Here is a 70,221-nt window from a genome sequence, read left to right as displayed (position 1 = left end):
ATCTGCTGGTTTGCTCCTCAAATGGCTGCAACAGCCGGAGCTGGGCTGATCTGAAGCCAGGAGCCAGGAGCTTCCTCCGGGTCTCCCACGTGGATGCAGGGCCCCAAGGACTTGGGCCATCTTCTACTGATTTCTCAGGTCACAGCAGAGAGCTGGACCGGAAGTGGAGCAGCTGGGGACTCCAACCAGTGCCCACATGGGATGCCAGCACTGCAGACAGCAGCTTTACCTGCTACGCCACAGTGCCGGGCCCTACAAATTATTTTTAACCAATTGTTATGTGCAAATATCTAGCCATTTAGTGGTTCCAGTAAATTGTACACTGTTGAAAATTAAAGCTGTCAAAGAAGTAAAAATAGTATTAATAAAATTTTTGGTCTCTAATAAAAATTATTTTGTATATAATGAACTCTCTGTGACTTTTGAAAAAAGTGTTACTACTTCTTGAAGAATTTGTTTTAGCCATACTATAGCCTTTAGTGGGAGATTAGAGCAGTGTTGACTGTGGGTGTGGTTTTTGATTGAATCTTACTGGGTGAGTGCTAATTATGTGATGAGCACTAGATTAGCTTTTTGTTACTATAACGAAGTACCCATGGCAACACACTGTCCAGAGGATAAGGCTCATTCAGCTCAGTTTGGAGGCGCACATCCAGGATGGTGCAGCTGCACCGGCAGTGGTAGAGCGTGGCGGGGACAGATCTCAGGCACGCCGGCAGTAGAGAAAGTGCTGACGCAGGGAGCCCTGGGGAGAACCACCTGCTGCAGGCGCGTCCCCAGAGACCTACGGGCCTCCCGCGAGGTCCACATCCTGAACACCATCCTGGGTTGTCGCTAACCTCTTGGTTCCATTAGCGTATGACTCTGGGTTTTCACGCCCAGCATGTGGTTTATTAATTTTTTTTGTAAAGATTTATTTATTTGAAAGGCAGAGTTGCAGATGCAGAGAGAGAGATCGTCCCACCTGCTGGTTCACTCCTTAAATGGCCACAATGGCTGGAGCTGGGCCAATCCAAAGCCAGGAGCCTGAAGCTTGTTTCCAGGTCTCCCACGTGGGTGCAGGGGCCCAAGCACTTGGGCCATCTTCCACTGCTTTCCCAGGCCACAGCAGAGAGCTGGATCGGAAGTGGAGCAGCCGGGACTCGAACTGACACAAGGCACCTCGCCTGGTGGAGAGGTGGGGCTCTGCTCAGTGAGCCCAGACTCCCTGAGTCCTCAGCGTCACCTCTAGTACCGGGTCCCCTGGCGAGGTACAGCGGCTCTCGCTTTCCCTGGGGCCAGCGCTGGGGCACGCGGCTTAAGCTGCTGCATGCAACACCAGACTGCTGGTGTGAGTCTGTTGTTCCGCTTCCAAGTCGGCTCTCTGCTAATACTCAAGTATTTGGGCCCTGCCACCCTTGTGGGAGACCTGGTTGGAATTCCTGGCTTCGGCCTGGCTTAAACTTGGCTCTTGGGGCCATTTAGGCGAGTGAACCAGCAGATGAAAGATCTTTTTCTGTCTCTCCCCGTCTGTTTGGTTGCCCTTCAAATAAATAAACAAAAATAAATAATTCTTTAAAAAAAAAAAAAGGTTACAACCATGACTTTGAAGGTCACTGGTGCTTGGAAAGTGTGTTCATTAGTGTTGGACCAGTCAGGTGCATTAGAGCCTGTTGCTGAAGATCTAGGAAGACCCAAGGCACTTACCACATAGCATTTTCTGGGAGCCTACCTTTGTGCTGGGCAGGCACTGCTTTAAATAGACTGCATTAGAGCATAAAGCCTTCCCTGTAAAAGGCATTGACAAAAGACACAATAACAAGGCCACGAGACTTGAGAGGTGCAGAAAGTAAGCAATGTGACGAGAAAGACGCACGTGGAAAAAATAAATACAGGATGGTTACCACCGCACCAGTGAGCCTCCCCAGTCTCCCTGTGGGCCTGTCACAAGGGCTACATATTAACGCAGCTCTGGATTCGAACTCAGCCTGCTGAGACTACACTCCACTTCTCAATGTCTGCATTCTGGTTGTGAGAATTTGAAAAATAACCCTAAAGGAAACATTAAGTTCTTTGGGCAGCTTTGAGATTTTAGGTAGGCACTTCAAGGACAGAAATTAAAGGCTGAGGTTCCAGGCAGCTAAAAGCCTAAAAAAACCAACAAAAAGGAAAAGAAACAACAACATTGTTGCTTTAGGTGCCTGTGAACCCACCTCAGGAGGAGAGGTAAGGACATTTAAACCTGTGTGCTGAACAAATGCCAGGCCCAGCAAACATACGCTGATTCTAGATTGTTTAACCCTTTCAAGCAAACCCAGGGGGCGGGCATCTGGCCTCGCGGGAAGGATGCCAGGCAGGGCACCTGCACCCCACACTGCAGTCGGTGCTTGTGTTTGATTCTGCGTCTGGCCCTTGAGGAATTCCTGATACTGCAGACCATGAGAGGCACCGATGATGGCGCCAGCGGTTGGGCTCCTGCCACCCAGCTCCCAGCCTTGGCCTAGCCCAGCCCTGGCTGTTGGGAGATGAATCAGCAGCTGAGTGTGCACTCTTCTCTGTCTCTCAGACAACTAAAGATTTAAAAATAAACAAGCAAAAATGAACCCCCACATACACTGGGAGAAAACAACAGGTATTCAGCTAAATTACATATAGCTATTGAATACTGTATGTAAGTATATACTAATTTATATAAATTAAATATATAAATTATAACAAAGTTCCATAATTTGGTTCAATTGTAAAGCCAAAACTTAAGTACTAAGTTATATTAGAATTTATAGAGTAAAAATAAAAAGAGCAGTGATTGGCTTTTGTGCCTTTCAAGATGTTAAAATGTTAAAGACACCTGCTAAATGTAGCAAAAGGAAACTTTGCACTTAATCTATGTTGGGGTTCAAAATTATAGTTACAGCCATGGATTCCATTAAGTTTAAACAGTATGCCTCCTATAATCTTACAAAGTGAGTACACAGAAAGTAGAGGAAAAATTAGACAAGTTTCATTTTAAACGTAGACTTGCAGGGCCGGCGCTGTGGTGCAGTGGATTAAAGCCCTGGCCTGAAGCGCCAGCATCCCATGTGGGCGCCAGTTCTAGTCCCAGCTGTTCCACTTCCGATCCAGCTCTCTGCTATGGCCTGGGAAAGCAGTAGAAGATGGCCCAACTGCTTGGGCCCCTGCACCCACGTGGGAGACCTGGAAGAAGCTCCTGGCTTCGGCTCAGTGCAGCTCTGGCCGTTGAGGCCATGTGGGGAGTGAACCAGCGGATGGAAGACCTCTCTGTCTCTACTTCTCTCTGTAACTCTTTCAAACAAATAAAATAAATCTTTTTTAAAAAAAAGTAGACTTGCCTAAATTTCTATAATCATAGCTGTGCCCACTACCGTAGGACATCCCTTGTTGGAGCACAGATCCTGGAACACAATAAATCAGAAGGTAAACTCTTCAACACTTAGAAGCAGACTTGATAAAATAAGACCTCATGGGCCCCTAATTAAAAGAGTCAACATGGCCCAACACAGGTTACAACAGGGTCTTCAAAAGCTCATAGGAAACCAAACTAATAAAGGGGTGACTGTCCCCACCATTTCCCCATTTGACATCCTGACCTTGCCTGTTCTTAAATGTGGGGGTTGGGGGGAGAAGGTAGTGGGAGGCACCTCAGGTGCAGGATTACTACAACCTTAATGCTGTGTTCCTGTCAGTAGCTAATATTATCAAAATTACTGATGCTATTCAATCAACTGCTGGCGCATCGTTTGCTTGTGTACATTTGGCTAACATGTTCTGTTCATGCCTATTCCAGCAGTCTCTTGACCTCTTTTACCTTCACTTCCAAAGCCGACGTGTTCTGGGTGACCCGTGGGGAGCCTCAACAGTTCTGCCACACACGATCCTTGTGGACAAGGTTGTAGCTATGTACAGAGGCTCACATCTGGAGAAGCCATCACTGCAGGCAGCATCTCCCCAGCTTAAGATGTTGGCGGGGCCAGCGCTGTGGCACAGAGGGTTAACGCCCTGGCCTGCAGTGCAGCATCCCATATGGGTGCCGGTTCAAGACCCGGCTGCTCCTCTTCCGATCCAGCTCTCTGTTGTGGCCTGGGAAAGCAGTAGAAGATGGCCCAAGTCCTTGGGGCCCTGCATCCATGTGGGAGACCTGGAAACAAGCTTCAGGCTCCTGGCTTTGGATCAGCCCAGCTCTGGCCGTTGCGGCCAAATGGGGAGTGAACCAGCGGATGGAAGACCCCCCCCCCCGCGTCTCCTCTCTCTGTGTAACTCTGACTTTCAAATAAATAAATCTTAAAAAAAAAAGATTTTGGCATTGTAGATGAGTTCACCTCCTGTGCCAGGGACAACTTTACCCAAGACACCAAACTACCCAGTGATGCCCGTGGACACGAGGTAATTTTGCTTTCCTTTCCTTTGACACTAACGGTTCTGTTTCGGAGCTCTCTGTCTGCCTATTCCCATGTTCCTGTTCTATTCCTTGCTCTGTGTCAAAATGTACAGCCTACACGCCAATACCTAAAGAAAATCTAGTAGAGATTACTACCACCTCTGCCGTTCTGAAACATGGTAGGAATGACCGCTTCCCTAGGAGACGTGTGCCTCTCAGTGAAGCCCTTGGCCCTGCAAAGAGAATTCTCCACTCCCTGGTGACTTCTCCAGTCACTCTTCCGGCTTGATTACACATGAATACCCCGCTTCTTACATACAGTTTACTGACCAACTGTTACAACCTCCAACAACCGCTGGGCCATCATCTTCATGGGCACATCTTCTAACACACCTCACAACTCCATCAAGGTATTGTCAGAGACCTAAAAGGTCTTGGGTCTATTTTTTTGTCTAATACCATATAAACAGAAAGCCCCCCAAGCCCCATTTGCTTGAGTATATCACTTGTTTTCATTCTTTTGTTAAAGATTTATTTATTTTTATTTGAAAGTCAGAGTTACACAGAGAGAGGAGAGGCAGAGAGAGAGAGGTCTTCCATCTGCTGGTTCACTCCCCAGTTGGCCGCAATGGCTAGAGCTATGCCGATCTGAAGCCAGGAGCCAGGAGCTTCTTCCAGGTCTCCCACGTGGGTGCAGGGGCCCAAGGACTTGGGCCATTTTCTACTGCATTCCCAGGGACAGCAGAGAGCTGGATCAGAAGAGGAGCAGCCAGGACTAGAACCAGCGCCCATATGGGGTGCCGGCGCTTCAGGCCAGGGCGTTAGCCCGCTGCACCACAGCGCTGGCCCCTTGTTTTCATAACCACTAACCAGGGATGATGGCTGCATGTTCTAATCAAGCCACGCTAACACCCCAACCTGCCACATGTGCCCAGGAGCCCCCCTGCTGGCCAGTCCCTGAGTGGGGCATGCACCTTCCTTACCTCACGTCCACACAGGTGCACTGTGCTCCTTCACCTTGTACATTCTTCCTCTCTACCCGCTCCTATTTTCCCTAATGAAACCACACCCCAGGGTATGGCAGTTACACCAGGGACTGTCATATTTTCTCATCTGATGGGTACCTTCCTATTTCCATCAACCTGTGGCAAGATGGGCAACAGTCCTTTTAGAGGTCACAGCCACAGGACCCACCACTGTTAGCCCCAGTACAGCAGCCTTGGTCAAACAAAATCAAACCCTGTCTACCAACCAGCATGGTCTGGTGGCCCCCTCTGATCGTACTCAAAGGGTGAATGAAACATTGCACCTTGTGCAATAAGCTGCTCTTAACTATTTAGTAACCAGAGAAGGAGACCAAGCTATGAGAAACAGGCAAAGCAGTGAAGGCATTTAATAACACAGCTGAATATTCCGGCAGGTTTCCTTAAGTCCAGAGGTAGCTGACCTGTGCTTTTGGTTTTCTCCCACAAAGTGGAGTGCCTGATATGAACCAAATGATAAAACTTCACCAAAGCTTCTTCCTAGGTGTCTTCATCAAAGTTTACCTTCGGTGGCTGCATCAAGCTGTCCCACAGTCTAGGAGGGAAGCACTGCCCACCCAACATGAGGACTGTTAATGACGAGATACCACAGCATCACTCTATTACACTGATTTTCCTGTCGCATCCGTGTCCCCAGCCAGGTGAGCCGATGCACCAGTGTGGCGAGCATGGCCCTGACGCAGGCTGCCTGCGCCTTTCACCTGTGTACTTCATCCTGACACCCAGTAAGGGCCCTCGCCGTGGGTCCTTGTTCTCTCGGCTCTCTGGGCCTGTTCCCTGGGTGCTTACCCTGGTGCTGTCCCTTCCCCCTCTGTGCAGCCTCGTTGTGCTGGAAAATGGCTGTCTCTCTAGGACTTGGGAGTGTAACACATGTTCTTCAAACCTCTTGTGTGGTGCCTGACTGGCCATCCTGTGAACAAACAATTTAAATAGTTTCAACAACAAAGGGATCATAAGAAATATGCAACCCAAAGCCAGAAAAAGGAGAAAAAGTTAATATAGAACAGGATAAAGAGAAAACCAATAGCAAAATGGCATAGTGAAAAGCCCAAAACTATGGACAAACTGAATGTAAAGGTTGTAAATGCTCTAAATAAAAGACAGCTTTTTCAGAGCAGGTTAAAAGTAAGAAATAACGTGCCTACAAGGAAACCACTTTAAATATAAAGATACAAACAGTCAAAGCACAGAGACACACCATGGTAACCATAATGCCACATAAAACTAACTTCAGAGCAAAGATCACCTAAATATTTATACACCTAATAAAAACACTTAAATATAAAGAAAAGATGACAGGTAAGCTAGGAGGAATAGATAGACCTACACTCACAGCAGAGGGATCTTTAAAGCCCACTCTCTGTGTGGTTGATAAACAGGGACAGGGAGGGTGCAGAGACAGCGCTCTCGACCGCCTACACCCACTCGGCACTCAGAGACGCTCCGCTCAGAGAGCACAGCCTGCGTGATGTTCCATGCACTTGGACTAATCACCAAAATATACATGTTCCGGGTCATAGAGCAAATCTCAGTAAAGAGTTTCAAGCTACACAAAGTATGTGCCCGGACCACAGTCAATGTAAGATAAATTCCACAGACCAAAGAAGACACTGAAAGGGAATTTCAAAATTATTAGTACTGATTGAAATTAAAATGCCATGTCAAAATTTATGTTACCGGGGCCGGCGCTGTGGCTCAGCGGGCTAATGACCTGGCCTGAAGTGCCAGCATCCCATATGGGTGCCGGTTCGAGACCCAGCTGCTCCTCTTCTGATCCAGCTCTCTGCTGAGTCCTGGTTAAGCCCCTGCAGCCATGTGGGAGACCTGGAGCAAGCTCCTGGCTCCTGGCTTCGGATTGGTGCAGCCCCGGCCATTGCGGCCAACTGGGGAGTGAACCAGCAGATGGAAGACCTCTCTCTCTCTCTGCCTCTCCTCTCTCTGTAACTCTGACTTTCAAAGAAGTAAATAAATATTTTTAAAAAATTTATGTGGCCAGCGCTACAGCTCACTAAGCTAATCCTCTGCCTGCGGCGCCGGCACCCCGGGTTCTAGTCCCAGTTGGGGGTGCTGGATGCTGTCCCAGTTGCCCCTCTTCCAGGCCAGCTCTCTGCTGTGGCCCAGGAAGGCAGTGGAGGATGGCCCAAGTGCTTGGGCCCTGCACCCGCATGGGAGACCAGGAGAAGCACCTGGCTCCTGGCTTCGGATCGGCGCAGCATGCCCGCCGTAGCAGCCATTTGGGGGGTGAACCAACAGTAGGAAGACCTTTCTCTCTGTCTCTCTCTCACTAACTCTGCCTTTCAAGAAAAAAAAAATTATGTTACTAAGTAAGCATTTAGAGAGAAATTTGTAGTGCTAAAAGCCTGCGTAGGAAAAGAAAAAGGCCTGGAATTAATGACCTAAGCTTAGGTTGAGAAATTTCTACCCCGAAAGTAGAACAACTACAGAATTTTTAGGAAACAGGAGAGAATACTTAGGTACTTGCTAAAATTATCCAGAGCAATCCAGGGCAACAGGGCAGTCAGAGGCGAACCCAGATTTTCACGGTGCTGTTGATCTGGCCCTGCTACTCCGCCCAGATTACAAAGCTACTCTGTGAATTGCCGCTCTGTCTGTGAAGCCACTTTCACCTTGAGCTGCTTCCTCCAACAAGCAAGCTCTTGCCAGCTTGTCTGTCCCAGGTTCCTGCCTGCCTCCGTGTCTGCGCGTCACCTGGTTTACTACCGGTTCACGTTCCCATGCTTTTTCAAGTTCAGCAGCTACCTTCCTACTCTTAAGAGAACACAGAGATCTAGGGAGGGGTGACATGGGCAAGGACACCCACCCAATCTTGTCATCAGTAAATGGCCTGAAATCCCAGCCCATCCCCAGGAAGCAGGCTGTTAGCTGGCAAACTGGACTAAAGGTATAGCCACACGAAGGAGAGTGAGATCTTCAAGATCTGATGCTTTTCCGATGAACAGAAAATGGAACATACTGACTACGCACATTTTTTGTGACTTCTCGATTTGTGAATTCATCTATTCACTAAAATGTATTTGTACCCCTCAAATTGATACTCAAAGAACTCTGGCGGTCATGTGCGGAGCGGCAGAAGTGTTGACTTGTCCACCGTTCATATTACTGGCTGCGGCACACAATGGTGCTGTATTATTTCAAAGCTCACACTTTGAAGCATCTTTTTCAGTCTGTTTGGTGCATTCTCTCTCTCTCTCTCTCTCTCTCTCTCTCTGTGTGTGTGTGTGTGTGTGTATGTGAATGTGTGTGTGTGTGATTTTGCTATTAAAAATTGCCACCAAGTGTAGTGCCGAGGTGGCGTCTAATGTTCCTACGTGCAGAAAGTGCCCAGTGAAGAGAATGTGTGTGTCAGAGAAGCTTCCTTCAGTTACGGGTTATGCCGCTGTTGGCGCTAAGTTCAATGCTTGTCAATCAACCCTACAGGGCCACCAGACAGGCGCAGCAGAATCGCCCGTTTAGAATGAGGCTGGTTCAGAAAGTGTTAAAAGCAACATCTACGTGAGGCTGCGGGAAACATGGAAGAGGCACAACTTGTGAATTCGTATGATGATGACCAGTTTCACAAAGCATGCAAGACAGCATCTCTGAGGGTAAAAGTCAAAGGCACTTAGAGTGGCCGGCACTGCGGCTCACTAGGCTAATCCTCCGCCTTGTGGTGCCGGCACACCGGGTTCTAGTCCCGGTCAGGGCACCGGATTCTGTCCCGGTTGCCCCTCTTCCAGGCCAGCTCTCTGCTGTGGCCCGGGAGTGCAGTGGAGGATGGCCCAAGTACTTGGGCCCTGCACCCCATGGGAGACCAGGAGAAGTACCTGGCTCCTGCCTTCGGATCAGCGCGGTGCGCCGGCCGCAGTGCGCTGGCCGCGGCGGCCACTGGAGGGTGAACCAACGGCAAAGGAAGACCTTTCTCCCTGTCTCTCTCTCTCACTGTCCACTCTGCCTGTCAAAAAAAAAAAAAAAAAGACACTTAGAGTTACGATATTCAGATCAGAAAAGTGGGAACCTCAGCTTGACCCACTGGTTCTACATGTCAAGTGGTAACACAGGACAAAGGATGTCAACGCTGCAGAGCGAAGCACATTCTGCACATCAGAAAGACGCACTTTGGAAAAGGGTTTGGTGGAAACAGGATTCAGTGTTGAGGAGCCTGGCCCGCTTTGTGAGGTCCTGGGCAAATGAACCTACTCAACCCACACGGCCTCCCAATCCCTGACTTTAAGTCATGCAGAGGTCACCCAGCCTTGCTGCTGTGTGGGAATACCAGATGACATTCAATGTGAACCTGACTTTGCAAAGGACCCCAGATCCACAGGAAACAGAGGGAAAACCCTGATCTGTATGCCAGTCCATGGTGAGTAGAACAGATATGTATGGTAACATCAGAAACATTCTAGGATTGGCCCCACAACCGCTTTATCCAAGCTGAATACCATCTCCATGGCAAAAACGCTGCCTTCACGTTCCTATTACTTCTGGATATCGCCTCATTGCCATGGAGAACTTGCAAATTCCCACTCGACCCTAAATGTTCTTTTCAAGCCCCAAACACTGTACCTGCCATCCAACCTCTTCATCAGAGTGTGTGCTTAAAGGCTTTCGTATACACAACGTGAAGGACTTTACAGCAAAGCTCGCGCGGCTCGCGACACCAGCAAGGGAAGCACCGGACTACTGACAGCCAGACTGTCAGACATGGCTGCGCTGGCCAGCTTCGGATACTGTCAAGCAGGCTATTATTGATAATGTTTGACTGGCTGGACTTATGAAAAGTTTTTGAAGGCTCTGAAAGGTACAGAAAATATAAAGAAAAAAACCTCCCATAAAGCAATTGCTGTTAACACATTCCATACAGTACAGTGAGACAATAAAAATGATCCTACAGTGACAGATGAGTGGAAAAAGCTTCAATGATAAGAAACAAGGAGGGGGCTGGCGCTGCAGTGTAGTGGGTAAAGCTGTCGCCTGCAGTGCTGGCATCGCATATGGGAGTCGGTTCGATTCCGGCTGCTCCACTTCCTATCCAGCTCCCTGCTAATGCGCCTGGGAAAGCAGTGGAGGATGGCCCAAGTCCTTGGGCCCCTCCACCCACCTTGGGGCCCAGAAGAAGCTCCTGGCTGTGGATGTGCCCAGCTCTGGCTGTTATAGCCATTTGTGGAGTGAACCAGTGGGTGGAAGACCTCTCTCTCTCTCTTTCTCTCTCTCTCTCTCTGTAACTCTTTCAAATAAATAAAATAAATCTTTAAAACAACAACAAAAAGAGGGCCCAAGTCCTTGGGCCCCTGAACCTGTGTGGGAGATCCGGAGAAGCTCCTGGCTTCGGATCAGCCCACCTCCGGCCACTGCAGCCATTTGGGGAGTGAACCAGAAGATGGAAGACTTCTCTCTCTGCCTGTGCCTGTCTAACTCTACCTTTCAAGTAAATAAATAAATCTTTTTTTTTTTTTAAAGAAATGTGGAGGAAAGTTTGGCAGAGAAAGTGCTGGGGGACATGAGGGAAGACCTAGATGGGATGGTAAAACAAAACACCCAAGTCAGCAGTGAGGAGTAGGCTGTGAAAGTCAGCTGGGGACTCCAGGAACCGTCCCTCTCGGGGCAGCCAAAACGTCACATGGGACTTCTGCCTGACAATGTTTTTCAATGACAAGAAGGATGTGCCTGGCTTGAATGCAGCCTCTGACTTAGGTCTCCCTCTGGGACACTTCGACATTTAGAGTGAGAAGCCACCAAAGCGGATGCAGTTTTCCAAGCCGTTTGGGAGGGAAAGTTGCTGACACTGTCACCAAGTAGTGGGAGTCAAACTCCTGAGAGAGAACAGCCAGGTATCAACACGTCAGCCTTGTCACAGAGTGGCTTCCTCAACCTCTCCCTTGGTTTTCTTGCCCAGAGTCAGGGTCAAGAGGTTTACCTATGTAGTGTACCGTCCTATGGCTCCAACAAAAGTATTTTAATCTTAAATGTTTTCTAGAATGATCTTTACTGTCTTAATGTACTGTATAGAATGTGTTCACAGTTTTCTGAGTGCTGTGTGGTATTTCCTGTTATTTATTGCATATGAATATTGTATTACTATGTGTGTCTATAACTGCACGAAAGTCAATGCAGTACAATACAGATTACACAAAAATGCTATAATTTAAATATCTTTTCTATAAATAGTCTAAATTTATAAGAAACATACTACCCAAGGTGTTTTTAAACAGAAGAAAAAGATCTGTAAAAGGTTATGTTCTGAATGGCTGATAGAAATGTCTGGACCAGAGACCCACAGGAACCTACTCTGTATTTCTGCCTAGCAACAATGGTTCAGTATTCACTAATTCAGTGTGCCTGGCAAAGTCACATAACAGAACTACCACGAATAACAAGAATTCACTGCATATAAAAACGTATGCATGCAAGCAAATCCGTGTGTGTGTGTGTGTGTGTGTGTGTGTGTGTGTTTCAGACTCAAGCTTTTGTATTCCTCACAGACTTAAGCTCTTTAAGGGCAGGGAGCACATGTTTTGGAACAAAGAAAAGTTTTCCATGTTGACAGAGCTGCCCTCAATGATCCAGCTCTCCTGACTCTGGTGCATCAAAAACTCACACTCTATTCCATTGCTCTCCAAAATGAAAAAATATCTCAGGTCTCACAGGCAAATTAGAAACAAGTCATGCATTTCCTTGTTTATCCTCTTATGAGTCTCTTGATCTCCTACTGTTCCTTTAAAATGCTCCCGAGGTGGATGTGTAAAGAGGAAAGTTGTTGCTGACATTCTACCGAAATGCACAACGATGAGCCTCTCTCCTGGGTGACTCTCAGGTACACCAGGCATCTCTAGGCTGGGGGAATTTCTCATGTAATTTTTTAAAAGATGATGTATTTATTTATTTGAGAGGTAGGCAGAGAGAGGGAGAGATACACAGAGAGAATGTTCCATCTGCTGGTTCACTCCCCAAATGGCTGCAATGGCTGGAGTTGGGCCAATCTGAAGCCAGGAGCCAGGAGCTTCTTCTGGGTTTCCCATGGGGGTGGCAGGGACCCAAGGACCTGGGCCATCTTCTACTGCTTTCTCAGGCCATAGCAGAGAGCTGGACTGGAAGAGGAGCAGCCGGGACACAAACCAGCACCATACGGATGCCTGCATGGCAGGTGGGGGCTTAGCCTATTGTGCCACAGAGACAGCCCCTCTCATACAATTCTTAAGATGATAAACCACAACCTGTCTCAGAAAGCTTTCATGGAGCTAACAATTCTATGATTTCTCAGATACTAAGATATTTCTGTGGCCAGAAGATTTTCCTTGGTTGTTCTATTTAAAAGGAAAGGTATCTCACCAGTGTGGGCGCACTGCAGCTGACTGAGCCGCTCACGCCTGCACAAGGCCTTCCTTTGTCATTTGAATTCCGGTGTGGATCTTTCGATGGTGAGTGAACGATGAACTGTGGCTGAGGGTCTTTCCACATTCACTGCACTCAAGGGGTCTCTCTTGTGCTGAGTTAAGGCAAGACTGTCACGAAAGACTTTTTCACATTCTTTGTACTCAAAAGACTTTCTCCAGTGTGGACCCGATTATGCCGAACAAAGTTTGCAGGCTCACGTGCCCTGCAAACACAGTGTTTCTCCAGTGTGGATCCGTGTGTGTGTGTGTGTGTGTGTGTGTGTGAAGGAAGAGCTACAGTAATGAGCTTTTGCACATTCTTGCAAGACAAAGACATTCTTGGAGACAAAGGCTTGTCTCCACTGGGGGCCCTAGCCTGTTGGATAACAACAGAGTGTTTCCACACTCGCGGCACTCACAGGGCTTCTCGCCAGTGGGAATCCTCCCGTGCTGCATTAAGGAAAAGCTATCACAGAAGCTCCTCCCACGTTCTGTGATGCAAAGGGCCTCTCTCCTGTATGGGTTCCCCTGTGCCGGGTACACGTGGAGCGGTGAGCAAAGGCCTTTCCACGTTCATGGGTTTTTCTCCCGTGTGAATTCTCAGGTGTTGGGGCAAGGACGAGTTGAGGCAAAAGCTTTTCCACGTTCTTTGCACAAGAAGGGTTTCTCTCCCGCGTGGGTCATGCTGGATCAAAGCGGGGCGGTGAGTGAGTGAGAGCCCTCCCACATTCACCGCGCCCCATGGAGTTGCTTCCCACCATGCACCCTCCTGCACTGGGCAAGAGCTGTAGCAGAACACTTCCCCACATTCTCTGCTCACAGGGCTCTTCTCTCGTGTGGGTCCTATCTTGTTGGACAAAAGGAGAGCGAAGGGTCAAAGCTTCCTGCACTCTCGGCACGCACAGGGCTCGTCCCCAGTGTGACCGCGCTGGTGCTCGGTGAGCTGAGACCGGCGTTGGAAGGCCTGGCCACACTCCATGCACTTGCACGGCTTCTCCCCAGTATGAAACCTCCGATGTCGGCCAAAGAGCGACAGGCCTGCCCACACTCGCTGCATCCCTGCGCTTCACCCCTCTGTGAATCTGCTGATGTCGGACAAGCGCCCAAGTCCTGCTAAACCCTTTCCCACATTCCTTGCAGTTGTAGGGGTTATCCCCTGCACCGCCGACGACGGGGTCCCTGCCTGGTCCCTGGGAGTCATGCTGACGGAGGGCACTCTGCGGCGTGACTCGCTCCTGTCACACCCTTAGCCCTAGACGGCGGTCCTTCTCCAAGTCACGGCGCTCACGGCTCAGTTTCCCAGGGTGCGTCTTCTTGTGGGGGTCTGATCCCGACCCCAGGTGCCCTTTTTGTACTTTCGGTAGCCCTCCCTCATCCTCTGCTTTTTCCAGCCTAGGATCCCTTGTGGCCTCAGGGTCAGTTGTTCCTGGAAGAGGCATTGCGCAGAGAAGGCCAGCCGAGAAGCGGTGGGCGCTATGGTCTCGGGGTTTGCTTCCTCACCTGGAGGGAATCCAATACAGAAAGTGTCCCTTAGTGATGTCAACACAGAACAAGCAAAACCCCCACTTTTGGAGAAGAATAAAGATGAAGACGGTGCCTCTGGGGCCTCGTGTTTATACTTCTTAAACTCGGGTCTGCAATTTCTTCCCTAATCCTTGGCCTCTTGACGTCTTTAAAAGGGAATCCAAGAGGCAAAGCTGGGCGAGGAACAGAGAACCTGGAGTGGAGACGCCTCACTAGCCACAGCAGCAGAGGCTGGGCAAAGTCACGGTTGTCACTGCGGTGACGAATGTGCTCCGAGACAGGAAGTTCCCGGCACTACGGTGACAGGGAAGCGCACCGACCCCGATCCAGACGGGCGGCGGAAGGAGACCAGTGTCCGCTACGCGGCCAAGGTGCTGTGGCATGCATTGCTAAAGGCGCAGAGAACTCCCAGAGCAATCAGGAGGGGAATGCGGGAGGTGGAGACAGACAGCAACTGGATGGATAGCAAGAGTCTGGTGTATGTGAATAAAGATTACTTAAGGAGACACAAAATAGGAAATAAAGGAAGTTAGCGAATGTAACAGACACGTGAACAGAGAATAACATAAAGTTGCCCGTTCCTCCCAAGTATCTGTACATTCAACACAATATCAGGTAAAATTCCAACAGGGGTGTCCATTGATGTTGACACGCTGATGGCAGAATTTGTTTAGAAAATATCTCTAAAGAAGAGTAGCACAGGTCTTGCCAATGAGGAACTGGTATTGTGATGGAGTTATATACATCAAGGCGGTGTGACGAAGGCATAGATGGCAGTGGTCAGAGGAAAGAGACAGAACAGAGAACCTCAGAAACAGGTTTGTGGGATTTTGCTATTTGACAGAAGTAGCAGGAAGTCCAGTGTGCAAAGGAGGAAATGTTCAAACGAACAGCTCTACAAAAACTATGTGACACATGGGAAAAACAAAATTGTACTCTTACCTCCAGACTGATTAAGATTTAGCTATCAGATGCTAAATGTTAAAAATTTTTAATACACAATAGAAATGACGTATATTATCTCTGGGGCCAGCATGGTAGCACAGTGTGTTAAGCTTCTCGGGAGTGAACAACACATTGACCACTCGGAGGCAATGTTCTGTTCCACGCGGTCAAACGTATTTTTGCCAAAGGTAAACAGACTCAGCAAAGGCTGGAGAGAGGTCACTGATGGAGGAACTACAAAGCCTCGTCCTCAGGCCAGTAAGACCCAGCTGTCACTGAGCCAGTGCTCCCTGGCGTCTGCCGCGGGCCTGACAGTGAACTCTGGAAGGGAGCAGAGGACAAGGAGGCTCAGAGCTTCCTTCGTCTGTTAGGGGCCAGGCACCCCCTCTCCCAGGGACTCCATCTGCTCGGAACGCCCAGCCCCACAATCTCCGTCCTGTCATATTGATCATAAAGTACCACGGTGCTCGCTTTCTTGATGACGGACCTCCTGGGAGCCACCATGAGGATGCCAGGCCGCACGAGCCCCGTGAGAGGGACCCATCTGGGCCTGGGGGGAAGGGAGACCTTGGGCCTCCATTCAATTCGTACTCAGACCAATTTCTGGGCAAATTGCCTGTTAAAGATTTAGGTGGGAGAAAACCTGGGATTCAGTCACTTGCTTTGTTGCCAGATTTCTTCCAAGCACCTCCCAGGTCGTAGGCCACTGGCTGTAAGTGAAGGGTTACTATATAAATGATCGAATCCAGAGACTGGCATTGCACCCCAGCGGGCTCGTGGTGCCAAGCTCAGTGCTATTGTACCTGCGGATGAGGAAGTTAGCCAAGAGCTCACAGATGCAGCCCTGAGCCAACACTCAACCAACAGTGCCAGGAAAGAGAAAGGGAAAATGGGCAGCTTTCTCGGCTGCCCCCCACGCCCTCCGACAGGGCATCGGCATGCTTTGCAGGGAGCCAAGGCATGGGTCACAGGGAGTCCAGGTCACGGCGCATGTACCAGGGCCTGAAGCAGCCTTTAGCTGAGATCATGTTGCTGGGAAAACAACAGTAGCGGGGATGGCAAACAGCCTTATTTTGCCTGGCTGGCCCTCCCGTCACTCAGAGGTCCTGCTTAGCGGCCGTGAGGACGCGTGACTGGACCATGCTGGACCAGCCACCTTCCATCTCAGGGGAACCTGGATTAAGGACATCCAACTGGGGCCAGCTTGTGCGGGACACTGGGATGAACGTGCTGAGAGGGACTGTCTCTTACGATCCCTGCTGGAGAGACACGGAGTCCACAGGAGAGAACGTCTCAGACCACAGCACGCTGAGGCTGCCGGGAGAACAGGGGGATCCCTCACCACGTATAGAGAGGACCAAAGAGGCTGTAGGAGAGAAATGAGGTCTTACCCAGCGAGACCAGGAGCCCGCAGGTGGCCAGCATCATTTCCTGGTACAGGGTCCTCTGGGCCAGGTCCAGCCGCCCCCATTCCTCCCCAGTGAAGGTCACTGCCACATCTTCAGATGATACCAACGGCTAGAAAGCCATGCAGAGGTGGCAGCGTAGACATCAGAGGACACTAGAACCGGCCGCTGGATTACTGGCAAAGCCCCAAAAGCCCCAAGGCCTGAACACTGAGCATCTCCTGAGAACCCCGCCCTGCGCTCCATCCAGTGGTGTGGGAGGGAAAGGCCTCCCCTGTGGGAGCCAGCGGAGACAGTGACCATCCTGTGTGGATGGTAACGGGTGGACGGCGAGTGCCCGGTGAGGGAAAAGCAGGAATCCCGACACGGTCACAGCGGCAGCGGCACAGCCTCGCCATACCGTCTGCCTGTGCCAGGGCTTCCCACGCAGTGTGTAAGCAGCTACGAGTCTGCAGGCCTGGAAACAGCCCACACAGGCCTGATGTGAGCTTCTATCTCGGCATCCACACGATGATAGCTCCTACTTCCCCAGGTGGCTGTGTGCATCAAGGAGAGAAGAAATGTCCATAAAGCAAACACCACAATGTCCAACACCTGCCACAAGGCGTCTGCGAATGTTAGCAGTCTTCCCACAGCCATGAGGGAGCGCCACCGTCACTGCCACTCACCAATCAGCAAACAGACTCAGAGTCAAGTCAGCCAGAAACACGCGCTTAACGAGAAGAGGCAGGATTTGAACCCAGATCCCTCCGGCCTGGGGTGTCATCACCGTGAATCCACAGTGACACGGGCAAGGAACCTTTCCAGGGACCTTCCCAGTTAAGACAATTTCAGCCACTCTGGAAACTGCTTCCAGGGCCATGCAAGAGCCACGAGGAGGTGCCAGCCGCCTGGCGCCCCACAGGGCTCCAACAAGCTCTCCATGCCCGCAACTGGCAGCTGGGAGACTGTGGGCTCCGGGGAATATCTCAACACGAGCTACCAGCCCAGCCTTTGTCTTTTAGCCACTGTCAAGGCTTCCCTAAGGGATCGCTGTGCAAGCTCTCCATGACTCGGGTGCCCAAGGATGGTGCAGGCCATGGCTCCAGGAAAGCCAGGATGTCTGTCCTGGCAGGGAGGCGACGGTGGGCTGTGATGACAGCAAACGTGCTGGAACATTCTGGAACATTCTGGTACTCAGGGTCTGTTTATATCCCCAGAGGCACAACATTCCAGGACACTATCAGTAATGAGCATCATAGGGGAATCACTTTTTAAATACAAGTAACTGTTAAAGGAAAATGGACTCACTACTGTTAAGTTGCAAGCCAAGACATCTGTAATAAACAGGTGGCGTCTGCGAAGGTAAATGCAGTCACCATCCCGTCTTCCCGGGACGCAAAGGACTTTCTACTCTTATTCTTTTTTTTTTTTTTTCCACAGGCAGAGTGGACAGTGAGAGAGAGAGAGAGAGACAGAGAGAAAGGTCTTCCTTTGCCGTTGGTTCACCTTCCAATGGCCGGCGCGGCCGGCGCGCTGCGGCCAGTGCACCGCGCTGACCCGAAGGCAGGCGCCAGGTACTTCTCCTGGTCTCCCATGGGGTGCAGGGCCGTCCTCCACTGCGCTCCCTGGCCACAGCAGAGAGCTGGCCTGGAAGCAGGGGTAACCGGGACAGAATCCGGCGCCCCGACTGGGACTAGAACCCGGTGTGCCGGCACCACAAGGTGGAGGATTAGCCTAGTGAGCCGCGGCGCCAGCTCTACTCTTATTGGAAAAGCAGCACTTCCGGAGCCGCGCTGTGTCGTAGCCTGTAAGCACCCCGCCCTCCCTGCAGCGCCGGCATCCCATATGGGCGCCGGTTCACATCCTGGTTGCTCCACTTCCCAGCCAGCTCCCTGCTAATGGCTTGGGAGAAGCATCAGAGGATGGCCCAAGTGTCTGGGTCCCTGTTACCCACGTGGGAGACGCAGGTGTACTTAAAGGGCAGAGAGAAAGACCCTAGTTCACTTCCCCAACGCCCACGACAGCCAGGCAGGAGCCTCAATCCCCCGTGGGTGGCAGGCACCGGAGCCCTCGGCTGCCGCCTCGCAGGGCGCGCGTTCGCAGGAGGCTGGAACCTGCGAAGAAGCCGGGCCTCCCCTCTGCCGCCCCGACCGCCTGCCCTAATATCACTATGGTAGATCCCAGGGATCGGAAGCCGGGGGCAGAGCTTCAGGCTTCAGGACAGAGCCAGAGATGGGTAACTCTTCTTAAAACCCCCGACCAGGGTTCGGGATCCGGAATTGGAAACGACTCAGCTCCCCTGCGGACCCCCAGACCCAAGGGCATTAAAAGGCAAAGGGGAAGGGTCCCAGGACCACTACGTCACGGCAGGAGGGACCCTGCGAGCAGAGCACCGAGCGCGCGCGGCTCTGCGCCACCTCCACTCCGCGCCGGCGCCGCCACGGGACTCAGTGGCCGGAGCCAGGCCGGCGTGGCGGTTACTGAAGCTGGCCCGTCTCTGCCAGCGCCTCGCCCCAGCCGCGGGCGGAACCGGACCTCTGTCTCCGCGGGGCGAATAAGGGCGCACAAGGGCCAAGGCATCAACCCGGGCGTTGTGAGTGCCAAGTGCCAGCGGACAGCCCTCGGGGGCGGGCACGGCTCGCACACCAGCGCGTAAGCCGCTTTTCCTCTGCTCAGTCTCGGAAGGTGTGAGACGCCACCTCAGCTATGCGTCCAGCCCGCGTTGGGCTGTTAAGGACCGATCAGCCGGGAACGAGAGACGCTCTGAGGCGCAGCGCAAGAAGCCCCGCCCACTCTGCTACGGGAAACGCCCTTCTCCGTCGTCCGTCATTGGCCAGCGCCCGCGACGCACAAAGCAATGCCTTCTGGGTAATGTAGTTTCTGGCCTCAAGCCCGGTGGCACTGGGAGCGGACTTCCTGGTCTCTAAATAGCTTCTAAGGTCTCAAACAGGGCTTGGCTTCGCTTCCTCTTAAAGGAGACGCTCACAGATTTCCGTGGCTACTTGTGGCAATGACCCACCCTCAAAGACAGACCTTTAACAGGTAAGCGGTGCCTTGCTGTTCCTTCCTGTGTAGACTTGCACCAGCACTTTCTCACTCCGAGGCTTGAGATGGAGATTTATAAGAAAAATGAAGGTAGTCCTTTAACTCTAGATGGTCCCACATGCAGTAGCCTTCAGACACATCAACATTACCTGGGAATTTGATGCAAGTTCTCAGACCCCACCTCGAATCAGGGCCCAGCTCTGTGTTTGATGCTGGACCACCTTTGAGAACCGTGAGTAAATGAGATAACACTGGCTTCTTCGTTCAAGTGTTCTAGGGAGGTGTTTCCCGGTTTTTATATAACAAGTTCTTGTCTCTTCAGAGATAAGAATTCAAAACAGCGCCATAAACATAGTTCCAGAATGAGAGAGAGAGAGAGAGAGAGAGAGAATACATTCATGGTGAGGGCAGTGAGTGCAGGAGGAGAAATGCTCCTTTATGGGGCGGGGGTGGGGGGTGGTCCTGTAATGGGTGGCGTTGGGTGGGGTTTAGTGTGTATGAGGTTTTCTGGGAGACTCATGGCACCTGCTTGTATACATCGTGGCATCTCCTTCTTCCTGGTCCCGAGTGAAACACAGGTGTGTCATGGGAAAGTGTGTGAACTGGAGTGACAGGTGGGGGTGGGCTTACAGTCTAGGGCTGTGCAGAAAAACCTGGGGCCTGCGCTGTGGCACAGTCGGTTAATGCCGTGGCCTGCTCCTCTTCCAATCCAGCTCTCTGCTATGGCCTGGGAAAGCAGTAGAAGATGGCCCAAGTCCTTGGACCCCTGCACTCACATGGGAGACCCAGAGAAGCTCCTGGCTTCTGGCTTCGGATCGGCGCAGCTCTGGCCATGACGGTCATCTGGGGAGTGAACCAGTGGATGGAAGACCTCTCTCTCTCTCTACCTCTTTCTGTGACTCTTTCAAATAAAATATTAAAAAAAAAAAAAAGCCTGCAGCTCATCTATTCCTATCTCATCTTCCTGCCAAGTCCCCCGTATCAGGAGGTAACTAAAACGTGCTTAGTGCTGGGCCTGGGACAGAATGCTGAGTAGACAGAATCCGTTGCTGTCATTGTTATTTTATATTAGTGCTACTGAAGACGTAATGGCAAGGATCTCAGATACGCTGTGGGAAGTAAGCCCGAGATACTCCGTTGAGCCGTTGGTAATATCTGCCTAAACACAAGCTACGTGGACCCTCTGATTCAACAAGGGGGCTCCTGAGTATGTTGACAATTTTTATGTAAAAATACTTTTTTAATACCACTTGGCTCACATAAGTTTTTATTTTAACAGTGAATGCAAGGGGGTTTCATGATCTGTGGGTACATACACTGCCCAGAGTGCTATGGGGCCCAGGCAGGGAGTTAGGGGAAAATGAACTGGAAGATTCCCCACAACTCTTGTCTCTAGGCCTGCAGTCAGCCCCGCAGCCACTTTCCCGTGAGGCACCTGTGTCTCCGCCAGGAAGGAGGAGATGCCCTGCGTACCTCTGTGAGCTGAACTCCACGTGGAGGCCCATGGGAGCACCCAGAAAACCCCAGGACACTGAGCCACGCCCAGACTCCCACTCACTGGTGTATTCAGTCAGGGTACCGCCCCCTGCCCCATCCGGGTGCCCGCTGGGCTGGGGAGCACCTCCCCCCTTGCCTTCTCCCACACTCTGGCTGGTGCAGCTCTGTGCCTGTCAGGCGAGCCTTTCTCCCTGTGGGGTTACCTGAGTGTGTTCTCACCCCCTCAGTTTCAGTAAGTCCTCTGCTCTCATGTACACTACTGATGCCTCTGCTTGGAATTCCTGTTTCCCATGGGGAAAAGGGCTCTGAATGAAAACCGGGAAACACATTCCCACAACACAGAACCACTTGCTCACAGACCACAGGATCCAAAACTTAGGCTCCCCAGGCCTGCCAACGTGCAGCCCTAGGTGGAGGGTGGAGTTGGCCTGGTTTCTAGTTGGTGACGGAGCATCGGACGGGTCATCATTCGTCTCTAATTTACAGTGCGGGAGCCCTGCCCTTCTGCTGCTCCTCCAGCCCACAGGGCAGCCCGGGCCCGACACAGAAGGCTCCCATGTAAACCACGGCCCACAGAGGCGAGCACAGTGGAAAGTGAAAACACTAAGTGCAAACAGGCAGGCGAGGGGCCCGCACGTGCTCAGACCACAGACGCCTGGGAAGAAACAGCAGAGTGAAGCACAGCACAGCGACTAGGAGGAGCGTCTCGCAGGAGCAAATCCAGTAATCCAGGTGAGAGCTGATGATGTGAGTGCCTACAATTCCTGGCATGGCCAGACTCCAGGCACATCAGCCAAAACAAACAAACAAATACAATCAGACAAATAAAAGGCACAGAGCCCGAGTCACAGACCCGCGTGGAACTGGAAAAGCATCCAGACTGGGAGCCACTGGGCTGCCCCCTGGACCCCTGGCTTCCAGGCACTTCCCCGCAGGCCTCAGGGGGCAGCTGTTGGGGATGCTCAGGCAGGCACTGTCCAGAGTAGTGCCCATAACGCAGCCCTGGTGCCCACAGCACACGTGTCCGCAACGTGGGGAAGGAAGATGCTGCCACGCTTCAGCCGGGAGAAGGCCAGAGCTGCCTCTGGGGGACAGGAGACGGTAGGGACGGGCCAAGGTCCCTGGCATAGCTGTGGAGGTCTTTCCCAGCAGGGCTGTGTGAGGTCCGGCATCACACCGCCATACAGCAGTCTCTCAGCCTCATCCAGCAGCCGCCATGGAAAACCAATGGCCACCTCTCCCCAAAGGCCACCCAACAGCTCACGTGACGATAGAGAGGTGGGCACAGAGACACCAAGGAAGCTCTGGGCCTGGTATGTGGGGTATTTCAGAATATATAGGGAGTTGTTTTCATCAGATACAGTAACATGACAGACGTGGAGATAAGCATGTTTGAAAGGAGAGTTTATGGCCCCCCCTCGGCTCCCTGCTGGCCTGCAGGGCAGCCACGTCCAGGTACAAATGCTTGACCATGGGATGGCACGGTCTAACGTTCGGTGACTCAGAGTCACCACGTACCAGCCTCATTAAGATTCAGTCAGCCCATTACCTGAACTTGCAGTCCTCCAATGAGCACCACATCAAGTACGGGGGAACTGGGTGCCAGGAAGAGAAAATGGGGTGATGGCTCAGCACCTGGCCAGCTCCCAGCACAGCTCATCGATCTGGTCCCCAGCTAGTCATCATATTATCTTTTCTACATATATTTTCGCCTTTCCTTGTCTGTGACAACTCTGAATTCCATATAGTCATTGCTCTCATCTAAATGTTACAATTTCAGTTCCTTTCCTAGCCAAGATCTCAAGGTAATGGACAGTACTACATCTGTCACTACGCACTATAATACAGAATTATGAATGATGGACCCAGTGAAAAGGATTCATCCAAAGGGCCAGCACTGTGGCATAGCGGGTAAAGCTGCTGCATGCAGAGCCAGCATCCCATATGGGCACCAGTTCGAGTCTGGGCTGCTTCACTTCCGATCCAGCTCTCTGCTATGGCCTGGGAAATCAGTAGATGGCCCAAGTCCTTGGGCCCCTGCACCCGTGTGGGAAACCCGGAAGAAGCTCCTGGCTCCAGATTGGCTCAGCTCAGGTCGTTGTGGCCATCTGGGGAGTGAGCCAGCAGATAGAAGACCTTTCTCTCTCTGCTTCTATAACTCTACTTTTCAAATAATAAATAAATCTTTTAAAAAACAAAAGGATTCTTTCAAACTGCTAAAGAAATAACCTTTAATCCAAATTTCTATACATGGCAAAAGTGATTTTGAAGAAAGAACATGAAATAAAAACTACATGAGAAGTTTAATGGAAAATTAACCTGAATAAAATCAAGTTCTTACAGGAGGATGAGCGCAAGTGACCGCAGGTGCGACCTGTGAGGACGGCTGTGGAGCTCCGAGGGAGGTGCACCTGTGGATTAAAGAGAACACTCGTGGTCTCCGTAAAGCATGGCTGATGCTGCCTTGGGGCGGTGGGAGGGTGGAATTACCACATATGGCCTGAGCAACACACACGTGTAGAAGACGAACAGCTTAAGGTTTTGAGTCTCTTAATATCACCCAAGAAGAAGATAAAATATTTAAACCTTGGCTCTAGCATGTTAAATTAGTGCTTGTGATTTTTAGCTTAGGTAATACTAAGTAGAGTTGGAATATACACTTTCAAACTAGAAGAGAGACAATTTGCACTGGAAATAATCCACCAAGAACAGTGAAGCAGAGATCCACCAGATGAAAGGCTGTGCTTCAAGGCTCTACAGCAGGCACCGCTGCTATTCGTGAGCAGGAGAGGATTGCTCCCGTCAGCACGCGGTGGGCTTTACCGGCCCTACGGCTCTTTTATGAGGCCTTCCATTTCCATCAGGGGATTTGATTTCCATTCAAAGCACAATGAATTCCATGGCTTCCTCAGCCACCCTCTATTCCCAGAGCGATAAAGGAACCAGGAGGTGGGCAGAGTGTGCTGGGTTTGGCCAGTGGGTACCAAGATGTCATGTCGAAGGCCACTGGGGTGGTGGCCAAGGTCCTTGAGGCCTACAAGCAGCCGACGCGTCGCCAGGAGGCCACAGTGCGGCTGTATCTGATGGACCCCCAGGCCAGCAGCATCTTCTGTGGCGGGAAATGGTGGAGTGGAAAGCACACCACAGCCGGGGAAGCTGTGAGTGAGGACAGTGAACGACAGCTGCCATTTGCTAAGCACTTCCCGCAGCAAGCATGCGCACAGACCCTGCGGCCTTTAGCGGGCACGGCGGCCCACTGAGCTGTGTTGGCTTGGCTTACAGAGCAGGAGCCAAGGCCCAGAGGTTTCCAGGCTGCCTTCAGCAATGGTTGGCAAGTAGCTGGGAATGGAGCTCCCTAAAGTTTCACTTCTGTTTTTTCAAACGTTTATTTATTCACAGAGACAGGGAGAGACAGAGGGAGAAGTGTTCCATTCACTGGTTCACTCCCCAGATGGCTGCAATGGCCAGTGCTGAAGCCAGGGTCCAGGAGCTTCATCTAGGCCTCTCACCTGTGTGGCAGGGGCCCAAACGTTTGGGGCATCCTCCACTGCTTTCCCCAGACCATTAGCAGGGAGCTGGATAGGCAGTGGGGCAGCCGGGACGTGAACTGGTGACTGTGTGGGATGCTGGCGTTGTAGGTGGTGGCTTCATGGGCTGCACCACAATGCTGGTCCCTATCATCCCTCAAGGTCTCTTTCCTGGTACGATCTAATCTGGGCAGGGACAAGCTCCCTTCTTGTCAGAGAACTAGACCATGGCAAAACGGAACTGCTCAGGTGACTGTCATGGGGCGAGGGACGAACTCTGACTTTTCTTTGCTTCAGAAATGGTGGCCTCTGGCGTCACTCAGGCCTCACCATGTTACTGGGTGCTGACACAGAAACGTCAACATGAAGACAGGGTGTGGCCGGTGCCACGGCTCAATGGGCTAATCCTCCGCCTGCGGCGCCGGTACCCCGGGGTTCTAGTCCCGGTCTGGGCGCTGGATTCTGTCCCGGTTGCTCCTCTTCCAGGCCAGCTCTCTGCTGTGGCCAGGGAGTGCAGTGGAGGATGGCCCAAGTGCTTGGGCCCTGCACCCACAAGGGAGACCAGGGGGAAGCATCTGGCTCCTGGCTTCGGATCAGCGTGGTATGCCAGCCGCAGCGGCCATTGGAGGGTGAACCAACGGTGAGGGAGGACCTTTCTCTCTGTCTCTCTCTCTCACTGTCCACTCTGCCTGTGAAAAAAAAAAAAAAAGACAGGGCGTGTCCTGAAGAATCACGGCTACAGTGGGCTGTCTTTTAGACTGCCTGGGAAAAGCCGTTCGCGCCATTACCCAGGTATCGACATAGTCTGTTGACTCTGCCTCCTAAAACAGGGCATGTTGTTGGCCTGCCAATACCCTCACACAGCCTCACAGAGCAGTTAGGATAAAACACAAATTTGTTTTGGTGACCCTCAGAAACCTGTGCATCAATCTCCATTCCTCTCGTTCACCCCCAGCCACTCTCCCTCTCTAGCCGCAGTGGCCCAGCTCTGCTGGCCTCAGGATCTTGGCACAAGATATTCTTTTCTGCAGGATACTGTGTCCCACCTTTGAACCTGGCCTCACGTCTACATCCTGCAGGGGTGAAGCCTCTTCGTGGTGTCTGCTCCCTTAACTGTGGCTGTCCTATTTCCACAGAGGGGAGTGCTGAGGCCCAGGAAGAAGTGACATGCCCAAGGCCTGGTGACAGGCATGGCTCAGAAAGTGCTAGAACCCCAATCTACACCCAGGGTCCAAGCTCTTAGCAATCAGTCCTCTTCTTCCTGCACATCTGCCCCTCAGCTGTGGGTATGGCGTAGGTTTTGAGAAAGGTCTTGGTGTCTAGGGGAGTTGACGCAGGAGGCAGAGCTGACCAGAGCCACAGAGACGTTTACGTGCAGAGATCAGCTGGGAGCCTGCTAGTGTGATGGAGGTAGGAGTTGATGGTAGCACAGACTAGGATGTGAGTGGCAGAGCTGATGGATCTGGGAGACGAGAGTGACATAGAATGGACAGGGCTCCGGGATGGCTGGGTTGATGGTGTGGCTTGGGTTGCGATGTTCAGCTGCTGTCTGAGTTCGTTTCCTGTGTCTCAGCTTCCTCAACACCAGGCAGTGTCACTCACGACAGCTTAGCAAATGGCAGGAGGAGTCGGAAGTGCCTTTGAGACAGTCACATGGAGGCACGAGACTGAGGAGTCGGGGAGCATAGGGAACAGACTCCAAGGGGCTGCGGAGGGTTTGGCCAGAAACGCACTGGCCATGCAGCCTGGGGTCGGCCAGGGAGGGAGGCCTGTACAGGGATGGCTTCCAGGTGCCCTCGGCAGACCAGAGGTGGGACCCACAAGGCCAAGAGACTCCTTGAAGTTTTACAGGACAGCAAGTGCAGGAGGGCATGGAAAAATGATTGCTTCTAGGTGTCTGACAAGAGCAACTATGCATGCCTGTTTATATGGACAGAAAAATGAATGAGGAAGGCAGGGTAGGGTAGCAGAGCACAGCTGGAGAGATGGGCGGGGAAGAAAGGTTCTTTATCATGTCAGCCCAGAAGGAAATGTCCTCTACTGGGAGCAATGTAAATCAATACAGTCATCATGGAAAACAGTATGGATACTTCCTGTACACCTACACATGGAATTCACCATGTAACCCAGCAACCCTGCTTCTGGGTATATATCCAAAGAATTGAAATAAGTATGCTGAAGCTATATTTTCACTCCCATGTTCATTGCAGGCCTATAGCTAAGATATGGAAGTAACCCAAGTGTCCATCAACCGATGCATGGTGTGGTATATATTCACAATGGAATAATACTAAGCCTTGGGAAATGAAGGAAATCCTGTTTTGACAACAGGGATGAACCTGGAGGACACTATGCTAAGTCAATAATGCAGGCACAGGAAGACAAAATTCCACTCACATGTGGAATCTAAACAATTCAAACTCTCAAAATCAGGCAGTAGAATGGTGGTTACCAGGGACAGTAGGGGTGGCAAAAGGATGGGAGAGGGGAGATGTTGATCAAGGGTACAAAATTTCAGTCTGACAAGAGGAGTTAGCGTTAGTGATCTATTGTGGAGAATGTGACTACAATACATATTCATGCATTATATATTTCAAAATTGCTAAAAGAGCATATTTTGAATATTTCCAGGTGATGCATTTGTTAATGAGTTTGATTCAATCATTTCACGATGTATGTATGTATCAACACATCGCATTTGTGCCCCACAAGCACATATGATTATTATCTGTCAATTTAAAATGAAATAAAAATTAAAAGAAATTAGAGGGGAAAATGAATGTGCATTATCGCATGAATCACTGTGATGAACGTTCCTGTGTGCACAACAGAACACAAGCTGACTCTGCCGCAGGCACTATCCTCCGTCGTTCCTATGTCCCCAAACAACACAGTGAGCTTGAAAACCATCACTCTCACTTTCTAAACGTGGGCTGAGTGTAGAAGACGGGGCAGGTCTTGCCAGAGCCATTTGTTTTTCCCTTTGGGCACACAGCTAGACCATTTCCTGGCTCTGAGGATCCAGGCGTGGCCGATGCCCAGTTTTGTCAATGGAGGGGCAATGGTAACACCGGAGTGCAAGGAGGCATGAATTTTTCCTTCCTCGCTCATCTTCCCTCTACCGGACTAGATGATGCCAGGGAATCCTTGAATGAAGCCAGAGGCTGACAACAGAAGGAACGCTGCTCCCCGAACCGAATAACTGTGTGGTATGGAGCTTCTGGTTCGCCTACATGTATCTTGCAATGAATGAGGAAACGAAAAACAAACGAAAGTTTTCCCTCTGCTGAGCTGCTGAGATCACAGAATTTCTCCGTTACAGCAACCAACATTGTTAGCCAAGTTCTACACTGGTGAGATGAGGCAGCACCTTCAGGCTCGCAAGGCTAGATGGGTAAAGCCAAGGTTTAAGCCCAAGGCATGGAGCCTACAGCCTTACTTTCACCTAATAGAATAAACTCCCCCAGTAGTGGGGTGGGGGGAGTCTAATAGGGATAAAACAGTAGGTCAGCGGGCTGCACAGCCTCTCAAGCCCTCAGGAGGTCACAACAAGAAGCTTCCCTCTTCCCAGACAAGAGGTCCCCGACTGGTCTGCAGGGTGCGGGACTCCTTCCCCTGCCGGCATTCAGCCACCCACCTGGGCAGGAACTTCAGGAGGGGCCTCTCTTCACCACACAGAGATCCTGCTCATTCTCCGGCGTGTGCATCTGTTCTGGTTTGGGAGCACGATACCCTGATGATGGGGAAACAGAAAACATTTGGGTAAAGGCAAAAAGGAATCTATGTTCAGTACAGTGTCCCAGATAAGAGCAAGATCTTGGAATGACGCTAGTCCCACCCATGCAAAGACAATGCTGACCGATAAGCTAGAAATCAAGAGCAAAGACCCCATCTTCAGGCCAGCAATGACTGTCTTTGGAACACCCATTTGTCTTGCTCTCCATCCTGCAGAATCCATCATGGTTCAGGGGCGACCTCTTTCTCCGTGTGCACAGCCAAGGGGTCCCAGGAGGGCGACATTTCTCTAAATGACCCACGTCAGTGAATCTCAGCCTGTTGGTCCCAGAATCAGCTGGGGATGCCTGGCTTGGACCAAATGGAACGAAGTCCCCGGGGCTGAACCCTGGACATGAGTGGCTCTAACAAAGCTCCAGGCATGCAGGGAGGTGTATACTGACGGGCACCCGGCTTCCTAACTTGTTTTCCCTTTTCTTTGGGAAATGTTGGATGTTCTGCTCTGTGGAGCTGTGAGGTGAGGGGGTGTAGAGTGAAATACAGGGAAGCTGTATAAAGCAGGGAATGGCTGCATCACCACTGTCAGGACAGAAGTTAGTCCTGGAGACCCCAGACACAAGGCAGTGCACAGTGTGTGCACCCGTTCATGTAACATTCAGGAAGAGGCCAATCCAAACCATGGGCAGGGGAGCCAGCAGAGCAGTGTCTTCTGGGAAACTGAGTAGGCAACGGCAGAGGGAGGCTGCTGGGACCCAGAATGCTCCAGGGTTTGATGCAGGTGGTGGGTACGCGGGTAGAAGGTACACGGAGCTAGATGCTTAGAACTGCACACTTTACTGGATGTAAGATGCTTCTCAAAGAAACGAGTGCATTAAAGTTCTTCATGCCAAAATATGTTGTCTTTGGGAACCGGGTTCCTAGCAGGCCAAGAGCTGAATTCAGAGCCAGTAGCTTGGGGAAAATCTACAGTTCCCGAGGGAAATCGTGAGACTTCAGTTCGTGGAGCAGGAAGCGTGGGCCCTGGGACAGGGCCTGCCGCGTGGCCAGTGCGGAGGGGACGCTCGCTATGGCCGGTACTACACACTGCTTTTCTTTAGGCTCACGCACTCTTTACTTGATTTATTCATAAATAATCTTGTACTGCTTGTAAGTAGGAAAACGCTTTCACAAACAGGACACCCCCAAAATACAACAGTGGCATCAAGATAGTGTGGTCGGCTCCACACGCCTGCGTGGCTGGCCTGGCCTGTGCTAGGAGTGGGTTCTGCAGCAAAGGTGAGGGGGGACTCAACGTCTCATCACCCACCAAGACTTTGTCCTGGCAACAGCCACAAGGCAGGAGAGAAGGAAAAAGAACAGCTTTCTCGGGGCAGTGCGCCCCCTAAAGTCATCTGGAGCTGCAAAGGAGCGTGGCCAGGCCTTAGGAAGCACGGGGTACAGCGCAGCCTTTTAATGAAGATGTGCGGTTTGGAGAGTGGCCAGCTGGCCAGCCCGACTCATGGGCCTTCTGGAGAATGATCCATCACTTACAGGCCCTGGCTAACTGGACTGTGCAGGGGCCTAAACCAACAACGCTCAGCCAGTTTCCCTCAAGATTCAGAACAAGGAGCTGAGACTGAGGCCAGTGTGCCAGGCATCGGAGTGAGTGCAGGCTTGGTTTAATTCTTGATTTCCAGTCCTCACAGTGCCTGGCCGGACACAGGGAGGTCAGCAAAGAGGTGGTAAGATGAAGACACAGCAGGAATTATGGGTAGGAGGACAACTGGGCTCCAAAAGGCCTTCTCCAGGCCCAAGCGAGAGAGAAATGGAGGCAGAGAGAGGTGAGCCCTACCCAGCGACACCAGGTGCCTGCAAGTCTCCATCATCACCTCCTGATACAAGTGCTTCTGGTCCTGGTCCAGCTGCCTCCATTCCTCCCAGGTGAAGGTCATGGCCAACAATTTGAATGTCATCAACACCTGGAAAGTCAAATAGAGAAAGCTACGTTGGCTTTGGGACTGTTGGATGAGACCATAGCCTGCTGTCTGGACACTGGTAAAGGTGCAAAGAGACCCAAGGCCTGGATCACTGAGCACGTCTATGAGCCGAACTCCGGGCTGAGCTTATTTGTGGAGGCGGGTGCTTCCCTTGGGCCTAGTGCACCTGAGCCAAAGAGAAAAACCTTCAGTGGAGGAAGCTATGGGAGAATGATGCAGGTAAGGACAAGACCGTGGTGACTGCAAGGCGCACCCAGTAGGTGCTCCGGCGTGTCGGAGTGGGGAAGTGACAGCAGCAGGGCTGCGCCTCACTGGGTTGCTCTGGGTGTTGGCACCCATTGACAGGTTCGCACGCTGTGGTTGATTGTCCGTAAGTCCCAGCTCTGGATCCAAAATCCCAGATTTCAGTCTGGCCTCCGGCAAGCAAGACTTGCCAGGTACACGGTCTTGGGGGAGTTACTTCATTTCTTCCAGCCTCAACTTCCTCACTGATAAAATAATAATTCCCAGTTCACTAGGTATTGTGAGAAAGAGAGAATGTTCCAAAAGCAAACACTGGAGTAGTTGGCTTATGTAAGGGCGCTCTCTCTCTCTCTCTCTCTCTCTCTCTCTCAGAATTTGTAAATTTCTCTTTTTATAACTAGACGTTACTTTCTACAGCAGTTTCAGATTTGCAGAAAAAGTTCCGTAGATAATACAGGTTTTCCATATGAATACCCTCTCACACATACAACTGAACCTATTATTAACATCTTAGTATGATGCACTTGTTAACATTAAGGAACCAACATTGATGCATCATTATTATCATTATTTGAAGATTTATTTATTTGAAAGGGAGAGTAAGAGAGGGAGGATGACAAAGAAAGACAAAAATACTTGGGCCCCTGCCACCCACACAGGAGACCCGGATGGAGTTCTGGGCTCTTGGCTTAGGCCTGGTCCAGCCCTGGTGGTTGTGGCCATTTGGGCAGTGAACCAGTAGATGGAAGATCGATCTGTCTCACTCCCTGTAACTCTGCCTTTCAAATAAATAAATAAACACACTCTTATAATTTTTTGCACCAATATAAACTTAAGATTTTAATTCCATTTTCCCTGAGCTTTGGAAGTCCCTTGCATGAAATGGAGTATTATTCAATCTTATCAAAGGGGAGGTCCTGCCATATGACAGTGTGGCCCCCGAGAACACTACACTCAGTGAGCTAGGCCAGACACCACTTACATGTGTGGAATCCTAAAAACAACAAGAGCTGATAGCGAGATAGGGAGATGTAAAACAACAGCTCCCAGGGAAGGGGTGGAGGGGAGGGAGAGGAGAGGAGGTGTAGGCTCTGCTTGCTTTTGGTGACCTGCACAGTCTTGAAGAGCACTGGTCAGAGCAGCCTACTGTATCGCAGGACACCCCTCTACTGGAGCTTGTTCGTTGATTTCGTGTTTTCTCCGGGAGCTGTGGATTTTCAGGGAGGAAGATCAGAGAGGTAGAGTGCCATCATGGCACTCTAAGGAGACACAGCATCAGCAAGACAGAGGTAGTGTTCGCTGGGTTTCTCCACTTGGGCCATCCTCCACTGCCTTCCTGGGCCACAGCAGAGAGCTGGCCTGGAAGAGGAGCAACCGGGACAGAATCCGGCGCCCTGACTGGGACTAGAACCCGGTGTGCCGGCACCGCAGGTGGAGGATTAGCCTAATGAGCCACGGCGCTGGCCTCTCTCTCCCTCTCCTTCCTCCCAATACATATTATTACACAGAGAGAGGAGAGGCAGAGAGAGAGGTCTTCCATCTGCTGGTTCACTCCCCCGGTGGCTGCAACAGCCGGATCTCGGCTGATCAGAAGCCAGGAGCCAGGAGCTTCTTCCTGGTCTCCCATGTGGGTGAGGGGACCAAGGACTTGGGCCATCAACTACTGCTTTCCCAGACCATAGAAGAGAGCTGGATTGGAAGTGGAGCATCGAGGACTAGAACCAGCGCCCATATGGGATGCTGGCGCTTCAGGACAGAGTGTTAACCTGCTGTGCCACTGTGCCACAACGCTGGCCCCAAGTACTGATTTTTTCAAGAAGTCTTTGACTACCCCTTTTATGCACAGATTTCCATTTTGTTTACAACAAAATAAACTGATTTTTTTAAAAAAGACTTATTTTGGCCGGTGCCACAGCTCACTAGGCTAATCCTCCACCTGCGGTGCTGGTACACCAGGTTCTAGTCCCAGTTGGGGCACCAGTTCTGTCCCAGTTGTTCCTATTCCAGTCCAGCTCTCTGCTGTCGCCTGGGAAGGCAGTGGAGGATGGCCCAAGTGCTTGGGCCCTGCACCCGCATGGGAGACCAGGAGGAAGCACCTGGTTCCTGGCTTCGGATTGGCACAGCGCGCTGGCCGTAGCGGCCATTTCGGGGGTGAACCAACGGAAGGAAGACCTTTCTCTCTGTCTCTCTCACTAACTCTGCCTGTCAAAAAAAAAAAAAGACTTATTTTATTTATTCGAAAGGCAGGAGAGAGAGAGAGAGAGAGAGAGAGAGAGAATGAATCTTCTATCTGCTGGTTCACTCCCCAAATGGCCACAATGGCTGGGGCCAGGCCAGGCCAAAGCCAGAAACCAGGAACCAGGAACTTCCTCTTGGATCTCCCATGTGGGTGCAGGGGCCCAAGGACTTGGGCCATTTTCTGTTGCTTTCCCAGGTGCATTGGCAGGGAGCTGGATTGGTAGTGGAGCACCCAGTTTTGAATCAGTGCCCATATGGGATGCTGGTGTTGTAGACGTTGGCTTAATCTGCTATACCACAATGCTGAACCCAAAATAAGCTAATCTTTTAATTCCATTTTCCAATGAACTTTTTTTTTTAAGATTTATTTATTTATTTATTTACTTGAGAAGCAGAATTAGAGAGAGGCAGAGGCAGAGAGAGGAAGAGAGAGGTCTTCCATCTGCTGGTTCACTCCCCAGATGGCTGCAACAGCCAGAGCTGTGCTGATCCAAAGCCAGGAGCCAGGACCTTCTTCTGGGACTCCCATGGGGGTGCAGAGGCCCAAGGACTTGAGCCATCTTCTACTGCTTTCCCAGGCCACAGCAGAGAGCTGGTTTGGAAGTGGAGCAGCCAGGACTTGAACTGGCGCCCATATGGGATGCCGGTGCTGCAGGCTGGGGCTTTACCCCACTGTGCCACAGCAACAGCCCTGAACACTTTTTAAAGTCAGTCAGTCTGTCTATCTATCTATCTATCTATCTCTATATATCTATATATAAAACATCTGTGTCTATCTAAAATTAAACATGAGTTCTTACTAATCCATTCCCACAGGCTCATTCTGGAATCCTCCCCTTGCCTAACTATAAACTCTTCTTCCAACAGGGAAATCCTGGTCCCCACCATGCACCATCCGTTTACTTACTAGTCCAATCCCAGTATACATGTACAGAAGTGTCAGAACTGTTAACCTGCACATCTTTATTAACTGCAGTGCAGGGCGTATTCGTAGTTCATTTTGTAATTAGTCTTATAGCCTCATTTCCAATTAAGAAAAAGGAAGGTAAAATTATATTTTATCTTTCCTCATTCTTCTCTAGCACTCTTCCTTACTGAATTTCTGATTAAATAATTTTCCTATTCTCAGGAGAACTTCTTTTAAACATTTCTTGCAAGATTTGGTTGTCTAAGAAAGTCCTTACCAGGGCTGGTGCTATGGTTCAGCGGGTTAAAGCCCTGGCCTGCAGTGCGGGCATCCCATTGGGTGTGGTTAGAGTCCTGTCTGCTCTGCTTCCGACCCAGCTCTCTGCTAATGCACCTGGGCAAGCAGTGGAAGATGGCCCAAGTCCTTGGGCCCCTGCATCCATGTGGGAGAGCTGGAAGAAACTCCTGGCTCCTGGCTCTGGATCGGCTCAGCTCTGGCCATTGCATAAATTTGGGGAGTGAACCAGCAAATGGACCATCTCTCTCTCTATTTAGACCTCTCTCTGTAACTCTGCCTTTCAAATAAATAATTTTTTTTTAAAAAAAAGAAAGTCCTTATTTCTCTTTCACTTTAAAGAATACTTTTACTGGACACAGAATTCTATGTTGAAGGTTTTTTTTTTTTTCTTTCAATACAGAACATTTCACTCTTTTCATGTTTGGTTTCTGGAGAGAAGTCCAATATAAGTTTTAATGTTCCTTTATAAAGTACTGCCTGCTTTCTCTGGTTTCTTTCAAGATGTTTTCTTTTTCCTAGTTTCCTGCAGATTGAATATTATATGCCTGGGTTCAGAGTTTCTGGCATTTATCTTGTTGGTGTTCTACGTACTTCTTGGATAGGTGGTTGGTGGCTGCAATTAACTTTGGAAAATTCTTGGGGGCCAGCACTGTGGCGTAGCGGGTACAGCCACTGCCTGCAGTGCTGGCATCCCATATGGGCACCAGTTCGAGTCCCGGCACTCCACTTCCAATCCAACTCTCTGTTATGGCCTGGGAAATCAGTAGAAGATGGCCCAAGTCCTTGGGCCCCTGCACCCACGTGGGAGACTGGGAAGATCCTGGCTCCTGGCTTTGGATTGGCACAGCTCGGGCCGTTGCAGCCATCTGGGGAGTGAACCAGCGGATGGAAGACCTTTCTCTCTGTCTCTCCCTCTCACTGTCTGTAACTCTACCTCTCAAATAAATAAATAAAAAATCTTAAAGAAAAAAAAGAAAATTCTTATTCATTTTTACTTTAAATATTTCTTTTGTTCCATTCTGTTTCTTATCCTAGTATTTTTTTAAAATGTATTTGACAGGTAGAGTTGCAGACAGAGAGAGGGAGAGACAGCGAGAGGTCTTCCATCTTCTGGCTCACTCCCCAAATGGCTGCAATGGCTGGAGCTGAGCAGATCGAAGCCAGGAGCCAGGAGCTTCTGTCGCCAGGTCTCTCCTCTGAGTGCAGGGGCCCAAGTACTTGGGCCATCTTCCACTGCTTTCCCAGGCCATAGCAGAGAGCTGGATGGAAGAGGAGCAGCTGGGACTAGAACCGGTGTCCATATGGGGAACTGGCATCCATATGGGATGCCGGGGCTACAGGCGGAGGCTTAGCCCACTATGCCACAGCATCGCTCACCACCACCCCCGCCTTTTTTTTTTTTTTTAACTTATTTGAAAGGTAGAGTTACAGACAGAAAGGGAAGGTCAGAGAGAAAGGACTCCTAGTATTATTATGTGCCTTTTATAATTGTCCCACAGTTCTTGGATATTCTCATCCATAGTTTTCATTCTTTATTCCCTTAAAGTTTCCATTTGGGGAGCTTCTACTGACCTACCTCCAAGCTCACTGAGTCTTTCCCCTGCCAAGTTTAGTCTGCTGATGAGCCCATCAAGGCACTGATCTGTTACAACTGTTTCAATTTCTAGCATTTAATTTTCATCCTCTCTCAGCCCATCTCTCCACTTAACCCACCTGTTCTCACATGTTGTCTACTTTTTACAATAGAGTCTCGAACATCTGAATTAGTTGTTTTGACTCCATGTTTTTGGGACATTTGCCCATCTTCCCAGAGCTGTGAGATAAACATCACTGTCTTCTCTGTATCCCAGTCGGTGACCTTAGCTGGTTGTCCCAAGCACTTACAGTCTAATGAGGAGAGGCAGGATTTGAACCTGGCTCTCTGTGGTCTGTGTATGTGTGTAAACTTCATGCTCCTTCATCACCTCAGGAATCATGGATAGGAAGAGTCTCCGATATTACTTGCTCTTAAATTGACTTTATCCGCCCCAAACATAATTCTGTGGATGTGGGCAGAGGGGCGGAGCTCCCACCACGGCCGACACTTCCTGGGGCACTGGGCACCCACCATACACATGACCACCTCCCTCGTCTCATAGGAGAAAATGTTTTTGATTTTTGATGAATTTTAATTTATCTGGGAGGAGAGAGGATGGCAGGGGGTAATCTTCCATCTGCTGGTTCTCTCCCCAAATGCAGCCAGGAGCTGGGAACTCCATTCTGGTCTCCCACATGGAATTCTACTGGACAAACCACCCAGAAACTTCACCAAGAAAACAGGGGCTTGTATTGTGGCACAGCTGGTTAGGCTGCCACTTGTGAAGCCAGCATCTCTTACCAGAGTGACGGTTCGAGTCCTGACTGTTCCACTTCTGATCCAGCTCCCTGCTCGTGTACTTGGGACGGCAGCATCAGATGGCCCATGTACTTGGGCTCCTGCCACCTACTTGGGAGACCTGGATGGGATTCCTGGCTCTTGGCTTTGGCCTGGCCCAGTCCTACCTGTTGTGGTCATTTGGGGAGTGAAGCAACAGATGGAGGACCTCTGTCTGTCTGTCTGTCTCCCTTCCCCATTTCCACCCCCAGTCCTTTCCCTCTGCCTTTTACAATAAAGGAATCTTGGGGCCGGCATTATGGCATAGCAGGTGAGGCCGGTGCTGGTTCATGTCCTGGCTGCTCCACTTCTTATCCTGGCCTGGGAAAAAGCAGAAGATGGCCCAAGTGCCTGGGTGCCTGCTACCCATGTGGGAGACCTGGAAGAAGCTCTTGGCTGCTAGCTTCAGCCTGGCCATCGTGGCCATCTGGAAAGTGAACTAACAGATGGAAGGTGTGTGTATGTGTCTCCCTCTCTCTTTCAAATAAATAAGCAAGTTTTAAAAATCCCCAAATAAACAAATCTTTTAAGCAAACAAGTAAATAAGAATGAAAAGGAGGTTAGGTAGCAGGTTAAGAACCACAAGACGCATGCCTGTTGAAAGCGATTCAGGTACATTTTGGACCTTGATCACAATCAATCTCCCTTAAAGAACAAACACATTTTTTTGAAACAACTGAGAAATCCGAGCTCTGATAATGTATTTTAGATGTTGTAAAGGATTTTTACTTGGGGTGCTGAAGCCCTGATCTTTCGGAAATGCATTAGGGACAGGTTAGGAATTACATAGTGTGATGTGAGGTGCACAGGGAGAGAGATGAACCCAGCCTGGCCATGAGGCAATAAATAATGGAGGGCTGGGGGCCGGCGCAGTGGGTAAAGCTGCCGCCTATAGTGCCAGCATCCCATATAGGCGTGAGTTCGAGTCCCAGCTGCTCCACTGCCAATCCAGCTCTCTGCTGTGGCCTGGGAAATCAGCAGAAGATGGCCCAAGTGCTTGGGCCCTTGCACCATGTGGGAGACTCGGAAGAAGCTCCTGGCTCCGTGGCTTCGGATTGGCGCAGCTCTGGCCACTGCGGCCAATTGGGGAGTGAATCAGTAGATGGAAGGCCTCTCCTTCTCTCTCTGTGTAACTGACTCAAATAAATAAATAAATCTTTAAGAAAAAATAATGGAGGGCTGGGCCCAAATCCTAGGGCTTCATAACATTGTCTTTTCCAGACATTTGAAAATATCTACTGAAAAAGGCAGAATATGTTTTTGCCTCAGTGATTTTATGGTAATTAGGATGATTAAAAAGAAGAAGAGGAAATTTTTTTGCTTCAGGAGTGTGAGCATGTGTCAAAACATCAAATTGTGCACTTCAAGTACATTCATTTTAAGTCCACTATAGCTTAATAAAGACATTAGAAAACCAAAAGTATTAAAACTCAAAAACTTGTTGCTTCCTCATTATTTTGTTACTATCTGTTATTGGGTTTATGTGTGGCTCTCTTATGAGTTTGGTAGACACAGACTATAATGAGGCATTCTGCGAATCTTTCTCAATCCCACTTCCAGTAATATGCTGGCAGCTTGAAAGTCATTACCGAGGGGACCCGCCAGCTGGCAGGACTGAGACCCGGCCTCTGCAGTGGACACTCGTAGTCAGCTGCATCTGGCCAGGCACCTGGGAAGGGCAGAGGTCGCATGCCAGCTCCTGAAAGCTTTCACTGAACTGCAACTTAGGAGGCGTCTTGTCCCTGTGGATGTCCACGTGGGCAGGCTTCCGTTTCAAGCAGAGGTGGGCCTCAGGGGGCTTCCTCCAGTGTCCTCATGCTGGACCAGGGGCCTGCACGGTCCCTGTGTGTCTATGGCGACCCCCTGACCATCTGTGCTCAGTGAGGTTATGGGTCAGCCTGGGCGAAGATGTTCATAAGTCACCGCCCTCACAAAGCCCACCTGGCTGAAGCCTGTTTTGTGTTGGCTCCGGCTCTGCTGCCTCTCTCCACCATGGACTTTCTCCTCTGAGCGAGGGCAGCCTCCGGCTGAAGGCTCTCTTCTATTAGCTGAAGATAAGCTTTCACAGGTTTATTTGTAAAGATTGATTTATTTTATTTGGAAGGCAGAGTTACAGAGAGAGGGTGAGACAGAGAGAGATGGATCTTCCATCTGCTTGTCCACTCCCCGAATGCCAGGTAGAAGCCAGGAACCAGCAGCTTCCCCCAGGTTTCCCACGTGGGTGGCAGCGGCCTAGTACATGGGCCATCTTCTGCTGCTTTCCCAGGCTATTAGCAGGGAGCTGGATCAGAAGTGGAGCAGGCAGGACTAGAACCAGTGCCCATTTGGGATGCTGGCATTGCAGGCGATGGCTTAACCTGCTGTGCCACAATGCCAATCCCAAGAAATCAATCTTTTTAAAAAATGAACCGAAGTGGATCTGGAAATGAAAGCTTGCCTGTATTTTTCTGCACATCACGAAGCCTTTCTCTAGTGTCAGCACTGAACAAGGCAGGTGTTTGAAAATTCTCCACATTCCTTACACTCACAGACCTTTTTCCACCCGACACTCCAGTGTACAGGCCAAAGCTTTGGCAAAAGGATCCCCGACATCTGTCACACTCATAAGGCCTTATTCTCGTGTGAACTTTGATATTAAAGAGGCTGACGCCTTGGCTAAAGAATTTCCCACATTTGCTGCTCTTTCAAGATCTAGTCCCATTGTGAACTCCAGTGTTGAATGCACATGGACTTGTTTCAAGAACTTTCCACAATTCCCTGCATTCCCAAGACCCGTCTCTAATGTGAATTCTCTGTTGTTTAGTAAGGCTGGCATTCTGGCTAAAACAAGTCCACACTGAGTACACGAACAAGGCCTCTCTCCAGTATAAATTCACTGGCAAAGAACAAGTCTTTTCACTTGAAGGCTTTTCCCATTCATTGAATTCCTATGTTCTTTCTCCAGGGTAGACTCTCTGACGCCGGGAAGGTTTATAGTCGAGGTATTTCACAGACTTGAGCATTTGCACACTCTTCTCCAGCGCAGACTCTCCCCGAATAAGTACGCGATAGCGTTAACAGCTCTAGGCTTCCTGCGTTTATTGTACTTCTAACGATTTTTTTTCACTGTGACCGGCTTTCCCACACTAGGTGGCGCTGTGTGGCCTTTCCTGCTCTATGTGACCTGGTGTGGAGGAGGCCTGAACAGACCAGGAAATAGTTGCCCATCTCCCCAGAAGTAAAGGACTTTGTGCACACGGGATCTGCAGCCCTTCATAAACAAGGCCCTATCCGCAGCCCTCCTGAACTATCTGCCTGTACTGGAACCCAGCTGGTGAGGGTTTATACTGAAGGAATCTCCACCATGTCCCAAGTGTGTGCTTTCTGCCTGGACTCTGTCCCCTTGTCCTCAGCGAAGCACAACATGTCCTTCAAGACCAAGACAAACATCTCGTGGGGCTGGGCTTTCTGGGGAGAGGGAGCTGCTCTGGGAATCCTGACCTGTGACACTTCCACAGAAACGCTCTGCTCCGGCGCTCCCTCGTCTTCCGCTCCACACCAGTAACCTGAAAGCAAAGAAATGCAGTGAGGTGCATGTGGACTTGAACGAGAGGGTGCAGCGGCCTCCCAGTGTCCGTCTGTGCACCAGTGAACAGGTCCGTGTGAGCTCGTGGGACTGTTTTCAGGAGGAGGAGGCCTGGGTGAGGTTGAGGAAGCAGCTGCCCTTCGGTGATGGTCTTCCAAGAGTCACAGCTCGGGACAAGCCTCAGCGGGCAGAGCACAGAGGACGGAGCGCAGCACGAAGAGGAGCCGCAGGGTCTATGCTGACCCCCTGTCAGAGGTCTGCAGAACTTGTGTTGACACGTGGGTGGCTGTGTAGAAGACTGTAGGCCCGAGGAAACCCAACTTCCAAACACAGGAGCTCACGTTCAAAGATACCTTATGGATATGTGTGCATCTCATAGCACAGTATGTGTGAGCCCGTGCGGGGGGAAACTGTGAGAGGGAGCAGTGGGCAGATATGGAGGAGATGTGGGACCAAGGGAGCTCAAGATTAGCCCCAGGCCAAAAATCACAAAAATGACAAACTGACAAAGTGTCAAGAGTGGGAAAAGGGGGGACCGGCACTGTGGCATAGTGAGTAAAGCAGCCATCTGCAGTGCCGGCATCCCATCTGGGCACCGGTTCGAGTCCCGGCTGCTCCACTTCCCATCTAGCTCCCTGCTATGGCCTGGGAATGCAGTGGAAGATGGCCCAGGTCCTTGGGCCCCTGTACCCTTGTGGGAGACCTGGAAGAAGCTCCTGGCTTCAGATCGGCCCAGCTCTGGCCATTGCGGCCATCTGGGGAGTGAACCAGTGGATGGAAGATCTCTCTCTCTCTCTGTCTCTCTTTAACTCTTTCAAATAAATTAAAAAAAATCTTAAAACAAATATTACAAAGGGAGTCTCATTGAAGGACACAAAGAGTGACCATGTTGCTGATGGCCATTCTTGACTCAAGCAGACGTGTTTACGCCAGCTCGAGGAAGGGAGTGGAACCTGGGATGGAGGGGTCACCTGGCCAGGGAGAGAAATGTGGCATCCAAAAATCCAACTGCAAGACTCCTGACCCCCTACACTGAAAGGTTTTGGGGCAGCAGCTACTGGGGGTGCTTGGGGAAATGGTAGGACAGTACAATAGCTCTGTCCTAGAAAACAGTGAGCCTACATCTATCACCCTGCTCAAAATAAAGAAAAAGAAAATTGGGGCAGTCCCTAGGGTCCCCATGTGAGGCTGCAGCTGTGTCTGGGGAAGAGAGCAAAGGCAACGCCTCACCCAAGGCACTGGGGCAGACGTGAGGGCCTTACCCAGAGAGGTCATGAGCGCGAGGTTCTCCAGCATCACGTCGCAGTACAGGAGTTTCTGACCTTCATCAAGGAGGTCCCATTCGTCCCACGAGAAGTACACGGCCACATCCTCAAAGGTCATATACTCCGGCTGCAATCGGGACAGGTGACGTCACCAACCGCTTGTCTCGAGAGGCCCACCAAGCCATCTCTCCATAATCCACCGCTTGCCCACACTCCTCCCAAGCTTACAACTCAGGGGGGATATCAGACCCTGGTGCCAGCTGTGACTGCTCCCTCCCACGGCCCCACTGGTCAGCGTATCTGGCCCTCAGCAACAATGAGCAAGTCAGTGGATGGACATGATTTAAGTTCTGGGTCTGCCGGGCAGGGCCCTACTCTTAACCCTACCAGGAAATTACCAGAAAGTCTCCCGAGACGAAGCCTTCCAAGTATAACCAAATTGGACTTCGCCTTCATCTGTGGCAGGGCGCTGGGACATCTGTTCATACTCCCTCTCCATGTGCGTATCGTTCTTTAGACTGTACCTCCCATTGCTACTCTACCCATTGCTACTCTACTTTCCTGCCCACACTACAGGCCTTCCCTGGCCTCTTCCCCAAGCGCTCGTCACCACATGGCATCAGGAGAGTGCTTGGTAGATCCCAGAGGGCTACTGCAGATTTCCAGTGGCTTACACTGCCAGGGGCAGCCCTAGCTCCTGCTATGAACACCTTACTGCCTGGTTCTGTTTCTTGTGTTGATCTCAGCCATCAGAATGATATGCAGACTTCACATCTTGCCCTTGCCTTCCCAGTGGCTCTACCAGATAACTACACTGGCCCTTGGGCAAATCCACCAGCCTGGGTGAAACACTTCCGGGTCACCTAAAAGTCCTGGAGAGTCCACAGAGCTGTAAGAAGCAGCTTCAGTGTAGTCTTTCCTCTAACACTCCTGCGCCCCTGCACTGCCCTCAGCAGCCGTGGCTACCCACCAGGCCACCCGTTCCCTGCTCGGGCCCATTACGGTCAGTCCCCCCCGCCCAGTAGTGTTTATAATGCCCACTCTCCCCAGCCAGATGCCCCAGAGAGAGGGCCCATCCTCAGAGGCCCCATCCTCCCTTCTTGACACGCTAACAGTGCCACCACCGTGACCTGAGGTCACTCTAACCATGACTCCCCCCGCTCCACCTCACTTCACCATCTGGCCACAATGAAGAACACACTAGATCATACTGGATGTGACCCACTTCTGGGAAATGGAATCAGCCACTTGTGCTCCCATGTTCACCAAAGTCCCACCCACAACAGCCAAGATATGACAGCAACCCAGCTGCTTATCAACAGATGAGTGTACAAAGGAAACGGAATGGCATTCAGCCACGTCAGAGAGTGAAATCCTGACGTCTGCCAGGAAATAGATAGAATGGAGAGCATTATGAAACAGGCCAGACACAGAAAGACAACTACTGTACATTGTCTCTTATACGTAGAAGTTGAAAGAACAGTCAATTTGAATTTAGAACAGTGATTACCAGAGATTGGGGAGCATGGGGAGGCTGAGGGAGGTTGGGTAACAGGCACCAAAACTCAGACGGAAGTAACAGATCTTAGTGTTCACAGCACAGTGGGGTGACTACGCACGCTATGTAGATGTGTTGAAATATTCACTGTACCCATAAAAATGTACGAGTATTGCACTGACACATTTTAAAAATAAAACAGTTAAGAAAAAGAGGCCCCTGGCCCAAGGACTTGGACAGTGGCTGAATCCCAAGGTGTGTGGGCAGGGGTTGTGACCAGTGAGAGTCTACTCACCTGCGTAGGGGGCGTATGCACTTCCGTGGCCATAGGAACCTGCAGGAAGAGAAAGGCTATGAGAAGTAGGCAGAGACGGATTCCACGGGCTCCGCCGTCTCCTGTACCCCTGGCCAGACCTGGAAGCAGGTGACCTTGGAGTGACTGCATGACCTCTGCACTCCAGCCCCCAGTGCTGCCTCTTATTCGCTTTGCGACTCTGGACAAGGACTCAGTGGCCCCGGGGTGTTGATCTGCTCTCTCCTCTTGCAGCCCGTGTCCCTCAGCCCGTGTCCCTCCTTTGTTCACAACCCCACACCATCAGGACGTACACGGCCTTGTTCTGCCATTCCAGGCGTCATTTCTCTTCACACCCTGACCCATGAGGACACACGTGGACCCAGGCTTTCAGGAATGCTCCCAGATTGGGGGCTCCTCCAGCCTTTGCACATGCTAATCTTTCCAGTCGTAATGCCCTTCCGTGCCTCATTACACTGGCTTTCATAAATGGGGGCAAAATCTACATGCACCCCGACTCCCGTGCTAGACACTAGGGCCTAGCCTGCAGGGCCCTGAACTCCCATAACTTAGGGCTTTAGGATTTGAAAACAAGATTGTTTTGTGTGTGTGAGGGGCCAGGGTGGGGGCCCAAAGGTCGCAACACCGTCGGCGAAGGCACCGTGATCTGAGCCGCGAACCACAACCCACAGCACCTCCACCTCCATCCCAGCCCCAACGCTGGGTCGCCATGAGCCTCAGAGCCTCAAATCCACCTCTGCAAAGGACTGACGATGGCGCCTCTTGATCCGTCCACTTCCTGTTGCCTCTGACCTGGCTTTGCGCTCTAGAACCAGCCCGCAAACGGCCAGCACGACGGCCTCGCCGGAAGTCCTGCCCCCTCTCTTTCGCTCCGAACGCTAATCGCCCGTCTCCTGCGCTTTCATTGGATGAGCGCTGCTGACGCGGCGCAGAGCACTCTGGGTAAGGGCGCCGCAGTGCTCGCAGTTCCACACCGAGTCAAAGATGGTGGACAGTGCGTCCCCAGGCTCGGAGAGATGGATGGACGGAGTCAGGATTCAGTCACCAGAGTGGAGAGGCTGGTGGTTCAGGCTGTCGGTGCTCTGAGCAGCTGACGTAGGGTTTCCTGTCCTCCAAGGCTACAACTCCAAAAGGAACGGTGGTTTTATGGTGTCGGAGCCAGCGCGCGTCCCTTCGCGGCTGGGAATAAAACATTGGCTTACTGCTCTTCGAATGGGTGGAGCCTACAGAGCTTGGTTTCCTAAATCTCAGAATGTCGAGCCGCAAAGCCTCCAGGCGGGGGAAGAGGGGTGTTGGGCGGCCTGGGTGGTGCTCTGCCTCGGATTCCCACAGGAAACACGGAAGTCGGTCGTTGTGTCCAACCCAGAGAGCAATGTTGTATCCATACTGTGCTTCTTACCCTGTCTCTTGAGATGTATTCAGTTCCTTCTGGAAGTGCGATCCCCACCTCAGCTGAGAGCGACTGGCGCTGTGCTGTCCTGGGGCGGAGCGGGGGCTGCAGGGTCACAGCTGCCCGGGCACCTGGCGCCGGCCCCGACCGCAGCTTCCTGCTAGGCATGCCCTGGGAAGCAGTGACCACGGCTCGCAGAACTGGGTCCGTGCCACCGATGGGACTGAGTTCCTGGCTCCTGGCTTTGGTCAGGCCCAGTCCCAGCTTTCCTGGGCATTTGGGGAGTGAACCAGCAGACCGAAGTGCTCTCTCTCTGCTTCCAAATAAAAAAAATGTTAAAGTCTTATTTTGTCTGATATTAGTCTAGCCACCAGGCGACCTGGTCACTATTGACAAGGAAGGTATTTTTTCTGTCCTTTCTTCCAATCTTTTTATGTCTTTCCTTATAAGTAGCATACAATTAGATCATGTTCTTTAATCCATTCTGCCAGTCTCTACCATTTTATTGGAAAATTTAATCCCTTTTCATTTAAAGTTATTGATAAGGAAGGACAGTGGCGCCATTTTGTTACTTGTTCTCTAATGTCATACGCATTTTGTTTCTCAGTTCCTCTATTACTACTTCCTTTGTGGTTTTTTTTTCCAGAGGGAATCATTTGATTCCTTCCCAGTTTTTTTTTCTGTAACACGTTATCTTGTTAGTGGCTACCCTAAAGATTATGATGAACATCTTAAAAATGATAGGAATCTAATTTAAATACCAAGTTTATTGATATACAAACTTCTGCTTCCAAATAACTTGAATCTTCTTTATGTTTTTGGTCACAAATGAAATCTTTATGGATTTTATGCCTATTGAGCTAGATTTATAATTATTGTTTCTGCATTTGTCTTTAAAATTAATTAAAGGAAAAACTGGGATTTACACATCAGGAATACAATAACAATGGATTTTATATGACGTTACTTCAACCGCTTGGGGAAAATGGATTTATATAAGTTTATTGCAATAAAATTTTGAAATTCATGCATAGTTTTTTTTTGTGATACACATTTTCCATGAACCTTTTGAATATCCCTCATATGCATCGCTTTCAAAGTTTCTTGCACCAAAATAACTTACCTTTTAACTCCATGTTCCAAACTTTTTTAAGTATCCTCATATTTTCTTATAAGTATTCTTTACTGATATTTCTTCTTCCTTTTTCTTTTTCTTTTCTTTTTTTTAAGATTCATTTATTTATTTGAGAGGTAGAGTTGCAGACAGAGAGGGAGAGACAGAGAAGTCTTCCATCCGCTGGTTCACTCCCCAATTGGCCACAACAGCTGGAGCTGTGCCGATCCGAAACCAGGAGCCAGGAGCTGCTTCCGGGTCTCCCATGCGTGTGCAGGGGCCCAAGGACTTGGGCCATCTTCTGCTGCTTTCCCAGGCCATAGCAGAGAGCTGGATCAGAAGTGGAGCAGCTGGGACTCGAACTGGTGTGCATATGGGATGCTGGCTTTACCTGCTACACCACAGCACCAGGCCCTGTGGGGGAAATCTACTTTTCAGAAAGGGTGACTGCAGATTCTGGCTTCCACCCAAGATGTAGCCAGCAGGAAGGAACGCATTTCCTCTCCTTAGAACAGCAACATCACAAGGCTTGTTTAGTGTGAAATTCCTGAGTGTTTCTATTCAACCCTGCAGGGAGCTAAGGCAGAACAAATAACTGGCCCAAATCCAAGAGGAAAAGGGCCCCAACAAGAGAGAGGTGATGCCAACACACGCTGTCCTGGTGCCATCGCAGGAAGATGTCTAAGGCGACCAACCGCCCTGGCCTCCCAGGGGCCATCTTGGTTTCACGCTGAACGCTCCCTGTGCTGGGACGCCCTCCCCAGGGCAGAAGTCCCAGTGTTAAGTAACAGGTGAAGTTTGCAGAGCGGGGGTTTTTTGTTTGTTTGTTTGTTTGTTTTTTAATTTGACAGGTAGAGTTATAGACAGAGACAGAGAGAAAGGTCTTCCTTCCATTGGTCCACTCCCCTAATGGCCGCTCCGCGCTGATCCGAAGCCAGGAGCCGGGTGCTTCCTCCTGGTCTCCCATGGGGTGCAGGGCCCAAGTACTTGGGCCATCCTCCACTGCCCTCCCAGGCCACAGCAGAGAGCTGGCCTGGAAGAGGAGCAACTGGGACAGAATCCGGCACCCCGACCAGGACTAGAACCCAGAGTGCCAGCGCCGCAGGTGGAGGATTAGCCTAGTGAGCTCCGTGCCGGCCATGCAGAGCGGTTTGTAACCTCGTGTAGCTGCTCTTGCATCGCTGGCTGTTGGAGCTGACACATGCACACTGGAAGCATTCTAGGATGTGACGTCACGTGGAAGTCATACCTTAACTTGACGACACCTGGGGTGTGTAGCTCATCGATGGGCGCACAGGAAACCGGGCATCCTTTTCCTGCTACTCCGCTTCACCGGGCGGTGAGCGCCGCCGGACTTGCTCCAACTCCTGCTTTCCAGTTCTTTCCTCTGCTGCCTGCCTGGCCCTGCCTTCTACTAGTCCTGCTTAAAAAACAAAAATAACTACGGCAAATGTAGCAGCTTCAGACAGCTCAGATTTCTTCTCTGTCGGCCTCTGTCGCCCTCAGAAGTTGGAGGGAGCGATGGGTCTTCTGCTCGCGGTCTTGCAAGGCCAGCATCAAGGACCGGGGCCGGGACTGCTCGTCGGGGCCCTGGGCCAGCTTCCAAGATGACTGGTGTTCTGCAGGATTCACTTCCTTTTCTCCTTTCTTGGGTGGCTCCCTCCATCTGTGGGTCAGCACCAGTGGGTTGGACCCGTCTCATGCTTTGACTCTGACTTTCCCTTTCCGCTTTCTGCCTTTAGGGCCCCTGAGATTAGACAGGCCTACCCAGATAATCCAGGATAATGTCTTTATTTGCAAGTCAGCTGACCTGGGGCCCGCGCTATGGCGTAGTGGGCTAAGCCTCTGCCTATGGCACCGGCATCCCATATGCACACTGGTTCGAGTCCCGGCTGCTCCTCTTCTGATCCAGTTCTCCACTATGCTCAAGTGTTTGGGCCCCTGCACCCAGGTAGGAGACCTGGAAGAAGTTCCTGGCTCCTGGCTTCAGATTGGTGCTGTTGTGGCCATTTGGGAAGTGAACCAGCAGATGGAAGACCTCTCTCTCTCTCTCTCTCTCTCTCTCTCTCTCTCTTTCTCTCTCTCTCTCTCTAACTCTGCTTCTCAAATCTATAAATAAAATCTTAAGAAAAGGGCCGGTGCTGTGGCTCACTTGGTTAATCCTCTGCCTGCGGCGCCGGAATCTCATATGTGCCCCGGGTTCTGGTCCCGGTTGCTCCTCTTCCAGGCCAGCTCTCTGCTGTGGCCCAGGAGTGCAGTGGAGGATGGCCCAAGTGCTTGGGTCCTGCACCCACATGGGAGACCAGGAAGAAGCACCTGGCTCCTGGTTTCGGATCGGCGTAGCTCCGTCTGTAGCGGCCATTTAGGGGGTGAACCAATGGAAGGAAGACCTTTCTCTCTGTCTCTCCCTCTCGCTGTCTGTAACTCTGTCAAATAAATAAAATAAAAAATCTTTAAAAAAATCTTAAAACCGCAAAGTCAACTGTTGTACCAACTGCTCGCCTCAGGCCTGCTTTCACCTGACTCCTGGGGTCTGTGTGGTGACTCTGCGCCTCTTGCCCCCACCACGCTGCTTCCCTCAGTAGTCTCATATATGCAGCATTTCCTATGCCATGGAACATAACACATTCATGAGTAACACTAGGGGGCGACACCTAATTCCAAAGTTCGGCCTCCGAGAGTCTCCTTCTATTCACAAGTTTATCTGTGTCTACAAGTCTGTTGGTTGTATAGGTTTTGTGTATTTTTATTTTTAATAGTAGGGCTGACATTATTTATGTGGATTTAATAACAATGTATCCAAACAACTCAGCTAATGAATATCCTAGTGTCAACAGAGAAAATGAGGAAACATGACGGTCCCTAGATGTTAGCTACAGTTCCACAGCACAACTCAAACCATTGTCTGACTCCAGACAGTGTTCATAATCATAACTGCTTGCTTCCATGTACTTCTGATTATCCTAGGCCTTTGAAACTATGTAAATAATTCAGGGAACATTTTAATTTAATTTGGATTTATCTTTCTCTGTACTTCACCCAATATTCAATGAGGAGTTAAGACTGATGTGTGTTTGCACCTCACTCCTGCCTCTGAGGACAGAGATCTCTTTGGAAGAGACGTAAGCCCGGCACACCGGGTTCTAGTCCCGGTCGGGGCGCCGGATTCTGTCCTGGTTGCCCCTCTTCCAGGCCAGCCCTCTGCTGTGGCCAGGGAGTGCAGTGGAGGATGGCCCAGGTGCTTGGGCCCTGCACCCCATGGGAGACCAGGAAAAGCACCTGGCTGCTGGCTTCGGATCGGTGCAGCGCGCCGGCTGTAGTGACCATTTTGGGGGGTGAACCAATGGAGGGAAGACCTTTCTCTCTGTCTGTCTCACTAACTCTGTCTGTCCAAAAAAACAAAAACAAAAACAAAAAAAACCCCACACTTGTAATAAGGGTATGTCACAAAGTTCATGGAAAGTGTCTTGAAAAACTCAGTTATTTTGATGCAAAAACTTCTGAAATCCACACAGTTTTTTTCATAATATGCATTTCCCTTGCGATTTTTGAGGTACTCCTATATATTCCTGTTTTCTTTTTTTAAATATTTATTTATTTATTTGAAAGGCAGAACTACAGAGAGGCAGAAGCAGAGAGAGAGAGAGAGAGAGAGAGAGAGAGAGGTCTTCCATCTGCTAGTTCACTTTCCAGATGGAGCTGCACTGATCGGGAGCCAGGAGCCAGAAGCTTTTTCCGGGTCCCCAGCGTGGGTGCAGGGGTCCAAGGACTTGGACATAGCAGAGAACTGGGTCAGAAGAGGAGCGGCTGGGACTCAAACTGGCATGCATATGGGATGGTGGTGTTGCTACGCCACAGTGCCACTACCCCTTCCCCCGATTTTCTCCTTTAAGGAAAACTTACATGTGCATTGGTTTACTGGGGTTGCCATAACAAAGTACCACACACGAGGTGGCTTAAACAACACATTACTCACAGTTTGGGAAGCTGGAAGGCCAAGGTAAAGATGCCAGTAGGTTTCTTTTTTTCACTTATATTTCTTTTATAAATAAATTGATTCATATATAGTAGTTGCACATTTTCACGGGGCACAGGGCAACACTTCAGTGCAGATACACAGGGCAAGCCGATCAAGGCTGGCAAATAGGCTTTCCTTCTCCTCCTTTCCCCACGTCTGGAGCCCACCAGCTCTCCTCCTCCGGCTCTTCAGACAGTGAGAGGCTCACGCCGTGGACACTGTGCCGTGGGACACTACACCTTGCTGCTTCTGTGTTTTGATACCCATTATGTTCCCTCCATCTCTTCCCTCTCCCTCACCGTCCCCAGCTTGCAGCAATCACTATTATAAATGAAGATCAACTTTTTTTTTTTTTTTAAACCTCCACTTAGGAGAACACACAGTATGTGTCCCTCGTGTCTGGCTGATTTAATGTGATCATTCTTAGCTTGCAGATGGCCAACTTGTTGCTGTGTCTTCCCATGGTCGTACTGAGTCTGCGCCCTGTGGGTGCTAACCTGGTCTTCTAAAGACGTCAGTCGTATTGGATTGGACCTCACTTTATTGCCCTTTAAAGGTTTTTTTTTTTTGTTTTGTTTTTTTTTTTTTTTTTTTTTTTTTTTTTTTTTGACAGGCAGAGTGGACAGTGAGAGAGAGAGAGACAGAGAGAAAGGTCTTCCTTTGCCGTTGGTTCACCCTCCAATGGCTGCTGCGGCCGGCACACTGCGGCCGGCGCGCTGCGGTCAGCGCACCGCACCGATCTGAAGGCAGGAGCCAGGTGCTTCTCCTGGTCTCCCATGGGGTGCAGGGCCCAAGCACTTGGGCCATCCTCCACTGCACTCCCGGGCCACAGCAGAGAGCTGGCCTGGAAGAGGGGCAACCGGGACAGAATCCGGCACCCCGACCGGGACTAGAACCCAGTGTGCCTGCGCCGCAAGGCAGAGGATTAGCCTAGTGAGCCGCGGCACCGGCTCTTTTAAAGGCTTTGAGCACAGTCGCCTTCTGAGGGCTCAGGGGCCAGGACTTTAGCACAGACATATTTCAGACATACATTCCAGCTAATAACATTGTGATACGTGTCATAAATATAGGAAATTGTGGAATACATAATTGTATGTGAAAAGCAGACACACACGCACGCACACCCACACTCACAGCCACACACATACACATCTTCCATCCATAGGTTCGCTCCCCAAACGTCCACACTGCAGGAGCTGGGCCAAGCCAAAGCCAGGAGCCGTACCTCAACCTGGGTCTCCCACATGGCTGGCAGCATCTCAGTTACCTGAGCTGTTACCTGCTGTCTCCCAGGGTGTGTGTTAGCGGGAAGCTGGAATCGGAGGCACAGTCAGGACTGGAATCCAGGCACTCTGCTACGGGACGCAGGCCTTCCCAGTAGTGTCTTAACTGCCACTCAAAATGCCCTCCCCAATACCTACATGGACGTTAACGAATCTTTCTCAAGTTGATGCCTACATAACTACAGCCTGAAGCCACACAAAGAGCGTTAGCAGTGTCAGAGTCCTGAGTGTTCCTCCCCAACACAAGAGGAATACGATGTCTTCACATTTCCAATTTGTATTCCCCAACTTTTTTGGATCCTTTTTTTCCTATTGCGCACAAATCCCTCAGAGGTAGTTTGAATGTGGTTGTTAGCGACCTTTAGTCTGTAGCATGTGCTCTGAGTCGTCTTATAGCTTCTGCAGAGGGAGGGTAAGGTTCGCCCACCTTACCCCACACTTCCCTGCGTTATCTAGTCTCCTTGTGGTTGAATGAACGATTCACCTGCTCTGCTGCCACTGCGCCTCTGTACTGCTCTCAATGAGTGCTAATGAGAGTGATACTGCTGCACATCTCGTCTTTTTTTTTTTTTTTTTTTTGACAGGCAGAGTGGACAGTGAGAGAGAGAGACAGAGAGAAAGGTCTTCCTTTTGCCGTTGGTTCACCCTCCAATGGCCGCCACAGCTGGCGCGCTGTGGCTGGCACACCGCACTGATCCAAAGCCAGGAGTCAGGTGCTTCTCCTGGTCTCCCATGGGGTGCAGGGCCCAAGCACTTGGACCATCCTCCACTGCACTCCCGGGCCACAGCAGAGAGCTGGCCTGGAAGAGGGGCAACCGGGACAGAATCCGGCACCCCAACCAGGACTAGAACCTGGTGTGCCGGCGCCGCAAGGCGGAGGATTAACCTAGTGAGCCGCAGCGCCGGCCACACATCTCGTCTTTATAACTGATGCTCAGAAGAGTGTGTTTTGGACAGCAGCACTTCACACGCTTTTCTTAAGGACCTTTCATTGGGAAGATATAAATATCCTAGGTGTTTATGTACTTAATTACAGAATTTCAAAATATACGGGCAAAGACTGACCAAACTAAAGGATAACAGGCAAATAATAATCAAAATGGGAGATGTTAACGTTTCTTTTTCTCTTACTGCTTCAACAGACAACAAAAACCAGTGCAAAAGATTTATCTTGATTTGTATCACACTTTATCCAACAGCTGGACACACATTTGCTTTCAAGTGAACATGAATATTTATGATGATACACATATCCTAGGTCAAAAAAATTCCAAGACATGTCGGAAGATGGAACACATTAATAGTACATTCTCTGACCGACCATAGTGGAATTAAAATAGAAATCAACAAGATGTCTAAAAAGTCTTCAAATATTTAGAAAGCAAAACACACTTTTACATAACCAGCAGGTCCAAGGAGAATAAAGGAAAGTAGATACATTTTGAATAAATAATAGTTGAAAACACAGCAAATCAAAACTTGGGGAATGTAGTTAAAGCAGTGCTGCGGTGTTTACATTAAAAAATTGAAAAGTCTAAAAATGATTTAATTTCCACCCCCAAACAGATAATATAAGTTAATACAAAATAGACATAAATATCAATTATAAGCATAGAAATAGAAAATATACAAAAGAGAAAGCAAAGCTAAACATGGACTTTTCATGATGAATAAAATTGGTGAATGTCCACCACGTTCAAAAATTATGAGAAAACTCAAATTACCAATGCCAAGGAAAAGAGGGAGGCATTGCTACAGGCCTGGCAGATATTAAAAGGACAACAAACGATTATAAAAACTTTTCCAGGAAGAAATTTATGGCTCCTAGTAATTTTCCTGATAAACTCGATCAAGAATATAAGAGATACTTTACTAGTATACACAAACTCACAAAAAGTAGAGGAGGTGGCAATTTCTCCTAATTCATTCTGTGAAATGAGCATAACTCTAACATGGAAACAAACTAAATGTACACAATAGTATCACTCGTGGGTAAAGACGGGAAAATCTTTAACATTTTATGAAACCAAATGTAACCAAATACAGAAGGCTGATACAGCATTACCAAACAGAATTTGAGCCAGTAATGCAAGGTTGGCTTAATAATTAAAATCCGTGTTATTTACCATCTGAAAAGAGGCATCAGAATGTCTCGAAGATGTGAGAGAATTGCCAAAATGTAGCATCCTTTCAAAACTGTCAGCAAAGCAGGTGTTGGAGGGCATTTCCTTTTTCTGGAGGGAAAGCAGGGTTAGGGATTTATCTCAAGAGATCTCGCCTTGGAACAGGAGGCTTGGATACCAGGGTGGATCCTGTGTCCACCTGATGTGCCCTGGCACCTGGGAGAAGACGGGCTGTAAACAGAGCTGTGGTTCGCTGCAGGCTCAGTGGGAAGACAGATGCCCTGGGGCATTGAACTGAGGATGGCTGATCTGTGTTCTGCATCTTCTGAGAACATCAGAGCCCGGGGTGGCCGTCTGGGTACCGCAGGCGTCAACCCAGGCAGGCAATGCATGTGTTCATTACAGGTGTGCGTGGTTGAACTACCCCAAGGACACGCACCTATGTGATGAGGAGGCACCGCAGTCAGGAGGTTAATGCATGAACGCTGGAATCAGACAGACTGGGTTCAAATCCTGGCATCTCCATGACCACCTGGGTAGCCTGAGGAAGATTCCCAAGGCTTCCACACTGTTGTTCTGAACTTGGAGAAAGTGGAGAGGAGCTGCCTGGCAGGAAGGGATGCGGCGTCCAGGCAGGTTGGGGCTCTCCAGCCCCACTTCAAACACCTTGCAGCCCAGCTGGTGATAACCATGGCCATGGAAGTGGTTTGTCTTTCTCCAGGACTTGGAGGGCCTACTGCTCCCTGGCGAATGAATCAGCATTGGCGTGGCAGAGGGGGTGGGAGTGACCAGCTGTCCTCCGTGGAGGCTGCGGCCGAGTGGACCCTGCACTGCTTTGTCTGTACCCCCTCTCCCCCATCTTAGCACATGTCCTGCAGCTGCCATCCTGGGCCTCAGAGGTGCTAGGACCCACAAGAGCCTCCTCCTTTCCTCTCCAAGTTTCTCTTACTCTGGTTGGTCCCCGGCGAGCTGGCCTCCACTGTGCCATGATCCGGGTTGATCCAGGGCTCCTGCTCTGAACATTCCCTGTGCCTCCAGGGAAGTCAGTGGCTCACGGGCACTGCTGGCTGAAGCTACCTCCCCGGGCACAGGAGCTGAGGGATCTGCCGGGCAGGCGTCCTTGGTGGAGCCGCTTCTTTTGGTACTGCTCACTCCCAGTCTTTCACAGTTCCCATCTAGGGTGGGGCCCCCAACTGGCAGCGGGGTGGGGTGGAGGAGTCCAAAATGAGGAGCCAGAAATTCCCAATGGGGAAAGCTGCTGGGCCCCGCCCTTTGCCTCGTAGTGCCTTTTCTTCACAGCCTTTGCCTACAAGCCCCCTCCGGTGCACCTGCCAATGACATGTCCGGGGGGACAGTGCATGGCTTGTCTTGGAAGAGAAGGCATTTTGGAGCCATGTCCACACTGTGTTCTGTTTCTAGGGTCAGACAAGCACACACTGCTCTCCATGGACAACTTTCTGGCAGGCTTTCCCCTCTCTCGCTCCGCGCGCCAGGCTGGCTGGGACCCCCTGCCCCAGCAGCTTATGCAGCCTACTATGTTTGTCGCTCACCTACACCAATACCTCAGTCTTCACTGACCAGCCCATCGCTGACTGGCTGAGCCCCTCACTTCCACCACGCAGTCAGCATGTGTGTGGACCCAACCTCCCATCCTGGTTGGGACATGGGCATAACCGACACGGACACCTTCCCTGTATCTCCTGGCCTCCTGCAGGAGCCAGTGTGCGCTTCCTCCTGGTTGGCCAAGTCCATCCCAGCGTGGGGCAGGTCCGTGTCTCCACCATGCAACCCACATTTATGGTCAGCAGCCCTACCTCACTTTGAACCTCTCCTGTAGCCCAGCAATTACCCTTTAGTCACATTAGGGGGTCCAAGGAGCAGTGTCATGGAATCTCTTTCCCCAGAGCCCCTGTTTTCGCTGGTATATTCAGGAACCCAGGCAGAACCTTGGCCGGCGGCACAGCCAAGCTTGCCTCTGACCCTGCTGAAATTGATATGGCTACCGTATCCCCTTCCCAAATTCTCATTGGCAGTCTCACCTGACAGCTGTCGTAGCCCTGACCCTTTGGGAAATCTGGAAGGCTCAGGACAAGCTCCAGACTTAATCTCCACGGTAGCTCCGGCACCCAGTGGCGGCAAAAGGCTTTCGCACACCTGACACCCATGTCCTTTGGCATACGTGTGAGCGCCCAGCGGGGCCTTGGTGGCTCTGCAGGGTCCGAGCAGCCACTACTTGCTCTGGGGTCATCATGGAGATGCTCAGCACTGGGCATGGCTCACCCGTTGCTAGCCCTGCTTCAGTCCCATTGCCTTCACGGGCCCTGCAGTCCCGTGCGTGGGTGCTGGCAGCTCTCTGGCTGGTGTGTCTGCTTCAGGCCCAGCTCCACGTCTAAAGCAGTCTGGCTTTAGGAAAGGGCTAAGAGGGACGCCCAACATCTCAACTTAGGTTGGGGGAGGCTTAGGCCTGTGCACCGGCGTTCTTGCCATCCTATAAAGCACCTCTCATACAATTGGCCAGAATTTCCGAGAGCAAAACTTTCCAGGGAGACTAGCTGGGGCCTGCCCAAACAAAGCACACCTGTCATACCATCACTGAGCAAAAGACTCGTGCCCAAAGACACCTGTGTTCTTCCTTGCGTCAGATCGCCCGGAAACCATCTGGCCAAAACACATTTGTTGTAGTCGGAGGGGCCTGTGGTGGGAGTACTCCTGCTCTGGCCTGTGGTCGGATCACCTGGGGTGCACCTGACAGAGGCAGCTGTCTCTCGCAACCACACCTGTGCTTGGAGGCCCTTCTGTTTCCGCCTCCAATCAGAGCACCTGGCTTCACCTTGTCCCTAGCACATGTATTGCAATGGGAGGGGACAGCATGGTATCTGTCATGGAGAGCCTGTCCCTCCCGCAATGGCTCTGGGCACTTGAGGGCCCATAAGCCAAAGCAGGCCTGTTACTAATGGAGAAGGCCGCACCACTGAGACATGCACACCTCAAGACGTTGCTGGCCACAGCTTCTGGCGGACACCCAGGGGCCACTTGGCTTGAGCACATCTGTTGCTGCTGGAGGGGCTGGAGCCGTATCCGTGACTGTAGGAGCCACTCTGGACAAAGGCATCTTAGATCCGTAGATCCACAGAGTACAGGTGGTGCAATGGGAGGTGACGGCACCACACCTCGTGTTTGGGGACACTTCTGTTCCTACCATCTTTCCGAGCAGTTGGGGGCACTCGTGATGAGAGCACACCTGTTGTGGCCGGATAGGACAACACTTGGAGGAAGACATGTCTATTCTCATTGCCCTTCCGAACCCCTGGGGCCTAGGCCAGGGTGTCTGCCCCCTTTGACTTTGTGGGGGCTAACACGACTGAGAAAACATCCGATATTCCGGAATTTTTTAACCTACTTTTGATCATATCAAGTGGGCACTGCAGTGCATTGTGCATGGCAAGCAGTGTTTTCACCACCTGTTTAGGGTTTCCTTGGGGACAGAAATACGGGGGGATCAGCCCATTCATTTTCTTCTAGCGCAAGAGCTAGGATCTCAGCAACTAAAAGCAAAAGTTTCCTCCAGGAATGGCCAGGGGATCACAGGCCCCCCTCGGATGGATCTTGTTCTCCAGAGAGCAGGTTCAGCCCCTTCTAGTCATGTCAAACAAACTCAACCTGCCTTTTGTCTTCCAAGGCTAAGCCGCAGGCCCAATGCCTCTGGGGTCTGTGTATGTGTCGAAGGTCGCGGGTTCAGATGAGGCCGAACGTGGTGGCCTTGAGGCATCGCGCTGTGGAGAGAAGAGAGAGACCTGTAAGTACCAGCCAGGCAACACTCTGGTTTCAACTCCCAGCTCGAAAGACCCAAGCTCTGGGCCAGTTTTCCTCTGGCCTCAAAACTGTCAGGACACACACTGCTGGCTGTAGCCACCCCCTTTCTCTTACCTCCTATTTTTCTTTCCCAGGCTCTACCCATCATTTACTGGTCTGTCCATCCACCTGTCTACATACACATGGCGTTGTTCTTGTTAATTGGTTCTCTGCTTGTATGTTTTTGCTCTTTGACTCACTGGTAGAGGAAAATTTGACTTCTGTGAAGGGACTTCAAAATGCTCATGCAAGACAGAATTAAAAATAAGTTGGTTTTCATGGAAAAAATTGAAATCCATGCATACAAGGAGTCTTCAAAAATTCAGGGGAAATGCATACTGTGAAAAAACTACGCATGGATTTCAAAGTTTTATTTTGCACCAAAATAAACCATGGACTTCTTTGAAGTACCTTCCTGGGAGGGGCAATGTGTTGAGCCAAAGTTATAAGTGTGCAAAGTTTCCGTGGCCCAGGGAACAGCCCTACTTGACGAGAGTGTGCACTGACTTCTTCTTCTTCTTCTTTTTTTTTTTTTTAAGATTTATTTAATTATTTGAAAGTCAGAGTTACAGAGTTACACAGAGAGAGGAGAGGCAGAGAGAGAGAGAGAGAGAGAGAGAGGTCTTCCATCCGCTGGTTCACTCCCAAGATGGCCACAACGGCCAGAGCTGCACTGATCCAAAGCCAGGAGCCAGGAGCTTCTTCCGAGTCTCCCACATGGGTGCAGGGGCCCAAGGACTTGGACCATCTTCCACTGCTTTCCCAGACCACAGCAGAGAGCTGGATCGGAAGAGGAGCAGCTGGGACTGGAACTGGCGCCCACAGGGGATGCCGGTGCTTCAGGCCAGGGCGTTAACCCGCTGCACCACAGTGCCGGCCCCAGCGCTGACTTCTGAGGCTTGTGTTTCCCGAATGAGAGCTGAGGGCCCACGGGAAGGTAAGGTTCGGGGGGAGGGGAATGAGGCAACGCGGCCCCCTTTCCTGCTTCTCTCTGCGCCTCGTCGCTACTCTGACCCCACCCTAGGCTACATCATCCCTGTTGTGTGTTGAACATTTTGGCTTCCGTGTCTTCTCTTTTAATTTACACTTGTGCCAATAATACACACACACATGCGCGTGTGCTCCACCGGTTGAGGACTGGCGTGGCATCCACGCCTTCGAGCCTCAGGAGAAAAGGATGCAAGAAATCGAGCCTGCTTTGCAATTTGGGGAAAATTGCCACCTAGAGTGCCTGTCATATAGACGCTGTTATCCACTGTAACAGGCATCATGACGCTTTGGAAAACCAGAACCGATTCTCCTTTCAGGGAAATAACTAAGTTGTGTTTGGAAAAATAACCCGTCTGTTTCTAGCCTAAGCCACTAAGAATATAAAATAACTAGATTTATAATTTCACCCAGTCTTGGCTGGCTGTAGGACTGTGCAATACCAAGAATACAGTGTTTTCTGGGACATTTTACAACCCAGGAAAACCATCATAAATGCCGCAACGGCAGGGGCTGGAATAGGCTGAAGCCAGGAGCCTGGAACTCCATTCAGGTCTCTCGTGTGGGTGCAGGGACCCAAGCACTTGGGTCATCTTTCACTGCTTTGCTAGGTGCATTAGCAGAGAGCTGGATCGGAAGTGGAGCAGCCAGGACTCGAACCGGCACTCACAAAGGGTGCTTGCATCCCAGGTGGTGGCTTAACTGGCTGTGCCACAACGTTGGCTCCCACATGCTCCTTCTAGAAGGCCTTCACCAGAGCTGAATTGTGACCAAAATACCGCCCCCCCCCCATTTTTACAAAGTTAGCCAGCCTCGGGAATTTCATCATAGCAAGACCCCGGGCGAGGGGTAGTGATGGCTCACAGGCAAGATGGCTGCAGTGGTGCAGTGAGAAGTGAACTCTGCACACTCATATGTTTTGAAGTGCTCGCTGTTGGATTGCAGGGCAGGACCGTATGTGAGAGACAGAGAGTGGTGCATGGACTTGCCATTTGAGTTCAGACAAACTTTTGGCTTCATCAGGGCGTACTTGGCCACTAGCCTATGGACTCAAGTGACCGATTCAGAATGCATACTTGAGAAAGCAGAAATGGGGAAAACAGACTCGTGACCACGTGTGCTTGTGTTCACTGCACATAAAGTAAAGACCCTCACCATGAACCTCCATGGAAACGAATTTAGGACACCAGACTACAGACTCAAAATTATGCACGTGTTAGAGCAAATGTGAGAGACCCCAATTTATAGCCTTAGGATAGAAAGTTATTCTTGAGATTTAAAAGATCATAAAAAATTTTAAAAAGCCATGAGAAATAGAATTCCATTGAAAATTTTAAAAAAACTAGTTTTTAAGTGATAAACAAAATTAAGAAAGCACAAAGACTTAAAACTGATGTTCAAAAAAAGCTACAATGCAGAAAATGGGTAGGCAGCCATCATCAACTGGGCAAAACTATTTGCAAAACATCTATCTAGCAAATGACTGACACAGAATATGTAAAGAACTCCTCAAGCTACTCAAAAAAATGGGTAAAATAGTTGAGCAATCCCTTTAGAAGGAAAACATTCAGTAAGCATGTATGAACGTGTGTTCGTACTCATCAGTGGGCCAAAGCAAACAGGAGTAATCAAAGAACCGATTCACGGAACGAAAGAAGTCCTACAAAGAGGGAACCGAGTCTGTTCCCACTGATGTGAATTTCCAGAACTGCCACAGCCAAATCTGCAGTCACCCCAGGTTTCTGAAGCACTAGGGGGCAGGGGGTGCACCTGGGACCTGTCAGGTCGGGGAGCAAGGACGGCCCCTCCCATAAGGGATCTTCTTCTAAGGTCCAGGCGCTCCCTTCCTTTGCTGGCCGGCCTGCTCCAGGGACCAGGAATCTGACTTGCTGTGTCAGAGGAGCCACAGTCCAGGCACACCCATCTCAGGAGCTGGAGCTCCGTGGTAGTCGTCAAGGTGTTTTGAAGCAGACACTCTGACAAGGTCAAGGCATGTCTGCTTATATGGTCACTAAGCCTTTTCTGCACCCAAGCTTTCTTGTGGCTTTATCTTCCTACTTTGTGCCTCCCCACTACTGCCAGCCATCCTATTGCCCAGCGCACACCTACTTTAACATTAAGCTTTCTGGATGAATTATGTAAAAGGTATTGGAAGAGCAATACAAGAAAATGCTATTGGGGTGGGCATTTAGCCTAGTGGTGAAGATGCCTGCACCCCACCTTGGAATGCGTGGATTCAGTACCTGGCTCTGAGATTCAACGGTGATGGCCTTGCCCTCCGAAGGGATTGACGCAGCTCCCGAGGGGCACTGGCTGGTTCCTGTCACTGTGATTTGTTATCCATATCTGTATCTGTATCTGTATCTATATCTATATCTATATCTATATCTACATCTATATCTACATAAAAGTGGGTGTGGATCCTAAATTCCTCCGTCCTTCTGTGCTGCTGTGTGATCTCCTCTGCATGTACTCTCACCAGGGTGATGCTATTTGCTCTAAGACCCTCACCAGAAGCCAAGCCAGGTAGGCAGCTTGATCCTGAACTGTGAGCCTCCAAAACTGGGACATAAAGAAACCTCTTGGGGCCGGTGCTGTGGTGCAGCGGGTTAATGCCCTGGCCTGCAGCACCGGCATCCCTTCTGGGTGCTGGTTCTAGTCCCAGCTGCTTCTCTTCTGATCCAGCTCTCTGCTATGGCCTGGGAAAGCAGTAGAAGATGGCCCAAGTGCTTAGGCTCCTGCATCTGCATGGGAGACTGGGAAGAAGCTCCTGGCTCCTGGCTTTGGATCAGTGCAGCTCCAGCCTTTGCGGCCACTTGGGGAGTGAACGGAAGGAAGACCTTTCTCTCTGTCTCTCCCTCTCACTGTCTGTAATTCTACCTCTCAAATAAAATAAATACAATCTTAAAAAAAAGAAAGAAGAGAAAGGAAAGAAGGGAAGAAGAGACGTATCACTATATTCTTAGAATTGTATCTATGAACTACATTAAATCTTTTCTCTTTATGGTAATATCACATTAGCATGAGAATTGTGTTGTAGTAATTATCTTGTATTTGCTGTGACCCTGAAAATCTAGGGCAACACTAAATGTCTTAAAATAAAAAAGTTTAGTAAAACTGAAAAACTTCTATAAATATTGAAGAAGAAATAAAAAAGAGAAAACTGAAATGACCAATATTGGGATTACAAACGATTAAGATTCAAAAACGTGTTACAGATCTAAGGGACACGGAAGGGACAGTATGTGGCCACAGTCATCTCCCCGGGGAGAAACTGGTGGGTCTGAATGGTTTTCCCCAGGAACTAATAGCAAACATTCACAAACTCAGAAAACAGAGAAGGAAGCAACTTTTCCTAATTCATACTAGAAGGCCAGCACAGCCTGCATATCAAAAGCTGCCAAGAAAATGACATTAGTAGCCCTCGATAACAGAGACACAAAATCTCACAATATTTTAGTAAATCAAATCCAGCCAACTATAAAACAATCTTGTATGACTGAGTAGGTTTCCCGCAGGAATCCAAAGGTTGGTTTAACATTTAATAACATTGATCAATGGGATTCACCATATTAGGAAAATAAAGAAGACAGACATATGATTAATCTCAGTAGCTGTGGTTTTCACACCACTTAGACAACGTCCCAGGCAAGTAGGAATGGGAGAGAATATTCCATGTGTGTGATAAATCACATTTATGAAAAAACTTCAGTGGATAGTATACTGAGGAATTTTACCAGATGCTTAGCAACTAGAAAAGGCTATCTGTTATCTCTGCTTGTATTCTATATTTATGATGTTGTAGCAAATATAGAAGAAATAGTAAGGCACACAGATTAAAATGGAAGCAGGACTTTCAGTGTGGAAACATGACTGTGTGTGTAGAAGGCCCAGTGGAGCCTACAGAGAACCTGCAGGAAGAGATGAGGTTAGCAAGGTTTCAGTACAAAGGCGAACACATCAAAAAATTTTCTTGGTAAAACTACCATAAAACAACATATGCCTTGTGTACATATGTGCAGGTATACACACACGTATCATTTTCAAAGGTTGGGGAAGTTCCTCTTGGCCAATTCCAAGTTTTTATTAGGACCCTAACAGCTGGACCATGGAATTACTACAAGTGATGTCTGTGCCCTTGAAGCCAGCACGAGGCTGGTACCCACCTGTCATGCAGCTCGTGTACGTGTACTGGGGACGCACGCACTCACAGACAGCTGTGAATCAGGCTGCGCTTCCTGGAGGAGAGGGGCCTGCCGACTGTCCGTCCCTGTGAGCACAAGAGGAAATAAAGAGAAATAAAAGGCATGCAGATTAAAACAGAAGTAAAGTGAGCGGGATGCAGACAAACCGTGTAAGTCAAAAATACCAAGGGACCCACAGAGAAATGACCGTAAGTCAAGAGTGGTGTTAGCTAGCTCTCAGTGTACAAAGTCCACACACACACACACACACGGATTATCTGCATAGTATCAACGAACTGCTGAAAACAAATCTTCCAAAGATCCCGTTTAAAACAGCATTTACAAACCCCAGAGAATACTTGGGAATTTGCAAAAGTTTTGGAAGACCGATACACAAGCACTACAAAAACAGTGGTAGCGACGTTTAGGGAGTGGATCGGCTGATGGAAGATCTGTCTTTCAAAGAAGTAAATTTTTAAAACAGTGGTGGCAAACTTTCTCCTAAAAGACCAGATAGGCTTGGTGGATGCCTTGGTCTCTGTCCCATATCGTGTGTGTGTGTGTGTGTGTGTGTGTCCTACAACTCTGAGATTGTTAATGTGATTCTAGCTCGCTGACCATAACAAACAAGCTAGGAACTGCATTTGTTGGACTAAGGCCCTGGTGCCGATCCTTGCTATAAAACACCACTGAGAGAAAACATAAAGGACTAAGCCTGGAAAAGCCAGTGCTGCTAAGCCGTCAGTTTGGGCCAGGACTCGGAGAGTTGGTCCGTGGAGTCACTGTAAGAGATGTCGGCGTCCCTGGAGGCACAGGTGGACCCTGCATCCATCTGCTGTGCCTCCACCTGAGAGAACACAGCTCCCAGTCAGCGGCTGGGGTCTGCTGCAGAACTCAATGAAAAGACAATTCGCCCTTGTGAAACCCATGTGCTCAGGGGTCTTCAAACAGTTCGTGGAAAATATTATAAAAAGGCTACAGCGGGCCAGCACCGCAGCTCACTAGGCTAATCCTCTGCCTGCGGTGCTGGTACTCTGGGTTCTAGTCCCGGTTGGGGCGCCGGATTCTGTCCCGGTTGCCCCTCTTCCAGGCCAGCTCTCTGCGGTGGCCCGGGAGTGCAGGGGAGGATGGCCCAAGTGCTTAGGCCCTGCACCCACATGGGAGACCAGGAGGAAGCACCTGGCTCCTGGCTTCGGATTGGCACAGTGTGCCAGCCGTAGCGGCCACTTGGGGGGTGAACCAATGGAAGGAAGACCTTTCTCTCTGTCTCTCTCTCTGTCTACTCTGCCTGTTTTTTTTTTGTTTTGTTTTGTTTGTTTGTTTGTTTTTTTAAGGCTACAGCAGCAGGCGCTTGCATGCTGCGGGTTAAGCTGCTGTATGAATGCCTGCGTCCCATATTGGGGTGCCTTAGATCGAGTCCTGCCCCTACTTCTGACCCAGCCTTGGGCAGTAGGTGATGGCTCAAATACTTGAGTCCTTGCCATCCGTGGAGGAGACCTGGATGGGGTTCCTGGCTCCTGGCTTCAGTGCTGCCCAGCCATGGCTGTTGTGGGCATTTGGGGAGCCAACCAGTGGCCGGAAGATTCTCTCTCTCCCCATTACTCTACCTTTCAAGTAAATAAACATTAAAAAAAATAAAGCTATCAATGGATTCTAAAAACTGTTTTGCACCAAAATGAGTTTATCTTTTAATTTCACGTTTCCCCAAAGGTTTGGAAGCAGCCTTGGGTATCCCCAAGGATGACAGCCTGGGCGCAAGTCCTGTCAGCGTCACTGTCACTTTGTGAGCTGAGGCACTCACTTCTTTGAAGGCTTAAATGTTCTACCAAATTTATAACAAGGTGTGAAGGTAAACTGCCGGCCAGGAAGGGAAGCTTTGGGGTGCAGCAGGCAGAGAGCGCCGCGCCCCACAAACCATCACAGCCCAGCTCGGGGTGCTGGACTCACGCCTTTCCCGGGCGGCCACACGAAAGGTGCTCGCCCCCCAGGAGCTGGAGAGACGCGGTCCAAAGGGACAGTGAGTGTCCTACGACCTGTGCCGCCAGGATCAGGCGTGGGGTGGGGGTGGGGCTGGTGGCACCGACGGGCGCCCCCTGCTGACCGTCTCCCAACACCTGTCCGGCACCGTTCCCGCCCGCCCTCACCCGCGCAGGACAGACTCTGCCCTCCCGAGCCCCCGAGGGAAGGAGCCCCGAGGACCCCCTGGCTGTGATGGCCGCAGCCAGCCAGCGCCTCCTGGCCAGGCGCCCAGGATGCTCACTCTGCGGGTGCCTGGCCTCCGCGGTTCCCAAGAGCGGCACACAGCGCGGGGGCCATCTGGTGCCACACGCCTGCACCTGAGTGCGGGAGGTCCCCAAGGCGGCCAGACCGTTGGGCGTCCCCTTGGCCGTTTGCGGCTTTGACTTCGAGCCCCGCGCTCGCGTGCGCTCGGCTGGCGCATGCCTGTCGCGCGCTCCCACGGGGCTCGCAAGCCTCCGGCCGGCTGGAGTCGGAGGATCTAGTAGATCTGAGTTTTTCCTACCCTACTCCGAGAATTCACCGGCTCACCAACTGCTTTTTCTGGCAACTTCCTCAGCGAGCTTTGCCCCCGCCCTGTCACAGGCCTCACCACCCCTGGCCTGGCTCACCCTGCTGCCCCTGTGTCTCACTTCTGCTCCACGCCAGGGCCCTTCTGCCGCAGTTTCCGGTCTGACATCTTGGTGCAACATCCCTTCCAAGAGGTGGTGTCTGACGGGCCGGCTCAGTGTGCTTTCCGGTGCTGTCGGCTTTGTGCCTCCAGCCCGTCTGGCCCCTCTGGAAGGGCAATGAATAGACTCTCCCCTGCTTGCCACCTGCCACCTGCTATGAGGTCTTGGCTACCCAATCCCCGCACCCCCAGACCTTTTTTTTTTAAGATTTATTTTACTTATTTGAAAGAACTACAGAGAGAGGTAGAGACACCCAGAGAGAGAGAGAGAGAGAGAGAGAGAGAGGTCCTCCATCTGCTGGTTCACTCTCCAAATGGCCACAATGGCCAGAGCTGAGCTGATCAGGAGCCAGGAGCCTCTTCCCGGTTTCCCACGCGGGTGCAGGGGCCCAAGGACCCGGGCCATCCTCCACCGCCCTCCCAGGGCGCAGCAGAGAACTGAATCGGAAGTGGAGCAGCCGGGACTCGAACTGGCACCCACACGGAATGCCCCGCGCCCTAACCTTTGAGCAAGAGAAACAGAGGAAGGCCCTAGGAGAGGGGAGGAAAGGGATAGGTCAGGTGGAGGGTGAAAAATAACAGTGGCAGGTGGGTCAGGGGAGGGCCACCCATGGCCAGAGGACAGCACCACCACCAGCAGGTTCTTGGAGACCAATGGAGCTATCACTTCTTTAGTGCAGTCCCGGGCCTCAGAAGAAAAACTTCCATTCCAAGCACTCGAACTTCTTCTATGAGGCCATTCACCAAAGGCCACGACATCCACAGCTCACACCGGCCAGCTGGAGGTCCCCCCACCTCTCTTTTAAAGAGTTACTTATTTGAAAGGCAGAATTACAGAGAGAGGGAAAGACAGAGAGGTCTCCAGCCTGCTGGTTCACGCTCCAAATGCTCACAACAGGCAGGGCCAGGCCGAAGGTAGGAGCCAGGACCTCCATCCAGTTTTCTCACGTGGGTGGCAGGAACCCAAGTACTTGGGCCATCAAAACTGGTTTTTGAGGTTTTGATCCTGTAACATTCCAACTTTGGCTTTCCTGTCCATGTGCTCTGGGACCAACCCAGGCACCAGCTTCGTGTTGCTAGGACTCAGCTTTCTTTCTTTCTTTCTTTCTTTCTCTCTTTTTTTAAAGATTTACTTATTTATTTGAAAGTCAGAGTTACACAGATAGAGAAGGAGAGAGAGAGAGAGAGGTCTTCCATCCGCTGGTTCACTTCCCAATTGGCCACAATGGCCGGAGCTGGGCCATTCCGAAGCCAGGAGCCAGGAGCTTCTTCCGGGTCTCCCATGCGGGTGCAGGGGCCCAAGGACCTGGGCCATCTTCTACTGCTTTCCCAGGCCATAGCAGAGAGCTAGATCGAAAGTGGAGCAGCTGGGACTCGAACCAGTGCCCATATGGGATGCCAACACTGCAGGAGATGGCTTTACCCGCTACGCCACAGTGCTGGCCCCAGGACTCAGCTTTAAAGCAGGAACAAACACCTTGGTTCATGCTGGGAAAGGCTAGAACCTGAGAACCAGGGTCCTCCTGGCCTGTAGCAGCTTTTCTGCAACTACAGAAGCAAATCTCCCGCGAGTGAGTCTGTTCTTAGGAGACGCTCTATCCATGGGCCTCCAGGCAGAGGGTCACGGCAGCAGGACACGGAAGCTGAAGTGAGCGACGTGGCTGCTGTGTGGAGTAGGGCATATTGTGAACAAGCTTGCATCCTAGGATGGGCTCAGAAGAATGGGGAGTCATGAGAAGGGGGTAAGAGAAAAAAAAAAAAACAGACAAAATCATATGGAGATTTTAGAAATATTCCTGGAGTTACCTAAGAAGAAGAATTGAAGGAGTGCCAGGATGGAGACAGACAGCCTTAGGGGATTCTTTGCAGTGGTCAGAGCAGTGAGGCCTGCTCCTGGTCTGGAGGAATAGACAGAGGGATGGTAACGGAGCATTAGGAGGAGGAGGTGACTAGCTATGAGCAGGTGACAAGCTACGGCAGCACACCCAGGGCAATCTTAGATACATGCACTCAAGACATTTCGGCAGAAATGTTGTGAGTTCAGCGTAGGGAGTGTGATAAACTTAGGGAACATCCAGGTATTATTCAGAGGGCAGTTTTATTTTTAAGATTTATTTTATTTATTTGAAAAACAGAGTTACAGAGAGAGGTAGAGACAGAGAGAGAGGTCTTCCATCTGCTGGTTCACTCCCCAGATGGCTGCAACGGCCAGAGCTGCACTGATCCAAAGTCAGGAGCCAGGAGCTTCTTCCCACAGGTCTCCCACGCGGGTGCAGGGGTCCAAGGACATGGGCCATCTTCTACTGCTTTCCCAGGCCATAGCAGAGAGCTAGATCGGAAGAGGAACAGCCGGGACTAGAACCGGCGCCCATATGGGCTGCTGGTGCTTCAGGCCAGGACGTTAACTTGCTGTGCCACAGTGCCGGCCTCCAGAGGGCAGTTTATTCACAACTTTAAAAAAAAAATTTAATATGTGTTCCAAGGACTATTCTAGGAAGTAGCATCAATTTTAAAAAATGGAAAAAAAAATCCTGGGCTTGTATAACCTACATTTTCATGGGAGAAGAGAAACTGAACAAGAAACATAATAAGTGAGTAGATTACTAGCAGGTCAACCATCAACAGATTCTGTAGAGAATAAAGCGGTGTGTGGGAGTTGAACTCGGTGTTAGGGAGAGATGGTTCCAGCTCACACAGGGTGGACCAGGTGGGCTGCAATGGGAAGGTGAGATCTGGGGAGAAGCCCTTGAAGGAGGCGGCTGAGTGAACCCCAGCAGGATCTGGAAGAAGAGTATCCCGGTGCCGGGAACGCGTGCTGCGAAAGCCCAAGCAGCAGCGGGCAATCCGGTGGCCCTGGAACGGAGTCACCAGCTGGGGCAGTGGAGGAGAGGACAGAGGTAGGCAGGCAGGAAGGGACGCTGGGGGGCCTGGAAGGCTGTCCAGGAGTGCCGCCCTTGACTCAGAGGTGGGAATCAGGGAGCTGGCGTCCCAGGGTCATCAGTCCTGCGGGAGGCCAGCACAGAAGCGCGCAGACCACCGGCGGAGGGTGGCGCGGTGGGGGAGAGGGGGATTCTGTGTAGGTTTCCCTGGATTTGCGCTGGCCTAAGTGAAGGTCACCGTGGATGCACACTTGTCACTGTAGTTTTGGAAGCAGGCTGCTTGTGGAGAACCCCGAGAGGGAAAATGAGGACAAAACAAAAACATGGAGGGAGCATGTTGGAAAAATGCCCTGAGGTCCTCGCCCACACCCTTGAAACAGAAACCCAGTGACGTCAGATGCTGAAAATAAAGCTACTAATGTTTATGAGAAAATCAGTTTACAGCCTTAGGATATAAAGGATTTCCTTTTTCACAAAGACAATTTGTGTCTATTTTCTTTAAAAATTCTTTTTTTAAAAATAAGATTTATTTCCTGCTAATATGCCTGGGTAAGCAGTGGAAGATGGCCCAAATACTTGGGGCCCTGCACCCACATCGGAAACCCAGAAGAAACTCCTGGCTTCTGGCTTCAGCCTGGCTCAGCTCTGGCTGTTGAGGCTATTCAGGGAGTGAACCAGTGGATGGAAAATTCTGGCCCCCGCAAGACATCCTCCACCTGCTGGTTCACTCCCCAAATGCCTGAAACAGCTTGGCCTGGGCCAGGCTGAAGCCAGTAGGCTGGAACTCCATCTGGGTCTCCCGCATGGGTGGCAGGGACCTAAACACCCAGACCATCTTCCGCTGCTCTCCCATGTGCATCAGCAGGGAGCTGTGTCAGAAACAGAGCAGCTGGGACTTGTACCTCGTTCCCACATGGGATACGGGCATTGCAAGCAGCAACTTAATCTGCTGTGCCACAATGCCAGACCTGAGGGTGTTCATTATATTTATTTACTCATTTTATAGTGAGAGGTAGAGTTGCAGACAGAGAGAGAGGTCTTCCATTCCCTGGTTCACTCGCCAAATAGCTGCAACAAACGGAGCTGGGCCAATCCAAAGCCAGCAGCCAGGAGCTTCTTCTGGGTCTCCAACATGGGTGCAGGGGCCCGAGCACTTGGGCTGTCTTCTGCTTTCCCAGGCCATAGCAGAGAGCTGGATCGGAAGAGGAGCAGCCAGACTACAACCAGGGTTCATGTGGGATGTCAGCGCCTCAGACAGGGCTTAGTCCACTATGCCACAACACCTGCCCCTAATTAATTTATTTCTTAAAGATTTATTTATTTGACAAACATAGATACAAAGAGCGGGGGGAGAAAGAGAGAGATACCTTCCATCTGCTGGTGTACTCTCCAAATGCCTCCAACAGCCAAGGCTAGGGTATGCCATATGGGTGGTAGGGAGCCAAATACTTGTTCTACCAGCCCTGCCTCCTAGGGCCTGGTCTAACAGGGAGCTGAAGACGGGGGTGGGAGGTGGATACTGAACCCAGGTGCCCAGAGACGGAATGCAGTGTCTCAGCCACCAAGGCAAATGCCCCTGCTGTGTTTAGTCACCAGCCCAGTGAGGGTGTCTCATTGTGGATTTTGATCTGCATGTTTCTAGCGAGAAGTGATGTTGGACATCCTTTCACGTGCTTCTGGGCCATGTGTATGTTTTCTTTGAAGAAATGTCTATTCAATTCATTTCTCCGTTTTTCCAGTGGCTGGTTTGCATATTGGATTGCTGAGGTTAGGGCTCCTTCATATATTCTGGATATAAATCCTTTTCTGATACATGGCTTACAGGTATTTTCTCTTATTCCATCAGTTGTCAGTTGTCTCTTCACTCTCTTGCTAGTATTCCTTGATGGATAAAGAGTTTTTTATTTTGACGAAATCCAAATTTTTAATTTTGTTAATTTTCAATTTTGTTGCCTGTGTTTTCAGTATCATCTAGGTAATCATTGCCTAAATCCAATACCATGAAGCTCCATTCTATGTTTTCTTCTAGGCGTGTCAGCCCTTAGCTCTTAGGTTTAGATCTCTGATCCATTTTGAATCATTTTTGTGTATGTTGTAACCTAAAATCTAACTTCATTCTTTTGCACGTGGATATTCAAGTTTCCTAGCACCTTTTCAAAGGGAACCACAAAAGACTACTAATAACCAAAGTAGAATGAGACAGAAAAGCCAAGTTGGAGACCCCACATTTCTTGGTTTCAAATTATATTACTAGGGGCCGACATTGTGGCGCAGTGTGTTAACGCCCTGGCCTGAAACACCGGCATCCCATATGGGCACTGGTTCAAGACCCGGCTGTCCACTTCTGATCCAGCTCTCTGCTGTGGCCTGGGAAAGCAGCAGAAGATGGCCCAAGTCCTTGGGCCCCTCTACCCACGTGGGAGACCTGGAAGAAACTCCTGGCTCCTAGCTTCAGATCGGCACCGCTCTAGCCGTTGTGGCCAACTAGGGAGTGAACCATTGGATGGAAGACACCTCTCTCTCTCTCTCTTTGCCTCT

General features: G+C 50.5%; 2 protein-coding genes and 1 long non-coding RNA gene across 7 annotated transcripts in view; 2 read left to right on the top strand and 1 right to left on the bottom strand.

Annotated features, from left to right (window-relative positions):
- The window catches only part of LOC108175445 (zinc finger protein 181), a 10,779-nt gene extending 10,374 nt beyond the window's left edge, over window positions 1-405 (top strand). The window contains 1 exon segment of the mRNA XM_070062511.1: window positions 1-405. This exon segment is cut by the window's left edge and continues 509 nt beyond it. The gene's annotated coding sequence lies outside the window, so the exon portion shown is untranslated.
- Window positions 406-17,351: 16,946 nt separating this feature from the next.
- Window positions 17,352-20,625, top strand: LOC108176065 (uncharacterized). Of its 2 annotated transcripts, XR_007917377.2 has the most exons (3): window positions 18,690-19,241; window positions 19,325-19,690; window positions 20,407-20,625. It is a non-coding gene; the product is annotated as an uncharacterized lncRNA (long non-coding RNA). The 2 variants fall into 2 exon arrangements; XR_011384027.1 differs by having other exon boundaries at window positions 17,352-19,690.
- A 2,849-nt stretch (window positions 20,626-23,474) lies between these two features.
- On the bottom strand, window positions 23,475-64,537 carry LOC103346349 (zinc finger protein 416). 4 transcript variants are annotated; one of them, XM_051840936.2, is made up of 9 exons: window positions 64,379-64,537; window positions 62,101-62,204; window positions 56,760-56,868; window positions 43,150-43,188; window positions 41,354-41,483; window positions 40,007-40,071; window positions 30,321-30,410; window positions 28,355-28,450; window positions 23,475-23,601 (listed from the first exon to the last, which is right to left on the bottom strand). In XM_051840936.2, the coding sequence occupies exons 3-8, from the start codon at window positions 56,862-56,864 to the stop codon at window positions 28,385-28,387; spliced, it is 495 nt and encodes a 164-aa protein (XP_051696896.1). In that variant the 5' UTR covers window positions 56,865-56,868; window positions 62,101-62,204; window positions 64,379-64,537; the 3' UTR covers window positions 23,475-23,601; window positions 28,355-28,384. The 4 variants fall into 4 exon arrangements, with proteins under 4 accessions (XP_051696896.1, XP_051696895.1, XP_051696897.1 ...); XM_051840935.2 differs by having other exon boundaries at window positions 30,284-30,410; window positions 64,379-64,534; XM_051840937.2 differs by lacking the exons at window positions 56,760-56,868; window positions 62,101-62,204; window positions 64,379-64,537 and adding an exon at window positions 43,842-43,977 and having other exon boundaries at window positions 30,284-30,410.
- Window positions 64,538-70,221: the final 5,684 nt, after the last annotated feature.

The sequence above is a fragment of the Oryctolagus cuniculus genome, chromosome 18, assembly GCF_964237555.1.
Source record: "Oryctolagus cuniculus chromosome 18, mOryCun1.1, whole genome shotgun sequence".
NCBI classification, from domain to species: domain Eukaryota; kingdom Metazoa; phylum Chordata; class Mammalia; order Lagomorpha; family Leporidae; genus Oryctolagus; species Oryctolagus cuniculus.
Note: the sequence above shows the minus strand (reverse complement) of the source record. Positions and strands in the feature narration are given on the sequence as shown.

Bases quoted from the DNA above. Each gene is read 5' to 3' on its own strand.
- LOC103346349 (XM_051840935.2), bottom strand. From the start codon at position 56,864: ATGCCTCAAGGCCACCACGTTCGGCCTCATCTGAACCCGCGACCTTCG. The intron at 43,189-56,759 runs GCAGGTTGAGTT...CTCTTCCTGCAG, and splicing joins TTAGCCTTGGAAGACAAAAG to GTTCCTATGGCCACGGAAGT. The intron at 28,451-30,283 runs GTAGGGCTCACC...CCCCATCATCAG, and splicing joins CAGGCACCTGGTGTCGCTGG to GGTATCGTGCTCCCAAACCA.